The 71827-nt window shown below is 45.0% G+C and overlaps 2 protein-coding genes and 1 pseudogene across 2 annotated transcripts; all 3 read right to left on the reverse strand.

The window, feature by feature from the left end:
* Positions 1–10299: 10299 nt before the first annotated feature.
* LOC136653700 (vomeronasal type-2 receptor 26-like) lies at positions 10300–19411 on the reverse strand. The gene is made up of 5 exons (XM_066630583.1): positions 19064–19411; positions 16897–17754; positions 15588–15815; positions 13996–14122; positions 10300–11201 (listed from the first exon to the last, which is right to left on the reverse strand). Exons 1-5 carry the CDS (start codon positions 19409–19411, stop codon positions 10300–10302), a joined length of 2463 nt encoding a protein of 820 aa, XP_066486680.1.
* A 5747-nt stretch (positions 19412–25158) lies between these two features.
* Positions 25159–34491, reverse strand: LOC136653701 (vomeronasal type-2 receptor 26-like). Its single transcript, XM_066630585.1, has 6 exons — positions 34280–34491; positions 32514–32805; positions 31164–32045; positions 28623–28850; positions 26924–27050; positions 25159–26060 (listed from the first exon to the last, which is right to left on the reverse strand). Exons 1-6 carry the CDS (start codon positions 34489–34491, stop codon positions 25159–25161), a joined length of 2643 nt encoding a protein of 880 aa, XP_066486682.1.
* A 35786-nt stretch (positions 34492–70277) lies between these two features.
* The window catches only part of LOC136653702 (vomeronasal type-2 receptor 26-like), a 9056-nt pseudogene continuing 7506 nt past the window's right edge, over positions 70278–71827 (reverse strand).

The following is a 71827-nucleotide window of genomic DNA, read 5'->3' on the forward strand; positions in this document are numbered from 1 at the left end:
CTTAAAACAAAGATGAGGTGATATTTCAGAGAAGTAACATGACCATTGGCAGTTCTTTCAAGCTGTTACGTCGCTTTTTAAAAATATTTCCATAATTATTATCTTAAGTTCCATCTCACATTTTCATTTAGAGCAGTGGTTCCCAATGTTTAGAAACCCGCCAACCACTGGGGCAAAAATTGGAATCGTTGTGGATCACATGTGGTTGGGGGGGTGGGTGGGAGGGTTTCTGTTTGCTGCCCTCTCTGGTGGTCTGTCCCCCAAGCGCTCTCTCACGGACTATCAGAGAGGATGAAGAATGGACTGCCCACAGCCACAGCTGACACTCCAGTGGTTGTGGCTGTGGGCAGTCTGTTCTCTGCCCTCATTGGTGGTCCGTGGGAAATTGCTTGTTCAATGAGACATTGGAAGTGATCAAAAGTGATTTTTTTTTTCCTGAGACCCCACCACCCATGGTCCATGGACCACAGGTTGGGAACCAGTGGTTTAGAGGGAACTTCATGGCTGCTATATTGGACTACGAACAATCAAAATCCTCCACATGATATGTTTGTCTATATATTTCTTTCCCCTGTTATAAAAGTCTACTTTCCATTGAAGAAGAAAAAGAAGAAAATGAAGAAGAAGAGAGGTGTAGGGAAGAAAAAAATGGAAGAAATTCCAATTTCCCCCAACAGAGAAACTTCTCTGCTTTACCTGAACAATCCTAAACATCTTTACTCAGAAGAGCATCTGCTCAATAATACTTATGCCCAAGTAGACATTTTCAGATTGCAGCCGTAACTACAATTCTGATTTAATATTTCTTTTCTAGAAGCTTCAAAAGCAAACTGTGTATTAAAAATTGTTATGGGCCAAAAAGGAAGACTTTTGACATGTCTTGTAGCATACGTCTCTTCAACGTCAGAAGACTGATACCGAAGAGTTGCATGAATGAAATGCATCAAGAGAAGCTTCCTGGGTACAGAGGTATAGTCATTTCTCTGGTTGAGTGCCAAACTCATTAATAAAAAGAAATAGTTAACCACTTGCTTGGTTAACTTGGCTGTATTCTTTGACTGCAGTTTGCTTGAACCTTAAACTTGAGACACCAGTCGAAATAAGCAGAATAGGTTTCCCTCTGCTTGGACCTTCTGCCGTAAGCAATTAAAATTTTTCCATATGCGCTGACTATAATAGAACCAGCTCTCTCTCTCTCTCTCTCTCTCTCTCACTCTCACTCTTTCTCTCTCTGATTACATTATTCTATTACACTGTATTATTACCGTATTCCTAGATAACACTCAGTGGAGGACCTCCCCAGCCCTGCACCCTGGTGCAAAGGTCCGAGATGGTACCTCCCAACAGGATACTGCCACCCCCTGCACGCAAATCCATCCCTGGTCACTTACCTGGAGCGCACGGTGCCTAGTGCAATTCCAGGATGCATCAGAGAAGCCTCTCTGAGGTTCCCCAATGCTTTAAACTGTGCTTCCAGTAAATTGGAAGCACAGTTTCTGACCGTGTCGGGAGCCTTGGAGAGACTTCCGTGTGATCCTAAAGCTCCGCACCTGGGACATTTGCCCCATTGAGCCTATGGGAGGTCTGCCACTGATAACACTTGTTTCCTTCCCTCTCCATTTCATTGTCTTGTAAACATCAGCCATGACCTACTATGACTTATATATGCACACACATGCAATATCAACCAAGGTGCTGATGCCACTAGTACACTCATTTACCTCTTGATCATTTTGAATCATCCTGTTCTAGAGATTGGAATAATGGCCTCCACTAGCAAGATTAGGGAAAATTCCCAAGTCCCCCTCCATCTCACCTGTGGAATTTTGTAAATACCTAAGATATCTGCCATGTATGTGGAGGTATCAGACTCAAGACCCCCAATAGTTGCCATCACATTTTGGGGTCTTCCACATCTGTAGTTGGGGACAAACCTATGTGAATTGAAGAGAAGGTCCAGAATGGTTCGGTAGGTCATCCTTGCCTCGGAATAGCTGTCATAGATGTGGAATCCAAGGGTGACATTGGGCAAGATCTCAGGGTTGTCATTCACCTCGTCGACTGCAAATGCCAGGGCCAGGAGATGCTGGAAGAATTTGGTCAGCACACTGCAAAGACAAGTGAATTTCTGTCATTTTAAGGGAGAATTCTGCAAAGCCCTGCAAAGCATCACCAAATCTGTCCAGTCTGGATCTCAAAGAATCAGCTGCCTGGCCAAAGATCAAAGTTACATACAGAATCCTGATTGCCCAATTAAAGGGTGATCGGAGTTTGTTTAGCCTGTCCTGGAACATGAGAATCTCCTCCCATTTGGGGAGTGGAGGTGGACTGGAACTGGTGGCTACGGGAGCCTTTTAAAGGGCACAATACCCAGCCCTCTTCCTCCTTTACACGTGGTCGCTGTGTGGACACCCGCCTGCCCGCCCGCCCTAAAGGCAGTCTGAGTTTTACTGGTTGCCATTTGGGGCTGGGTAGGAATTTTTTGCTACCTGCCCAGATTGGCCAAGGGTCAGGCAGTTTTTTCGCCTACCCCAGACTGTCTGGGGCCAGGGGTTGCTCCCCTTCAAGCTGCCATTGGTCACTTTATGAAGGCAGGTGGTGCGGGTTAGGAGGTGTGAAATGGACTTTGGGCATGCACCTTCAGGCGGCATAGGCAGGGCAGAACCCAATTGCAGTCCTCAGGGGCTCAGCGGCATGAGGACATAGATGGGGCTTTGGCCGGGACCGCGGGGCCACCTCAGAGGCTCAGTGGCTCGAGGTGGCACAGCCCGCGGTCCGACTGCCTTCCCCTTAAGTGACAGACCTGGATGAGCCTAAAAACGGGGCATGGCTTGGAGTCAGGTGCATGCCCGCCTGGGGGCAGATGTGTTCTGGTACCGCCCAGAGGTCCTGCCTCCACACCACAGGGGGCTTTGCTGCCTTGGATGCTGCAGGTCTCAGCCTCCTCTTCTGTTGTAACTGCTAAATAAAGTGGCCCTTTCTCCCATATCTGTTGTCTCGAGTGTTCATTGGACGGTGCGAAAACAAAAGTCAGCCAAGACTGAGTCTTACTGGAAACAAAAGAAATCGGTCATGGTTGTTTTTTGCTGGTCATTGTCACCAAAGACGGCAAAAGAGAAAGAGAAAGAAAGATACATGCAAAAATGGATAAAACAATTTACTGAATTTCAGTAATGTGACACCAGAAGTTCATGAATATAATTTTATTTAATGGGGGGAGGAATCTACCTATTAATTCACCCCCTGTACAAAGATGTTATTTATTCCATGCTGAAAAGTAGAATATGAACTATAGATGAACTAAATAGAAATGTTGTATACTGAATGTGTGCAAAGAAGGAATGTTTTGTCTGCATTTGAAGTAACAGACACTCAAATAAGGAGTGTTTATTTTTTTTTTTTTTTGGCAAAGAAGATGCTTCTCCTTCACTCAATTTCGAAACATTCCATTTTGAATTTCAAAGATTGCCATCCCCATCTAGTTCCACAGCACTGCCTGGAGGACTGTCAACTGAATTGAGGGTTAGTGATGCGCATTTCATGTCTCTGGTGTGTGAGTTTTAATGTGTTTAAGAGGATCTCATTAGTTGTCAGCCATCTGTCTGTTCATTCTTTTACAAAAACAATTAGAATGGCCTGACATGCCAATAAAGGTTTCAGAACAGAACAGAATTCGAATGGCCTCTCTTCTTTCAAAACAATCAAATTGTTTGCAGTCACATAACTATCAGAATCATTAAACTAAAACAAAATTTGACTTCGGGGGGGGGGGGAGAGGGGAGCTTTCCTTACAGTGGAAAAACCTTAACTTCTTCTTGTGCAGGGTGTTTTTTGAAGGTATATTTAGGCAGCAGGTAATGGACGTGAGATGCAACCCCACCAATGAGAATTTCTCCGGGCTGATACCAGTCATGCGGTATATGTAGGGGATCATTTCCAGCACACTTAGTGGTGTCTACTTTGCATGCTCTATTCAGGTGTAGCAGTAGCAGCTGCAACACCAACAGCAGCAGAAGCTTCGCCATGTTTATTGAAAGCTTTCCTACCAGCGTTGGAATCTGCCACTTATTTCCACATCATCATTCCATTCACTTTGAACATGCTGGTCTCCATGGCAGCTGAGTCCACCAATGCAGTTCTTCAAAGGATGAGTCTGCACCTTGTCCTCAATCGGAATCATCTTAGAAAAGCAAGCCTGGAATGCTTGTAGGGAGACAAGGCAATGAAGCCCTACATAGACAAGGCAAGTGGGGAAAGGTTCAAAGTGATAGGCTCCTGGCTACCTGCAAGTCCATAATCTTAGCCTACAATGGTACACAGGGATATTTTATAAGCATTTTAAGCTTGCTTGCTGATGATATTTTTCTTGCTTGCTGATGATAGTTTTCTTCCTTGCACTTTGGCCAGTTGAATTAATTACTGTGATTGGGATAATTACAGTAGAGAAAATAGATTCAGCTACACTTTTGCTCTCCTCCCGACTCTATTGGCAGCAACTCGGGTGAAACAAACAAATTTGTCAGACATCATGGCTACTGTTTGCTGATCCTTAGAAGCAGGGGTGAAAGGTGGCAGTAAGATCAGAATGACCCAAGACATTGTTCATGGATATAGACAAGGTGGCTGGTGTGGCTAGGGACTTCCAGGGCAGAAGTCACCTCAACCTTTCAGTGGGGTATCTCAAATGAGATACCTCTGGGTACCTCTGATTGTCGAGCCCCAGACACTTTCCATGAATTAGAAAGCTATTTTCTTTCCAGATATCTTGCATGCATGGCAGTGACATGTAGTGAGCTTCAGGTCCAGGGAAACATAGCCACATATACAAGCTCCCCCTTCCCCCTTAAGATCAGTCTCACAGAGTCTTCCTTGAAAAACAAACTCCCCCCCCCCCATAAATAAAAAAAAAATACCTCTTCTTTCCCCATTCAGAGCTAGGGAGAGCCCAGGGGCATCTCCCCTGAGTAACTGAAAAGCTGCCTCTTCTGGTGCTTTAGTTCACTGCACAGTCTTCCTGCCTTTTCATGGCTTAAAAAAAAGAAGGGAGGCACAGTGACAGTGGTCCTTCCTCTCCAGGTATTGCGTACATGCCTTGCTGGAGCTCCAATGCTTGAGGCCCATAGGATTGGGCCCTAAATCCCCACACAGTGATGCGTTCGAAAGGGGCTCCATCTGGGTCAGATTATTTTAAATGCTGAATCCTGTAACAGGCCAAAGTATAATGACCGCCATTTTGAAAGTCAACCATTTCTGTCGTCCTCAGCTCCCAATTGGCTCTTGGAAGTACAGGGAAAGGAATCTTTCTGGCATGATAAGTCTTACCTCTGCCAGGAACAGAGCGGCAATGCCTCTTCCAGCCTAATCCCATGATTAGGTGTTTGTTTTCTGTTTCCAGCAAGTAAGACAGGATCACAGCCCAATCCTATGCATGTCTACACAGATGTAAGTCCCAGTGTGTTCGGTGTATCATTTACCCTATCTTATTTACTCCCCTCTCTTCTCATGCAGCAGGGAAGGTTATTTGCTTTAGAACAAATATCTAGGGCCCTAGATAAAGGCCTTGGACATTTGTTCTAAAACTTCACAGCTGATCCATATGAAGGGACAAAGCCAAAACAGCCCAACAGAGAAGAGCGTTTACATCGGTCATCCAAACAGAATTTTTATTCTACATACCTATTATAACAGCTGCATTTGGTTGGGACGCACAATGAACAATTAGGGCAAGTCCCAAATTTACATAGTCTCACTCAAACATTTCACAGATTTGTTAGAATAAGAGAGCAGGGAAAATGAGAATGTCTACTGGATAGTTGACTGCTTTCTTATTAATTGCTCTCAGATCAGGTCTGAGATTAATTAAGGTCAGCAGATTAATTGCTTCAGATCAGGTCTCAGTATAATAATGTAACGTTGGGGAGAAAAAATGCAGATCAGCAACCCAATACTTGAGGCCAAGATGGAGAAGATCTTCACAGCCACCATGTATTTTCCTCTTGTGCTCAGGTAGGCCAGTGGGCCTGTGCTGTATCCAGCGTAAGATTGGGGCCAAAAGCAACACAGCTTAAGGCAAGGAGAATTGCTTCCCCTTATCCTGTGGTGCAGCAGGCCGCCGGTGGGTCTCCTCAGATCTGCGCCACCTGATGAGATGGCGCAAATTCGAGCAGCCTGGAGCCACACTGTGCTGCCTGGGAATGTGGTCAAGATCCGGCATAACTGCCTGATCCTGGCCCCGCCTCCGTCTCCCCGCCCACCCGCACCCAGGAATGCCTTACTACACTTTTGTGACACCCCCAGGCCAGTGTAAGGGACTCGTCCCATCCCAAGTAGGGGTTGGGATTGCGCCCAAACACACACAACCCAATCAGTGTGGAGTCATACAATTATACACAATCCCTAAAATAGGGTGGAGGGGATAATTCCTTACAGGAGACGTTTCTGAATCCGTTCCCGAGAAGCCTGTTGCTTGAAGGAAAAATTAGGGAAAAGGTAATGGATATGAGATGTGACCCCACCAATGAGAATATCACCCGGCTGGTACCACTCATGCGGAATATGTACTGCGCACTTCACAGAATGTACGTTGCACACCAAGGGAGGGAAGAGCAGCAGCAGTAATAATAGAGAAGTCGCCATACCGATGGCAAAGCTTTCTTGTAGCCAGGGATTTTGTGCCTCTATAGAACCAACTCGGAGTTTCTGCCAAGGTGAAAACAAGTTGATCTGGACGTCAGCTGACACTTCGAATACATTTCTTAGCAGAAATGTATTTCTGATGCATTTCGAATACATTTCTGACCCTCAGCCGTGTTAGGAAAGCAGGACTTGAATGCTGTGAAGCCAGGCAAGGAAAGGGGTCAAACAGCACAAATGGGCAGAGCCCTCCCTGCCTACTACAAGCTGGGAACTGTACAGTGTAGTTTTTATACCCATTCTCGGACTGGCTCATTGATATTTTTCGAAGGCCTGCTTGGAAACCACACGCACTTTGGTCTTGCAAATTAATGACAGCAATTGTCATAATTACAGAATGGGAACCAATTTTGTGACTCTTTGTTCTCCACGTTCAGTAGCTGAACTGGGAAAGCAAACGGTTTTTTTTTCCCCCCCAGACCTCACAGCTACTGTTTGCTGCTTCATAGTGGAACACTAATTGGGTAGGGCAGTGTTTCTCAAACTGTGGGTCACAAGCCCATTTCAGGTGGGTCCCCATTCATTTCAATATTTTATTTTTAATATATTAGACTTGATGCCACCATGGTATGTGATCGCATTTGGGGAGATGTTGCAGACCTGTACTTTTAACAAGCTACTATGTACATTCTTTTAACAATGATAGTCAATGGGACTTACTCCTGGGTAAGTGTGGGTAGGATTGCAGCCTAAAATGTTCATGCTTTTCATGGGCAGGAGGTCTGGTCTAGAGGGTAGAGCCTCCGTCTGCCTGAAGATAACATCCACAAGGTCGCCAGTTCGAGGCCACCGGCACCGTGCGACCTTGAAGCAGCTGACAAGCTGAAGCTGAGCTATTTCCATCTGCTCTGAGCGTGGGAGGATGGAGGCCAGAATGTGAAGCCAGATCGGATTGAAACACCTGAATGTAGTGGTTCTTGAAAGAGAGAACCTTCTTTCAATTGTAAAAATCCCTATTTAATAAGGGATTTGGATAAGCCTGCCTATGTAAACCGCCTTGAATAAAGTCTTGAATAAAGACCAAGAAAGGCGGTATATAAATACCTGTTATTATTATTATTATGCTTGAATGATGTCACTTCCGGTCATGACATCACTTCTGGTGGGTCCTGACAGATTCTAATTCTAAAAAGTGGGTCCTGACACTAAACGCTTGAGAACCACTGGGGTAGGGAGTTCAGAGTGACCCATAAGATGGAATCTGTAAGGAAAGGAACATGCTTGGAAAATAAATGGATACACTATCATAGGACCTCTGTCCTTCCTATGAGAAAATAAAAAAAATGCCAAAGCTGTACATTCAGGGTGACCTGGTGTCCTCTTTTTCCAGGACATGCCCTCTTTTTTGCCTCGTGTCCTAGAAAAGAACCCAAATGTCCACCTTTTCCCTGTGAGCAGGCAGTGCAGAGCCTTCTCGAATTTAATAAATCATATGTAATATAGTTTCTAATTTAATAATAAGTAAAACAGTGTTTAAATGAGCCACATTAAATCAATATATGAGTGTTTTTTCAGCTTTTATTTTATCGTCCTACATTTTTCTTGGATGTCCTACATTTTGGAATACCTTGTCTTCTTTTGTGGTTATGACATCTGGTCACCCTGTACACGTTCTTAGCAGTGGGTTTTCAAAAGGATTCATGTTTCACTTGCTCTCTATACATTCAAAAATCAGTCCAATTTGCATCTCTTTTAAGATTTCTGAAGTCTTCATTGGAAACTTGTCTCCACTGGAGACTTCATTGAAGACTCAACCATGCTCCTTGAAGCATTTGGTGGGCCACTGTGAGATACAGGAAGCTGGACTAGATGGGCCTTTGGCCTGATCCAGTGGGGCTCTTCTTATGTTCTTATGCTCTTAAATCTCAGTTACCTAATCAATGCACCTCCAAACCATGCCCTGTGGGCCGGATCCAGTGCATCGAGACTACTGTTCTGGGCATGGTGCAGTCATGGTGAAGCCTTCTCTGCAGACACCATTTGTCAAGCCTGACCTTCACAGAGCCTCACATCAGGGAGCCACTTCCCCCAGGAAGTTGGGGCACAGAGACTTTGCAGTGATATGCAGAGGAAGCAGCTACCTGACGTGAGGCTCTGCAAAGATTGTACGTGATGAATGGTGGCCGTTGGGTGGAATGGTAAGGCCTTGCCACCACTTCACCACTCTTGGAATGGCAATCTTGGTTCACCACGACTTGCTGGTTAATCCAGTATAGATTCCTGTTCATCACCCTCATACTTTATACCACATATTGGGGAGTCTGCGTGATGAATCCCAGGTGCATAGGGTGTGATCCATCCGATCAGATCAACTGGCTTCTAATCTAAGCAGTGCAGCAAGGCACATTGGACTCAGTCAGCTCAACCAGAGAGAATGCGTCAGGGCCACTACCTGGTGATAAGAGTTGCCCATGCTTTTTGTGCACCAACATCCTCCTCCTCTTGGTTTGATATAATGGTCCTGTCATGCTGCCGAAGAGAAAGCATGAATGAGTAGTTTGGGCCTTTAAGAGGAAGTGGGCAGGCAAGAAAGAGCAGCAGCAGCTTCTTTTTGAAGCACTATTATTCTGGGGATGCCCCTGGCATGAGTTTCTGGCCCAGGGTATCGAGTTTCCCCTCCCTTCCCAAAATCAGGCAAACCATTGCTCACGACTCACTGGGTTTCCCTCCTGAACCCTCCTTATCCCTTTCTTCTCGCCCACTGGTGCCTTATTCTTTGGTCTCCCTGAGAAGCTGGCTGTACCGCAACTACTTAGCCTCATGGTTGCCTTTCCACTTCTGTGTTCCAGAGAAATCATTCCAGCTGATTAAAGAGAGGAAATTTGGGCATTGAGCTTTCTCCCTATCTTCACCTACAAGGCCCTCTAGCCTCTATGTTTATCCTCTGATGTCCCTGTTCCAAACCTGTTCATAGAGGCTCATGTCCAATGTATTTTTAATTGGCTTACAGCCCAGTCCTATTCCTCCTCCCACGATGCAGCTTGCATAAATAATAAATAAAATAAGCTAAAGTAAAATAATTCAAGTAAAATGTCTGTATTTTAATAGTTAAGAAAGGAAGATTATCTGGAGGCCAGTTTTGAAGTTCACAATTGTCAAATTCAACCTCTGTTGGGAAACCAAGAAAAAACACAATCTCTCACATAAGCACATTATTAACAGTATTTATTAACAGTATTTATATACCGCTTTTCAACTAAAAGTTCACAAAGCGGTTTACAGAGAAAAATCAAATAACTAAATGGCTCCCTGTCCCAAAAGGGCTCACAATCTAAAAAGATGCAAATGAATACCAGCAGACAGCCACTAGAACAGACAGTGCTGGGGTGAGGTGGGCCAGTTACTCTCCCCCTGCTAAAAAAAGGAGCAATCACTTGAAAAAGTGCCTCTTACCCAATTAGCAGGGGTTAACATCTTCACAATGTTTAAAACAGAGTTTTCCTTCTACGAAAACATCACAGTCATTTCATTGGGTGGAGATATGCGAGGGGTGTAGATGGGATTCTTATTCAGAATCATCCGAGGCTCCACCTTTGGATAGACCACAGACTCTTTCCATAAATCAGGCCCTTGAGAGTGGAAAAAACAGAATAATCATTGGATATCTCATCGTTGTCTTCGTCTTAACTGTTCTCGTTTGTTCAAATCAGGCCGCAGTATAATGATGTAGCATTTGGGAGAAAAGATGCAGCCCAGTAGGCCAGCACTGGAGGCCAAGATGGAGAAGATCTCCACAGTCACCATATATTTTCCTTTGGTGCTCAAGTAGGTTGGCACAAAGGACAGCCACACACTGCCAAAGACCAGCATGCTGAAGGTGATGAACTTGGCTTCATTAAAGGTGTCTGGCAATTTCCTGGCTAGAAAAGCCACACTGAAGCTGACAGAGGCCAGGAAACCCATGTAACCCAGGACAAAGTAGAACATGGAGGCTGAACCTTCGTTACACTTGACTATGATTTCTTCAGACAGTGAGTTCATGTCCAGCTCTGGGAATGGAGGGGAAATACCCAACCAAAAGGCACAGATGCCTACTTGAAGAAGGGAACATGAAAACACAATGGAATGTGCCAATCTTTTCCCCACCCATTTCCGGAAAATGTGTCCTGGGTTGGAGGCCGTGAATGCTGAAACCACTGTGATGGTTTTGGCTAAAACAGAAGAAATCGCAGTGGAGAAGGTGATGCCAAAAACCATTTGTTGGAGGAGGCAGGTCATTTCTTGTGGCTCTCCAATGAAGAGCAAAGAGCAGAGGAAGCAAAGGAGGAGGGAAATTAGGAGAACATAGGTGAGGCTTCGGTTGTTGGCTTTGACAATTGGAGTGTCCCTTTGCTTGATGAAGATTCCCAACACCAGAGCTGTGATTGCAGCCAGGAAAAGAGCCAAGGCAGCTAAAGTCATGCCCAGACATTCTGTATATGATAAGAAGCTTGGTTTCTTTGGAAGGCACTGATCTTGATGCTCGTTTGGATAGTGATCTTCCTTGCAAGGAACACAGTAATCCATGTCTGAAAAAGGAACACATACTGCTACAGGTTGAGCCTTGTTATTTGAAATGGTTGCATTCATAGAACTCACCTGGATGGCAAAAATCACATTAAAGCAAATCCATTTAAAAAACAACGTCCCTTTGCTGGGCAATTTAAAAACAGCCTTGCGGGCTTTGTGATGTAAGATGGAGTCATTAGGCAGACAAGCCATCAATCAGTCTCTCTCCAGGTGCTTCACTCCGACCTGATTCATCCCTTTACCCAGATCGAAGTAAAGTGATTGAATGCAAAGTGATCATTTTTCTTTCACGTGTTCGGGGGAAGGGAGGGGTGGCTTGTCTTGGAGTGAAGCTGTTCTAAGTGCCTGGAGAAAAAATGATTGATGGATTGTCAGCCGGCTGCCCTTTCTTGCATTAATGAGGCTATTCTTAAACAACTTTTTTTCCTTTAAATTAAAGGGCTCTTCTCATCGTGTTGAGATAAAACTGCAGGTAAAAAAATCTGTGGATAATTAGGTTGTACCTGTACTATATTTTTAGCAAGAACTGCCTTGTATGTGGCGTATAGGACTGAACCATTATCTCATGCAGCGAAATAAGGGAATTATTTGATAGGATGTGATGTGATAGGTGATAGGATGGATGTTCCTCAGCAGAATTCTGGTGAGGTATTTGCCCTTTTCCCTCAGCAGTCTTTCTCCTTAAAGAAGAACTGTGTACATTAGCCTCTAACAGCGGTATAGTTAATGGGGGAGTTGGCAGGTTGGAGAACAATTTTGGGACCTCTCCTACAATAGTAGCAAACTGAGAAATTTGCCTAAGGGCATATGTGCCCTGTTTCAGATGAAGATGAGAACCACTTCATAACTCCTGCCATGTTAAAAGGCTCCAATGTTAAGTTATCAAAGGAGCTTTCAGCAGCAGCTAGAATATAGTGGCTGATGCTACTGAAGTTTATTTATACAATCTTATTCAAATCTCTGCTTGGCAATGCAGCAGCAACAGCGCAGTTTCTGCTGCATCCTGTAAGGGAGTTTTGGCTACTGGAGGTCTCCTTGGGGTAAGTGGACATTGGTCCCCTTACCTGGCGGCAGGGCCCAGCACCTGCTATGCGTCAACTCAGACCTGCACCAGCTCAATCACTGGCACAAGTCCACATTGACCTGGGAAGGCACATCAGGCCTGGGGAGGGGGTTGGTCAAGATTCCATGTGGGATGTTGCTGCCAAACCCACCCTAATCCTGGGTCTGATCTGCCCTCCTCCCCTGCTCCATCACTGCCCCGTTCTGTACACCCCATTCCCGCTTCACCCACCACTGCCTTGTTCAACGCCAGTCCCATCTCCCTCCAACTCCCTGTTTTGGCTTACTTCTCAGTAGACCTGCTGGCACATGTGGGAAGGTTCTGGCCTTCCTGCTGGCATGCCAGCAGGACACACTTTATGGTTGCTTTTACGCAGCTGACACCAGCAGAACAAGTGTCCTTCGGCAGAGCAGACCAATAGAATTGGACTGTTAGAAAAGTTAAGACACTTTGATCTTCAGTGATGTATTTATGGAAGAATCCTTTTTCCAAGCCAACGAGCCAGAGCTGAAATCCAAATTTTGATTCAGGTAGGATATCAGACAAAGAGCAAGGCCTACATGATTGAAAGGATCCATGTTTTTCACAGGTTTGGGGACTTAAGAAATCCCAGATCTTTCCCATGAGTTTGGCATTTTACACTGAAACGTGGTGGTTACCAATCCTTTTACTCAGAGACTGACTTGGACTTTTTTCTCCAAGTATTGTTGGACTTACAGCACAATCCTAAACATGCCTACTCAAGGGTAAGTCCCACAGAGTTAAATAGGACATAGCCCAATCCTATTCTTTCTCCCCCCCCCCCCCCGCTGATGCAGTGGTGTTGAAATGGCTACTGCTGCATCCTGGGGGGCGGGAGTTGTAGCTCTGTGAAAGGGAACAATCATTCCCTTATGTGGGGGTTAGCCTCCACGGTGCTGGGGGGGCGGTCTACTCAGCCCTGCACTAGCTAAACAGCTGACTCAGATCTGCTTTGACCCATGCGGTGGGACCAGGTCCAGGAAGGAGATTAGGATTCCAGAACTGCTTGCACCCCTTTTCCAGACCCAATCTACCCTCCCCCTTCCCCCACTCCGTGTTGTTCTCCCTCCTGCCCCATTCTGCCCTTCCCTCACCTCTCCTTCCTTCCCTGCCATCTTATTGTTATCGATGAGGAGCTCCAGATCTGCTGCCATGGGTGAGAAGGCTCTAGCCTCCACCCCCCCCCCCAGCACGCCAACAACACACTACTCTGACAGAGCACCTTTTACAACTGGTACTGACTGCTTTATGGCAGTCACATTAGCGGAAGAGTCACTTGATGATGACCATTTAAGATTGGGCCATTATTCTCAGGTAAATGTGTATAGGATTTCAGCCAGAATGTGGGTGAGATTTTTTTTTATAGTTAAGTTTCAAAAGTTCTTCCAAGGACACTGGTGCTCCTGGCATAAGAACATAAGAACAGCCCCACTGGATCAGGCCATAGGCCCATCTAGTCCAGCTTCCTGTATCTCACAGTGGCCCCCCAAATGCCCCAGGGAGCACACCAGATAACACAAGACCTGCATCCTGGTGCCCTCCCTTGAATCTGACATAGCCCATTTCTAAAATCAGGAGGTTGCACATACACATCATGGCTTGTAACCCATAATGGATTTTCCCTCCAGAAACTTGTCCAATCCCCTTTTAAAGGCGTCCAGTTTTATGGCAGACTAACATAATGAGATGTTTATTTCTTAATGCCTTACCTCTTCGGTTTGAGACCAACCCTTGTGCACACGGAGCACAATCATAGCAGCAAAATTTCTCCCCCTCCTTCCATTTCTTGCTGGAACCAGGCTGGCATTGGTCACTGCAGACAGACAAGGGTGGCACCTGTCCTTAAATAAGAGGAAGACTTAACACTGAAGATGTTTGGGAAAGTTTTGCTGTACAGATGATGTTCCAGTTAACAAGAGGGGTGATGAATAGTGCAGAATATTATTTTTTTTAAGCTCATGCATGACACATTCTATGGGATGGAGACATAATGTCATAAACACAAATGGAAGACAATTAAAGTTTCCATGCTCGGACATACTTGTGGTCTCCCTATGTGAATAATAACCAGCTGCAGCTGGTATCCACCCACTCCCTCCCATCCCAAATCCCACCTGCCCCCTCCTCACCCATACAAATCAAATCAAAGCCTTTATTGGCATTATCAATAAAACCAGGATGTTAAACAGAGAATTTACCATGTGCATTAGACTCAACTTCTTGAGACAATTCTTGAATATATACAATAAAAGTACTTTGCCATGATAGTCGTTAAACTCTCGTTTCTGCTGGTTAGTAAATGTCTAACCATGTCATTGTCAGATCCACTAAGACTTTGAAAAAGGGTATAAACACTGGCTCCTTAGATCAGAATAGTAATCACAGTTTAATAGAATGTGAGGGAGTGTCTCAATAGAACCTGAATTATAAGAACATACTTTGGATTGTTGAGCATTGAACCTGGCTTTCATCTCATTCGAGGGGAAAGCGTTGAATCTGGATAGGGAAAACACTCAGTGCTCCTGCGGTTTTGTTAGAAAATTTAAATAATTGCTGCCCAAATCAGCTGCCCAGGATAAGCCAAAGTGAAGTGGGGAGCAGGTTTCTTTTGGCCTCAGGTAAAAGCTCTTATTTTTCAATGTCCCTTAACCGGGTACGTAAGGTATTAGATGTGATTGCCCATGGCATCGTGCCCAACCTCACCCATACATTACCCATACCTACCTGCCACGTTCTTCCCACTGCTGGTCCCCTTGCCAGCTTATCTGTAGTTCTGCGTGTAACTCACTGTGGAAGCTGGCCACCAACATCACCACCAGTTCTAAATGGTCAACAGCAGTGCACTGTGTGTGCTACAATATGACCACTTGCAATAGTAAATCTTGGTTCCACTGCCTTAAAGCCTAGTTAGGATGGGACCATAAATCTGGCCAGGAAGTTGGAGAAGAGAGCTAGGGTTGGAGACCATTTATTAGCACACCTAACAACTTTGTCTGCTCAAAGTAAGGCTGCTCCTAGGAGATGGTTGTCTATACGGTAAAATGTGCTGTGTAAGCAAGATGTAGAGACCCATGGAATTTTCTAAGGATCAGCTAAAGCGGATTCCCAGCTAACCTGAAAACATGGAGAGGGTGTTTGTGTTGACAAGAAAAAGTGTGGCCTTCTCTTGACATGTTATTTGCCTGAATTGTGCTCGCACAGCAAACACCCAAGGTCTGTAACTGTGTCTCTCTACACATATTAAAGAAATTTAGGTTTTGTCAGGTAATATACATCTTCCCCCAAACAATCTTTACTCTACCTGAGTGAAATCTTCATGCCACTCAATTCTGTCCTCATTAATGGTGAATTTTCCACCGGAAGCAGTTTCAGGATCCAATCTCCCCACATTGACCCTAACATAGGAGTCATTCAGGAATGTGATCAAGTTTGTAATATCAAATCCAGCTGCTAATTCTCCATGCTTGTTGAACTTAATCTCATCTCCACAACTGTTATTGAATGAGACCCTCAGAAGAAATGAGTGAAGCTGATGGAAAGAGCCAAAAAAGCAATGGGAATATAGTCAGAACTATAGCCTGTGATAATGCTCCCCAAACGATGAAAAATACATTTCCTGGATGGATTTAAATTCCTTTTGTTCTGAGAGAGGAAGAGGTTAGAAATATGATTCCTCCATATGTTACGTTGGGCCACAGCTCCTTTAGGAATGATATACACAGAGAATATGGCAAAACATTGATCTCTATCATTGTACCAATTGATTAGTACACTGATCAGAAGAACTTTTTCACATTTTTATACCACTCTTCGTTCAAAGAGCTTAGGGTCGTGTACACAACTGCTCCCCTCCTTTTGTCTTCACAACAACCCTGTGAGATAGGTGAGGCTGAGAGAAAGTGACTGGCCCAAGGTCACCCTGGAAACATCATGGCTGAAGGGGGATTTGAATCTGGATCTTCCAGGTTTAAATCCACCTCTGAAACCACTACAGCACTCTGGCTCTCACAGAATTTTTTGAACTTTTGAGAGGATCCATGAAAGAGCACTGAAGGTGTTAATAAAGTGGAGTTTTTGATGCATTGATCAAAGGAGCTTGGGGAGATAACTAAGAAAGGAGATGGGTGGCCATGTCCTGTATTGATCTGGTAGCCGATGGCATGCTGACATCTTCACGTTACAGGTTGAATATCTCTTATCCAGTATTCCAAAATATGGGATATTCAGGACTTTTTTGAGTGCCAAAATGACTTTTTGAAAACTTTTTTGCCTAAAGAAATAAAATCACAGACTGTGTTTCGTGCACAAACCTTGTTCTATGCACAAAATTTAATATTTTTTAAAAAATGTATAAAATTACTTTCAGGCTATGTGTATAAGGGATATATGAAACACAAATGAATTTTTTTTTGTTTAGACTTGGGCACCATCTCCAAGATCTCTATGTCTTATTATGTATATGCAAATATGCCAAAATATGGACAAATCCAATATTCGAAATACTTCTGGTCCCAAGCACTTCAAATAAGGGATGCCCAACCTGTATCATGGTATGGTATGTTTGCTACTGAAATTAAAGTAATAGTGCACTGTCAGTGATGAAACATTACCAGCCAGGGTTCCATGTTCAGTCTGCTTCTAGAGGAATACATGAGATAAAAGGCATGTGCCACAGCATAGATGGCATTATAGATACCGTAGCTATAGCCAGTCATGCTCATTTCAAAAACAGGTGCAGGGAGGCTCTCCAGATCCTCCTCTCCGGTACATTGTCTTCTACTCCTTGGAGGCACACCAAGTTTTGGGAACGAACAGCTGAATGCATGCTCCCAGAAAATCTTCACAAAGCCATTGTTTTTCTCTTCCAAAGGGTCTATATTCTGAAGAAATTCTGTGAATCCAAGAGGCTCATTTGAGTGAACTGAGAAGAAGAGAGCCCCATGGAACACGCCATCATGGAATGGTTGTATATTCAACATCTTGAAATAGGCGTTGCTTACAAAATCAGTCTGGACAGTCATAATCCACACTTTCCCAGCAGGGATTTCATATCCAGGAATGATCTGAGGAATCACATTTCTTGAGAACCATAATTTGGTCGTTAATGCTAAAATGTTTGACATTCCCCCATAGAAAACAATTGTATTGGCTTTGTTCTCCAGGAGCACAGACATATCTTTCATTATTTCACTGATTAGTTCATTTACCATCATGAGATGGAGTTGGCCTTTATGTCTTTCAGTGAAGGCTGAACAAATTCCATTTTGGGACAGCATGGGTTCCAAGACCTGTAAGAAGTGTTCTCCAGCTTCATTATCCATAGCGAGGAGGCCGACCCATTTCCATCCAAAATGCAGACATAACTGGACAATTCCCCAGTACTGCAGGGCTTCATTGGGGACCATGCGATAAAAGGAAGGCAATTTGGAATTGTCGTTCTTTCCTGGTTCAAATGAGCCATAGGAAAACTTGGAAACAATCATTTAGTTACATTAGACAGGGAAGAATTTGAAATTCTCTCAATTCAAAGTGATAGTCATGTTTTGTACTTATTTATGAAATGATTTTTTATTTCATAATTTTGCTGCATGGAATCCTCATGGCTACTTAGAATAAAAAAAATATAAATGAATTTTCTGGTCTTTGAAACTATTTAAAGATAATCTCTGTATTTTGTGTGCGTGCGTGCGTACGTGTGTGCGTGCGTGTGCATGCGTGTGTACGTGCTGTTCAAAACATATACACCATTGGCGGTGCAGAAATCAGAAGCATTGTGATGTGAGGTTAGGAAAAGTGCTCATGAATCCTGGAGCCTGACAGCCATCTTCTCTCTGTGTCTTCCATTTTCTGAAAGTTGTCTACTTTCTCACTGGAAATTCCTCTAGTCATCCCATGAGAAGATGGCCTAACCTTCCTGTGAGAAACTGAGATGTTGGGCCCTAAAGCAAATGACCTCACCGGCAGCTAGTCCATTATATAGTGCTCTCTCAGATCTTTATTCACTGCACTTGTTTTATAAGATGCCTCTTAATGATGAGAACCCGGGAAATAGTCATGCATAGTTTATACAACATATGCATAGTTTCAGCAACATATGTCACTTTGTTGTCAATTAGACTGTTCTCTCTAATTGTGCTATTTTTAGAAACCCTTAGCCTAGCCTACACAATCTCAGGAAAGACTTAGTTCGTTGCCCCCAGGCCATGCTGATGGACACCCAGAAGGTCACATCACCCCATGAGTCCCCTAGGAATGCTGTAAGGGCAAGGCAAGGCAATACAGGGCAAGGATGTCAAACTCATTTCATACAGAGGGCTGAAGTTAGCTTTCATGGTGCCTGCTGAGGCGCAGAAGTGAGATCATTAAGCAGATGTTGACCAGAAATAAGCACTTTGTTCTCAGATAGAAACTCATTAGCTTCAAATGATAGAAGAGAAAATGTGCAAATCATGATCATATCTTCAAGAGATATGAGAGAGATCATATCATATGATCTCTCATATCATATCATAAGAGATCATATCTTCAAGAGAGCCCAATTATCATGCTGGGAGAGCCCAATTATAATGGGGGGAGCAGATAAATTGTTTCTGGGGGTCAAATTTGGACCATGGGCATTATGTTTGACACCCCTTCTCTATGCTGTTAGATTTTAGACAAATAATGCTCTTTTTATGACAACTTTGGACTGGACTCACTTCTTCCTCAGAAACCAAAAAGAACCTCCAGGCCTGGCCAGAGTCATGGACTGGAACAGATCCCATGCACAGTTCTTACCTGTGGAATCTTGTAAAGACCTAAAATGTCTGCCATAGATGAGGAGGTATCAGAGTCAAGTCCTCCAATGACTCCAAGTAAATTGTTCTTGAAGCCACAGTTATAGTTGGGGATGAACCTTGATGAATGAAAGAGGAGGTCCAGGGTGTTGCGGTAGGTCATCCTTGCATCAACGTAGCTATCATAGATATGGAATCCCAAAGAGATATTGGGCAAGATCTCAGAATTTTCATTGATCTCATCAATAGCAAATGCCAAAGCCAGTATTTGCTGGTAGAACTTGGTCACCACTCTGCAAATGAAACACCTGGCAGTTTTGAGGGAGAACCCAACAGTGCCTGCATTCATTTTAATACCTCATTGGTTCTCTCAGGCTCTAAAAGTTTACTGTGGTTGTTAGTAAAATGAACACAAAGGTCATAGTTATCCTCTGCTGATATGCGCTCTTGTGTACATGAAAGATATTTCTGCACAGCCCTATCTGCAAGTTAAATAATATTTAAAACATATCAGTGCATGCAATGCATGTACACACACTGAAATTTATCTGATTAGAATGGGTTAAATGGGTGACATTTTCATATATTTTAGAACCAAGCCAGATGTGACACAGGAGATCAGTGAACCAGATTTCACAAGTTTCCCTTGTTTGTTTTAATATAAGCAGGCAGTGAACCAAATGGAGTAGCTGAAAGGGAGTAGCCACACAAGAAGAATTTGTCTTGAAAAAGACCAAAAATTTACTAACTGTATCCTTTTAACAACCATTGCAAAATGAGTACCTAAAATAGTGAGATCTCACAAGCTTGTGAACCAAAGCAGAAACCAAATTGGATAAACTCTAACACTTCTTGCCTGAGGCTCTATTAATGAAATAGGCTCTTATTAATAAAAGTAACAGAAAGTTTCACATCTAAGTTCTTATTCTGGATTTCCAGTTTGGCCAGTCCGAACGGATCCTGAACATTTCACTGCATTCCACGAGAACATCCACAATTGGAACCTCTCTTTGGTGGTCTGCTTATAAAGTTTTCCTTGGAAAACTTTGAACTGGAATCCAACCAAAAAGTTACAGATAAAATTTTATGTGCCAGTTCGTGAGAGTTGAAATCTAATTTATCACAATCCAAAATGTTCTGTTGCCAGAGTATATAGATTTTTTAAAATGTCTTCTAAGCATTTCATATTTTTTTAAATTTATGGTTTATATTCCTCCCTTCTTTAAAAAAGAATATAAAAAGCATAGCTCTTCCCACCCCCAAACAATCAGATCCAGTGGTATAGCTAGAAGGGGTGCAAAGCACTAAGTTTTGCAGGGAGCCTCACTGTGGTATGCAAGTGGCATTCGCTTCTGTTTCACTCCCCAGCCTGGAATGGCTCCAAAGGGGAGGCAGAGAGGCTGCCTGCATGCTGCGGTGAGGCTCCCTCCAAAACTTAGTGCTTTGCCCCCCTCTAGCTATGCTACTGTATTCATGCAAATATGCACAATCCCTAAAATAGATCTGAATATCACTTTATGGGAGAGGGGAGACAACTCCTTACACTGGATGATCTTGAATTTGCTCCCGAGGTTGTCTCCTGAAGAAAAATGTAGTTGAAGCATAAAAGATATGAGTTGCAATCCCACCAATGCAAATTTCACCTGGTTGGTGCCACTCATGTGGAATGTGAATGGGCACATTTCCCGTGCATTTTTCAGCATGTGCTTTGCACACTGTTTTAGGGAGCACCAGTAACAGCAGCAACAACAGAGACACCTCCATGATGATGAACAAGCTTCCCTGTCCTTATTCTTAACAGTGTTAGAAAAGCCAGACTTGAACGCCCTTTCCTGGAATTTGAAACCTGATTTAGACAAGGAAAGGATCAAAGCAAGTGAGCTCTGTCTGCCTGCGGTCCCTGATCTGAGCTAGACAGTTCAATTATACAGTGCAGTTTTAATAACCTCTCTCAGACCTGCTCACTGAAATTTTTTCTAGTGCCTGCTTGGAAAGCACATGAGCTTTGGCCTTGGGAATCAATGCCAATAATTGTGCTAATTACAGAGGAGTTTGTAATTTCTGTTACTCTTCTCTCTTAGTGTCATCATCAGTAGCAGGACTGGAAAAGCAAAACATTTTTACCAGATCTCACAGCTTCTTTCAGCAGCTTCATGGTGGAGCGGTCACTGGGTAGTGTGGCTGGAGTGAGGCACACTGTCCCAAAACAATGGAATCAGTGAGGAAATGTGCATTTTGGAAAAAGAAATGGAAATATATTTAGGGCACAATCCTAACCAGGCCCACTCAGAAGCACCGCAGATACTCGCCTATAAGTCAATCCCACAGATAAGCCGAGGGCAGGTTTTGAGCCAACAATCATGGAATTTTCTATGACTCTTGGATAAGTTGGAGGTTAAACTTAGGGGGGTGTCTGACTATAGTTTTGTCTGATTTTACTCAAGGCCAGATCCTGAAAAATAACCCACCACTAATTGTTACCTAAGAACTGTAGTCTCTAATTTATTAAAAACATAGTAAAAGATCATAAGATACATTTTTATTCTTTTTGAATTCTAGTCTTCATCACCTTTTTGTAAGCACTGTCAGAGTAAGTGCACTGTAAACAACATACCAGTAAATCAGTGGTTCCCAACCTGGTATTCATGTACTCCCAGGGACACTCAACAGGACCTTTAAGGGTACTTGAAAAAGAATGGAATAAAGGTAGAAAAAGGCAGGTCATGCTCCAGAATGCCTTGCAGGACAGGAATGCCTTGCAAGGACCAGCAAGGCAGGAAGGGAGGTAGCTAGTTGGCTGTGAAAGCCCCACCAATAGCTAGTTTTTGGTCATCAATTCATGTATGAACCAGTGTTTGAAAACCAGCACAGTAAAAAAGCTGAAACATAATATGGAAAGTGATCAATCACCCAGAATTTCTCAGCACGCTTCTGGTGCAAAACAGTGCAAAGGCAGAGTCTTCTGTTCTTCAAACAGATGAAAAGAGAAAATATGTGATGAATACATGAAGTCTGGGCTTTCATATGGAGGAGATGTAGGCTTGTATTATTAATTACAAACATTTTGCTAATATGAAGGGTACAATTTATGGAAATGTGCTGCCAAGGGATATGCAAGTGAAAAAGTTTGGGAACCACTGCAGGAGAACCATGAATCAAATCCACCTTTAAGGTGTCTGGTGTGTTAAGCCACAAGCTCTACGTACAACATACAACCTATACCACATAACTGGGAGTGTGCAATTCAATTCACAGCAGAGAGATGGAGCTGCATATATTTGCAACCCTTTTTACTGAGAAGTAGATCCACTGCTTTCCATGGGCAAAAATTTCCCATGCTTTCCCACTGCTTTCCAAAGCAAAAATTTCACGTACTATAGGCGAGTATCTACGGTAAGTCCTATTTTGTTCAATGGGGCTTACTCTCTGGAAAGTGTGGTAAGGATTGCAGCCTTAACCTCTTCTCCTTCGATTAGAAAAGAACAGAAAAAAGCCTATAAAGTGTCAGCGATGGTTAGCGCCCCCCCCCCAAAAAAAAAAAACCCCATCACAGTCTGGAACCTAAATTAGTTTCTAAAACCAAATGAAAGTTGTAGTCCTATACATGTCTACTCAGAAGTAAGTTCTGTTATATTCAATGAAGCTTACTCCTAGGAAAGTGTACACAGGATTGTTGCCAAAATCATGCCCTGCTGTCAGGGTGTATGAGAGGGGGGCTAAAGGGGGTAATTTGTACTCAGACCCAGGGTGAGAATAATAATAATAATAATAATAATAATAATAATAATAATAATAATAATAATAATAATAATAATAAAACTTTATTTTTATCCCGCCCTTCTCCCTAATGGGACCCAGGGCAACCCAGGAGAAAGGGGTTCAAGAGCCTAAGGAGGGGAGCCAGAAATTTCCTAGTATCTTACATTTTCTGATCTGATCTGATTTTGCTGCCTGCACGTGATGATGGGGGCCAGGGCCTAGGAGGGGGGGGTAAAGGGGGTAATTTGTACCCAAGCCCAGGGTAAGAAAGGGGGCCCAGCAGCCAAAGGAGGGGGCCCAGAAATTTCCTGGGATCTTCCATTTTCCAATCTCACCCAGACTCACTGCCCATGTGGGATGCTGTCAATGCCGGGCAGGCAGGTAGACCTGACCTTTCTATTGGAAGTTTGGTAGACCTTGGCTCCTGTTCTGGCTTTTGCCACTTTCCCCCTGTTTTGCCCCCATTCTACCCACCCCATTGTCACCCCTGACTTGGTTTCATTCCCTTCCTCTTTGGGAAGCGGCCCCAAAGAAACTTGGTACCCCTTGCTAAAATTTCTCTCAGAGGCCCTGCTGGGGGCACTACCGCAGGCGCACTACTGTGGCTACTGCTGAAAGTCATACACACCAGGCCCAGGAACGCATGCACGACACTCCTTAACACAGTGTCAAATCTGGGGGGAAACCGGCCTGCAACAGTAGCTCTTTGGCTTGTGGATGTGCTTACCACGAAGACGTGTACAGGAGCTCAGAGACACAGCTGCGGGACTGCTGCTGCTGCAGAAGCAAGTTTTGGTACACGCAGGACACTTTCCATTCTAGTGTGAAATATCCCGAAATACGATGATGCTAATTTTCTGATTTAGGAGTGCGCTTGGTTTAACACACTACTGTATCTAGTGGCTGATGACATAAGTGCAGGCAATGTTTGCCCACACCTGCTTTAGAGCAGAACAGATTTTATCAAGCAAAGGCATGGTGTGCTGTTGCTTGATAAAACCTGTTTAGCTCTAAAGCAGGGGTAGGCAAACATTTTGACAGGAGGGCCACATAATCTTTCTGACACTGCGTTGGGGGGCCCGGGAAAAAAGAATTAATTTACATTTCAAATTTGAATAAATTTACATACATTTTCATAAATGAATACATTAAACACGGAACTTATATGAATGAATGAATTTGATTGAGATTACTTATAATACACATGAGAACTATAATACAGGCTGAAATCCTAACCATACTTTCCTGAGAGTAAGCCCCATTGAACAACATAGGACTTACTTCTGAGTAGACCTAGTTAGGATTGTGCCCAAAGGCATGTAGAACCACATGAGAAATATGCACTGTTTGCTACACACCTCTTGCACAGTGAAAACATACAGACCAAGCCAGAAACGCATGGAGACATTAGTTGTTCAGAGGCAATGGGAGGGCATTTAAAAACAGGCCCAGGGAAAAGCAAAAAACACATGGAGACGATAAAAGGCCTTGCTCTAATTTGGCCCACAGCTTGTGTCTGGCATTTGCGACCAGGCCAGCATGGGCTAACTTGGACCAGAGGCTCATTGGAGACTGGGGTCTCCCTGTGGCCCAGATTTGGGGTCCCCTAGTGCCACAAATGGCCCGCAGGCAGGGGTTTGCTCATCCCCTGTTCTAAAGGAATCCTCTGTTAGCCCAATTGGGAGAAGGGCAGAGTTAAAATTCTTCCATCACCACTGAACTCGGTAGTTAACCTTTGAAAGGACCATTTCTTTTAACTGTCAGGTTCGGCCGCTGCAATTAGATAGTAATTATCCTGATCTTCCTCAATGAATTGTTGTAATAAGGATAAATGAGAAAATGCAGATGCACAATTTTCAATATTATACAGTGCACTGTAACTGTTTGATAGTATTATGCCAGGGACTAGATGAGAAGCCACTGAGACGTGATTAGCCATGGGACTCATACCCCCTTTCTATGCTGAAGCCACTGTTCCTGACTTGAAGACGATTATGAATAAAATAATTCAAAGTAAAACATTGTTATTTTAATAGTTTTAAGTTAACAATAAAATAGGATACTCTGGGTTCAGCTCTAGTTATTCCAAAATTTCACCCTGAGCTTCTGCTAGGAAACCAAGAAAAATGAAACCTATGGCATAAGAACATTTTCACAATGTATAAACTTAGAGTTTTTATTCTAGGTACACATCACAGTCATTTTGTTGGAAGGGGTGTGTGTGTAGATTAGATTCTTATGTATAATCATCCCAGGCTTCACCTTTGGACAGAAGGCCAGCTCTTTCCATATGTCAGAGACAGGACACAGAAGGAAAAAGACTGATTATTAGATATCTCATTTTTGTCTTCTTATTAACTGTTCTCGTTTGTTCAGATCAGGCCGCAGGATAATGATGTAGCATTTGGGAGAAAAGATGCAGCCTAGTAGCCCAGCACTGGAGGCCAAGATGGAGAAGATCTCCACAGCCACCATGGCTTTTCCCCTTGTGCTCAGGTAGGTTGGCACAAAGGACACCCAAACGCTGCAAAAGACCAGCATGCTGAAGGTAATGAATTTGGCTTCATTGAAACTGTCTGGCAGTTTCCTGGCTAGAAAAGCCACACTGAAGCTGACAGAGGCCAGGAAGCCCATGTAGCCCAGGACAAAGTAAAACATGGTGGCCGAACCTTCATTACATTCCACTACAATTTCTCTAATCTGTGAGTGCATGTCCAGCTCGGGGAATGGAGGAGAAACAGCCAACCAAGCAGCACAAATGCCTACTTGAAAAAGAGTGCAGGATAAGACAATAAAGTGTGCCAATCTTTTCCCCACCCATTTCCGGAAAATGTTTCCAGGCTTGGAGGCCATGAATGCCACCACCACTGTGATGGTTTTGGCCAAGATAGACGAAACAGCAACAGAGAAGATGAGGCCAAAGGCTGTTTGCCGAACAAGGCAGGTTGTGTTTGTAGACTTTCCGATGAAGAGCAATGAGCAGAGGAAGCAAAGAAGGAGGGAGATGAGGAGGACATAGGTGAGGCTGCGGTTGTTGGCTTTGATGATGGGAGTGTCCCTTTGCTGAATGAAGAATCCCAGCACCACAGCTGTGATCACAGCAAAGAAAAGAGCCAAGGCAGCTAAAGTCATGCCCAGGGGTTCTGCATAAGATAAAAAGGTTGGTGTCTTGGGAATGCATCCATCTTGGTGCTTGTTTGGGTAATGATCTTCCATGCAAGGAATACAGTAATCCATGTCTGGAAAAAGAACACATACCACCTTCAAGCTACTATAATTGTTACCAGGAACACCTATCTGTTCTTCCAAGAGTGTCAGTGCTTTTGACAGACTAGCAGCCCAATCTTATGGGCCTGCTGTGCTGCTGGAAGGGTGGTGGTTGGTGGGAAGAATGGGTTGGTGGGGTGGGAGGAACAGGGCAGAGATTTGGGTATGATGGAAAGTGAGTCAAGGATGGGAAGGGGGCATTATTAGCTGCAGCATCTTTGCTGATATCCTATCCCTTTTCCCGGCCTCAACCCACCCAGTGGCAGTAATGGAGAGGGTCAGGTGGGCAAAAGCCCCAGGTACCATGCCTGTGGGCCCCATGGGGATGGAACTGCTGTGCCTGCTGCAGCACTGCTGTTGCCACCTGCCCCTCAGAGCCATTCTGGGGGCAGGCAGAAGCCCCGTGCTGCATTCAAGGGAGATCCGGAAGCGTTCTGAGTTCTCCGGAGTGCTCTGTTTAATGGTGCTCCAGAGGACTCAGAATGATTTCAGAGCACTTAGGAACATTGTGTGAGGCTTGATAGGGTGCTCCAGTATCCCCGGGGGAGGGGGAGCCTGTTGCAGGGGGTGGCATGTTGTGGTCCCAGGGCAGCACAGGGGCCAGGTCTGCAACTGAATCCAGCTTGCCAAGTCTGTTCGGACCTGCCCCAGCAAAATTGTCCCATCCTGGCAGTGTACCCCTGGGGTAAGGGAACCAAGAATCTTGCTGAGACATCTGGGACTTTCCCTTTCGGGATGCAGGGTGTGCTCCAGTGGAAGGCTGCTCCAGAGGGGCAGGGGAGAGGGGTTAGATAGGATTAATCCTATTCTAATTGCTTAACTATACACAGCTTACCGATTTGATTTGAGATCTTCCCTTCTGGACACGGAGCACAATCATAGCAGCAAAATTTCTCCCCTTCCTTCCTTTTCCTGCTGGAACCAGGTGGGCAGTTATCATTACAGAGAGACAAGGGTGGCACCTGTCCTTAAATCGAGGAAGTTTTAGCATTAACACTAAGCATGTTTGGGGAGTTTTGGTGTACAAATGATGTACCAGTTAAGAAGAGGGGTGATGACAGTGTATAATACTATCCTTGAGCTCACAGGTGGCACATTTGGTCAAATGTACTCAGAATTATTTATGACAAAAACATAAATACAATTAGAGGATGATAACAGTTTCCACACTTGGATGGAGCCCTGGTGTATTGAGGTCAAGAAGGAGGAGGTAGCAGTTGTTTCCTTGACCTGGCCTTTGCTGCCCCATTGAGTCTCACTGGACCTTTGCCAGTTACGGGTCTGAGTGGACTCAGAAGGATGAATCCAGGCTAGGAAGGGGGATCAGATTTTGGCAGCAGTGCTGCTGCTGACCCCATTCCTTTCCTGGCCTTGATCTGCTCTGCTCCTTGCTTGCGTCTCCACCCCATTCTGCCCACTTGCCTCCTTGTTCCACTGACTCCAGAGCACTGTCCACCCCTGTACCAACTTACCAGTGCTGGGGTTCTTGTGGTGGCTACCAGCATGAGGGTCTGGTCTCTCCTTTCTTACAGTGGCAGCTGGGCAGTGTGCTACGGTACCTTGATATTTGCAGTGCCCAGAAAAAACACCGAGTCACCGGAAGATGCATTCTGGCGGGGGAGAGGACCAGTAGGATCGGGCCACTTATCTGACCATGCTGTTTTTGAGCATTGCGGGGCTGGGGAGCCTTCTTTTGTGTCACTTAACAACCTTGTTCGCTCCTAGGAGATGGCTTTTCTCCACAGGGTTCAAAGTGCTGCACAAGCAAGGTGCAGTCACACATGGAACTTTTCAAGGATCACACAAGGCTCCTTGACAGCTAACTTGACAGTGTGGGTAGGGTTGAGTGGGCTGACAATAAAAAGCGCGGCTTCTGCTTCAGTCTTGGGCTGTCAAGCTGTTCTGGGAGCCTGTATTCAGCTGATCATTTCCAAAACTCATGGCCCAATCTTATGCTTATTGCACCAAGCCATGCTGTGTTGGTTCTCTTCTTACACTGGCACTGACTGCCACTAAGTAGTCAGTGCAAGTAGCAAAACATCAGGAGAGGCAGGAGGGGATGGAAAGAGGGCAACTGGGGGGGTGGAGGGGTGGAAGGGGCAGGAGATGGGAAGATTTGGTCCCGCTGGATATCTTCATCCCCTTCCTGGACCTGATCCTGCACACAGGTCAGTACAGAATTGTGACAGCAAAATAGATGTTGAAGGTCTGAATCTACCCCTCTGTGTTGTAGATATTTACCTCTGCGTAAAGGAACTATTGTTCCCTTACCTAGAGAAGACCTCTGCAACTGACCCCCACCTTAGGATGCAGCAGTTGTTGTTTTGGTGCTGGTGCATCCATGGGGGTGGTGGTGGAAATGATAAGATTGGACTTTAAGTGTACCTCAAAGGACTGCAGGGAAATGTACAGGTGGGTAGGAACTGGACCCACAGACACCCACTGCCACCTACCTGTGTCTCTCTGCACATAGTCAAATAAAATTTCAAATTTTGTCAGGAAATATTTACTTGCAAAAAACAAGATTTCCCAACCTGAATAAAATAGTCAGGCCACTCAATTCCATCCACATCAATGGCAAATGTTACACCTGAATCAGCCTGAAGATTCAAATTCCCCACTTTGCCTCTGACATAGGAGTCATTCTTGAAAGTGATCAAGTTTGTAATATCGAATCCAGCCACTAATTCTCCATATTCGTTGAACTTAATTTCATCTCCACAACTGTTGTTGAACGAGAGCCTCAGAAGAGGTGAGTGGAGCTGGGTGGAAAGAGGCATGAAAGCATCAGGTTTAAAACCTACAATAATATTCCTAGAATTCCCTATATGAATTTCCTTCTTAGAGTGAAAAGTGTTTGATAGATTATTCTTTGACAAGTTATATTCGACCATAGCTTCTTTAGGGACCATGTAAAAGAAAGGTTATAGCCAGATTCTATGCCAATTAATTGCATGAGTTGGTTATGATGCTGATTGGGAGAACTTCTGAAAAGAACCACGTGTCATGGTAGAGGGAGGGGTTCTCAGCATCTATGGGCTGATCCAGGGCAGTAGGGCCTAGTGGTAAGCACACTCATGACTTTCCTGCCCCCCTCTTTCCCCTGCTTGGACACTCAGCAAAATGCAGAAAAGCTTTGGTACAATGACACCTCTGCCACCAGCCAGGAGATCAGGCTAGAGAGAGGGGCTAGCTGGGCAAAGCTCCAACTTTAAAAAATAAATAAAATTGAACCTCTGTGTTTTCTATCAAAATCTTTCTCATACTAACACTTGCAGAGGAAGTAGATGTGACAATCCACAGTGCTTCCCATTCCACAGACTGTGAAGACTCAATGTTCATGTATACTGTAAACAAATTTCTAAAAGTCTAACCAAAAAGGGAAAAATGAAATGGTCGATAAAGGTAGATAAAGAGGGAATAAACTTGGCAAAGGGGTATTCCCAACTGCACTTATAATTTATGCCAGCAGATGGTGCTGAGGCACTTTGTGTTGCATGTTAAAAGGACCAGCTGCAAGTTAAATCTGAGGACATAAGAACAGCCCCGCTGGATCAGGCCATAGGCCCATCTAGTTCAGCTTCCTGTGTCTCACAGTGGCCCACCAAATGCCCAGGGAGCACACAAAACAGTAAGAGTCCTGTATCCTGGTGCCCTCCCTTGCATCTGGCATTCTGAGTGAAGACGTTGGTTCTTTTGTCTGTCCTAACTCTCTCAACACTCAATTTTAGCAGATGATCCCTGGTTTTGGTGTTGCGTGAGAGGGAAAAGAGCATCTCTCTATCCACTCTGTCCTTCCCAGGCATAATTTTGTACGTCTCTGGGCGCAATCCTAACTCACTTTCCAACACAGAAATAAGGGTAATACAACTTTGAGGTAAGGGAACAAACATTGCCATACCTTGAGGAGGCCTCTGTGACTGCTCCCCATCTGCAGGATGCAGCACATGCCACACTAGCACAGCTATGCCAATGCTGGAAAGTTGGTTAGGATTGCGCCCTCAATCTTGTCCGCTCTCTTGTGCCTCTTTTCTAGGCTGAAGAGGCCTGAATGCATTGTAGAAGGACTACAAATGGCAAAAAAAAACCATAAGCACTGATGATCTCTCGCTAGACTTATTCCTGTCTTTTCAGGGTTACCCAGTTATCCAACATTTTCACTCATCTTCAGTGAGTTCCTTCCACCCAGAGCCCACTACATGGGCTTTGGGCTGCTGGAACAAAGAGAGCACTCCTTCTTGTCAGCTTGGAACTTTTAGTGCTAGGTTTTAACACAGTCACTGGTTTAAGAACATAAGAACATAAGAACAGCCCCACTGGATCAGGCCATAGGCCCATCTAGTCCAGCTTCCTGTATCTCACAGCGGCCCACCAAATGCCCCAGGGAGCACACCAGATAACAAGAGACCTCATCCTGGTGCCCTCGCCTGCATCTGGCATTCTGACATAACCCATTTCTAAAATCAGGAGGTTGCGCATACACATCATGGCTTGTACCCAATAATGGATTTTTCCTCCAGAAACTTGTCCAATCCCCTTTTAAAGGCGTCTAGGCTAGACGCCAGCACCACATCCTGCGGCAAGGAGTTCCACAGACCGACCACACGCTGAGTAAAGAAATATTTTCTTTTGTCTGTCCTAACCCGCCCAACACTCAATTTTAGTGGATGTCTCCTGGTTCTGGTATTATGTGAAAGTGTAAAGAGCATCGCCCTATCCACTCTGTTCATCCCCTGTTTACCCGGCGAAGTCTTTCCTTCCCAGAGGAGAACTGGCAGGAACATGAGCCAAGCAGCTAGTTCATTCCTGATTCAAAGTTTCAGACTCAAATGGAAGAGAAAAGCTAAACGAAAATGATGTTTTACAGAACAGGTGACTGCAAACCTGCTGCTCCCAGCATCTGAATGGCACACCAACTTCCCCCAAATGCAGAGAAATGCACAGAGAAATGAGGAAATGCAGAGAAAATGCACAGAAAAGAACAGGGGAACATGGGGAACACAACCAGTCAGCTATCACCTTTCAGGAACTTGAGCACTCACAGTAAAATGGTAATATTGGATTGACAGGATTACCTGCCAGGGCTCCATGTTCAGTCTTTTTCCATTCCCTATTTCTTCATATCTGGCTCTGGGGGAAGGCAAGAGATGCAAGGCATGTGCCACAGCATAGACAGCATTATAGATACTATAGCTGTGGCCTGTCATGCTCATTTCAAAAACAGGTGCAGGGAGGCTCTCCAGCTCCTCCTCTCCGGTACATTGTCTTCTACTCCTTGGAGGCACATCACGTTTTGGGAACGAACAGCCAAATGCATGCTCCCAGAACATCTTCATAAAGTCATTACTTTTATCCTCCAGAGGTTCTATATTCTGAAGAAAGTCTGTGAATCCAGGAGGCTGATTGGAATGAATTGAGAAGGAAAGAGCACCATGGAAGAGAGCATCACGGAATGGCTGAATATTAACTACCTTGTAATAGATGTTGCTTGTAAAATCAATCTGGGCTGTCATAATCCACAATTTGCCTTCAGGGGGTTTAAATCCAGGAATGACCAGAGGAATCATATTTATAACACACATAGTGGTCGTCAATGTTACAATATTTGGAATGTCCCCATAGAAAACAATTGCATTGGCTTTACTCTCCAGGAACACTGGCATATTGTTCACAAGTTCTTGGAGATATTCAGTTATTGTCACAGCATGCATTCTCCCTTTATGCCTTTCAGTGAAGGCTGAACAAATTCCATTTTGGGACAGCATGGGTTCCAAGACCTGTAAGAAATGTTCTCCAGCTTCATTATCCATAGCAAGGAGGCCAACCCATTTCCATCCAAAATGCAGACATAACTGGACAATTCCCCAGTACTGAAGGGCTTCATTGGGGACCATGCGATAAAAGGAAGGCAATTTGGACTTGTCCTTCTTTTCTGGTTCAAATGAGCCATAGGAAAACTGGAAAAATAGAATCCAGTTACTTTAGGCATGAAATAGGATTATTTGAAATTCATATTATGTACTCGCTTAGAAATTAATTTCTAACTCACTTTTTTTAAAGAGAGAAATCCTGATGGCTGCTTGGATTGAATTATAAATGTACTTTCCAGTCTTTAAACTGTTTAAAGAAAAACTGTGTATTTTGTCCCACTTCTACAGAAGATAATTCCATTTATTTATTTTTTATTTTTTTGAGAGAAAACAAAAAATATTTGGGAAGGCTGAAATGTTTGAGCCATCTGATATACTCTGAAATAGAAAAATTCTTAGATTTCACTTATCTCTTTAATCCTACATATATTTTTTCAGAAGAGAATGTCCCTGCTCTGAGTACCTGGTGACACATCTAATCATAAAAGAAGGGAAGGGTGACTTGCATGTGAAATGAAGAAAAGTGTTTGTGGCCCTCCCAAGCACAGTTCTTACCTGTGGAATCTTGAAAAGACCTAAGGTGTTTGCCATATATGAGGAGATATCAGAGTAAAGTCCACCAACGGCTCCAATTAAATTTTTCTTGGAGCCACAGTTGTAGTTGGGGATGAACCTTGATGACTGAAAGAGCAGGCCCAGAGTATTGCGGTAGATCATCCTTGCAACATTGCAGCTGTCATAGATATGAAATCCCAGAGTGATATTGGGCAAGATTTCAGAGTTTTCATTGATCTCATTTATGGCAAAAGCCAAGGCTAGGATGTGCTGGTACAACCTTGTTATCATTCTGCAAAGGAAGTGTCTGACAGTTTTAAGTAGAATCCAACAGTGTCTGAATACATTTTAGCAACTAACTGGTCCTCCCAGGCTCTAAGAGTTTGAATTGTTTGGTAGTGAAATGAGGACAAAAATCAAAGAATAATAGAGTTGGAAGGTGCCTAATAGGTCATCTAGTCCAACCTCCTGCCTTAGGCAGGAAATCCTCTTATAGCACTCCAACAGGTGCTTGTCGAGCCAGTAAAGGTACTTGTGACAGAATCCACTGGAAATCTAGTTTGTCATAGTTGTCCTCTGCTGAAAAGAGCAGGTATTACTGTTTACATGAAAGATATTTCTGAAGTGAGGCACAGCCCAGACTGCAATCTAAATATATTAGAAATTTATCGTCGCACACACAAGAACACAGAAAGACATTATAGAACCATCTATTCAGAATGGATGGCACTTTTCCAAGCTTGTGAACCAAATCAGAAATCCAACTGGATAAAATTTTCATTTGTCAATGGTGAACCTGCCATGAAGTGAGAGGGGCAAATACCCTGGGCACAGAACCTTATGCACCTCTAGGACCACACGGAAGCCTCATGGATGCTCCCGACATGGTCAGTAACTGAAAGATTCTCCTCAAAGAGTATGGTTGTTTTGATGCTTAACCAGCCTGAATGATATCTGAACATCCTTTCCTTGGGGTTGCGTTGCACTTGCATTGGCACTGGAAAGTTGGACAGGATTGAGCCCTTAGCCTGGTTACTTTCAGGCAGGCCAAAGAATCCTCCATCCGGGATAGCCCGGTTTCTGTGCTCTTGGAAGAGATGACATCAACTGAAAGCCTAATCCTATGAATGCCTACTCCGATTAAGTCCCAGTATAGTCAAGGGGTCTTACTCCCAGGTAAGTGTGGATAGAATTACAGCCAAAATCTAATTTATATAACAGGCAACTAGAAGAGTATTGTTGAGAGCAAGGCTTCCTAAGGCTTCCATGGTCACTAGACAGGAAACCAAAACACGACAGGTAATAAAAAGAACTGTATGATATTATATGTGAATTGAAATGCTTTTTACTACAATCCAGAGGGCACAATCCTAACCAATTTTCCTGCACTGGCATAGCTGTGCCAGTGGGGCATGTGCTGCATCCTGCAGTTGGGGGGAAGTCACAGAGGCCTCCTCAAGGTAGGTGAATGTTTGTTCCCTTACCTCAAAGTTGCATTACCCTTATGTTGGTGCTGGAAAGTGGGTTAGGATTGCGCCTAAAATGTCCTTTTTGAGCATAGCATGTATGTCTCTTTGTATGTCTTTTAACCATTTCAAATGTTAAATTGTTTGTAGTTCATAACTATTCATTAAAGACCCTAAAAATGTCCTAAGTGCACAACTCATTTTCCCCCAAACTGTCAGATCTGTTGCGGACATGCCAAGATGCAGAATGTCAAAAATATATATTTGACTATTTGAGGAGGAGGTGAGAGAACTCCTTACATTGGTAATTTTTTAATCTCTTGCTTAGAAGGATGTTTTTCGAAGGAAAATTTCGGAGACATGTAACTGATACTAGACACAATCCCGCCAATAAGAATCTCTCCTGGCTGGTACCACTCATGTCGGATAATTATGGGAACATTCCCTGCACACTTCTCAGCATGTGCTTTGCACACCATTGGAGGTAGCAATAGCAACAGCAACAGCAGCATGATGGATAAGCCTCCCTTTCTCCTTAATCTCAACCATGCTAAAAAAGCCAGACTTGAATCCCTGTTCCTGGAACTTGAAAGGCTGATTTAGAGGAAAAGGATGAAATGGACAGAGCCCTGCCTGTCAATAGTCCCTAATCTGAGCTGGGAATTGTACCCTACCGTTTTTATAACCACTCTCAGGATTGCTCACTGAGATTTTTCTTGTGTGTGCTTGGAAAGAGCTTTGCCCTTGGGAATGGATGGCAACGATTGCTGGAATTACAAGGGAGTACATTATTTTTGCTATGTGTTTTTCTTACTTCCTTGTGGTCAAAGGAGGCAAACCTGTTTGCTACTCAACAGTTTCAGACTCACTCAAAGTGATCAGATACAATAGTAGATGATACAATAGATGATACATCTATTGTATCATCTCTGTTTATCCAGAGGTTCCCAAACTCTCTGGGAGTTTGGAAACAGGGGAAAGTGCTTGCTGGGGGGGGGCGCAAAGGCAGTGACGAGATTGCCGCTATCACATTGATGTTGGGGATAAAATGAGTTTTTTAAACTCACCATTAGCAGTGACTTTCGGGGGGGGGGGCTTCAGGGAGCCCGTGGACCCTTTGCTGGGCTCCCCACAACTCAAGAGGGAAAAGGAAAGAGGGAAGAGGGAGATGAGGAGAACGTAGGTCAGGCTGCGATTGTTGGCCTTGATGGCAGGAATGTCCCTTTGCTTAATGAAGTTTCCAAGCACCAGAGCTGTGATCACAGCAAAGAAAAGAGCCAAGGCAGCTGAAGTCAGGCCAAAGGTTCTGCATAAGACAAAAAGTTTGGTGTCTTGGGATTGCATCCATCCTGGTGCTTGTTTGAATAGTGATCTCCATGCAGGGAATACTTAAATCCATGTCTGAAAAAGGAATGCATACCACCTTCAAGCTACCATAATTATTCTCAGCAAATAAATAAATAAATTCTCAGCAAACCATGGCGTAGGCTTCCTCATGAGGAAGCTGCTTCAACCATTCACTAATGTGGCTATACTATATCTCCAAAACTAGATGTGAGAGGGCAAAACGTATGCTGTTTTTGGAATCAGCACCCCAAATATACCCAGGAATTGGTGTAACATTTAAGGAAGCTAAATGTGCTGTGGGATGCTGTGGGCATTATCGTGGGTACATGGCGGCAACTACTGCCATAAGCCAAACACACCAGGCCCAGGAATGCATACATTCCTTAACAGTGTCGCGGAAACTGACATGCTGCAGTAGCTCTTTCGCTAGTGAAGGAGTGTAGAGGAGCTCAGCGACAGAGCTGCGGGACTGCAGCTGCTGCAGAAGTCAGTGTTAGTGTACACAGGACACTTTCAATTCTAGTGTGAGCCTAAATACAATGATACTTGTCTCCTGCAATTATTTTCTGTATTGAAAGACTTTAGAGAGACTTAGGAGTGTGTTTAGTTTTCCATATTACTGTATAGAGCTGCCAAATTCGGGCAGGCAGGTAGACCTGAGCTCTAAATTGGGAAGACTGGTAGACCTGGGTTCCAAAGACTATTCCAGCTGTTGCCAGTTTCCCCCTACCTGTTTTGCCCCCATTCTGCCCCCCCAGTACCACCACCCCCACTCTGTTTCACCCCCTTCCACTTTGGGAAGGGGCCCAAAAGAAACTTTGCACACCCTGATAAAATTCCTCTCAGAGGCCCTGCCTGCAAGGGCCTCTATGCGTCTACCTGGACTTGCACCAGGTCTGAGTAGGGGCAAGGGGAAACGCTGGGGATGAAATGGAAAGGGTGATATTGATAGAGGAATCAGTGCATAAACCTGCCCTCCAAGCCCCTGAGTCCCTGATCCCCAGTGTTGTACACCAGTGAGGAAGCATCACCTGCCAGGGTTCCATGCTCACTTTGCTTCATGGTTCTGGAGGAATGCATGAGATGCAAGGCATGTGCCACAGTCGTATCCTATGCTGGCAACCTTCAGTTTCGTAAAACTATTGTATAGCACTCTGAAAGGTGGTTCTGGAACAGCATCTAGTGTGGCTGAAAAGGCCAATTCGGGAGTGACAATCCCTTCCACACTGGGAGCAAGTGCAGTCTGTCCCTGGCCTGTCTCCCTGGCTATGGGCCTTCCTTCTTTGCCTCTTAGCCTCAGACTGTTGGCCAAGTGTCTCTTCAAACTGGGAAAGGCCATGCTGCACAGCCTGCCTCCAAGCGGGTCACTCAGAGGCCAGGGTTTCCCACTTGTTGAGGTGCATTCCTAAGGCCTTCAGATCCCTCTTGCAGATGTCCTTGTATCGCAGCTGTGGTCTACCTGTAGGGCGCTTTCCTTGCACAAGTTCCACAGCGCATGTGGAAAGCATTCAGTTTCCTCTCCTGTTGTGAGCGAAGAGTCCATGACTCGCTGCAGTACAGAAATGTACTCAGGACGCAAGCTCTGTAGACCTGGATCTTGGTATGTTCCGTCAGCTTCTTGTTGGACCAGACTCTCTTTGTGAGTCTGGAAAACGTGGTAGCTGCTTTACTGATGCATTTGTTTAGCTCGGTATCAAGAGAAAGAGTGTCGGAGATCGTTGAGCCAAGGTACACAAAGTCATGGACAACCTCCAGTTCATGCGCAGAAATTGTAATGCAGGGAGGTGAGTCCACATCCAGAACCATGACCTGTGTTTTCTTTAGGCTGATCGTCAGTCCAAAATCTTGGCAGGCCTTGCTAAAACGATCCATGAGCTGCTGGAGATCTTTGGCAGAGTGGGTAGTGACAGCTGCATCATCAGCAAAGAGGAAGTCACGCAGACATTTCAGCTGGACTTTGGAATTTGCTCTCAGTCTGAAGAGGTTGAAGAGCTTTCCATCTGATCTGGTCCGGAGATAGATGCCTTCTGTTGCAGTTCCAAAAGCATGCTTCAGCAGAACAGCGAAGAAAATCCCAAACAAGGTTGGTGCAAGAACACAGCCCTGCTTCACGCCGCTTCAGATGTCAAAGGGGTCTGATGTGGAGCCATCGAAGACAACATTGCCCTTCATGTCCTTGTGGAAGGATCTGATGATGCTGAGGAGCCTGGGTGGACATACAATCTTGGGGAGAATCTTGAAGAGGCCATCCCTGCTGACCAGGTCGAAGGCCTTCGTGAGATCTATGAAGGCTATAAAGAGTGGCTGTCGTTGTTCCCTGCATTTCTCCAGCAGTTGTCTAAGGGAGAATACCATATCAGTGGTGGACCTGTTGGCTCGGAATCCGCACTGTGATTCTGGATAAATGCTCTCTGCAAGTACCTGGAGCCTCTTTAGTGCAACTCGGGCAAACAACTTTCCTACAATGCTAAGGAGAGAGATGCCACGGTAGTTGTTGCAGTCACCCCTGTCGCCTTTGTTCTTGTACAGCGTGATGATGTTTGCATCCCTCATGTCTTGAGGTACTCCACCTTCTCTTCAGCAGAGACAGAGGATTTCATGCAGCTCAGTGACAATGATCTCTTTGCAGCACTTTAGCACTTCAACAGGGATGCTGTCTTTTCCAAGTGCCTTGCCAAAGGCAAGGGGGTCCAGGGCCATGTGAAGCTCTTCTGGGGTTGGTTCACTGTCAAGCTCCTCCAGTACAGGCAGGCACTCAATGTTGTTCAGTGCTTCTTCGGTGACTACATTTTCTCTGGAATATAGCTCAGAGTAGTGCTGCACCCAGCGTTCCATCTGCTGCGTCTGATACTGGATGACCTCGCCTGTGGCAGACTTCAGAGGGGCAATTTTCTTCTGCGTTGGACCTAGGGCCTGCTTGATACCGTCATACATCCCCTTGATGTTGCCCGTGTCAGCTGCTATCTGTATCTGGGAGCAGAGCTGGAGCCAGTAGTCATTAGCACATCTCCTGGCAATCTGCTGGACTTTGCTGCGAGCAGTTCGGAGGACCTGCAGGTTGCGCTCACTGGGACAGGCCTTGTATGCTGCTTGAGCTCTCCTCTTTTCCTCAATGACTGGTGTCAACTCCTCAGAGTGGGCGTCAAACCAGTCTGCCGTCTTGTTGGTCTTCTTGCCAAATATGGACAAGGCGTTGTTGTAAACGGCATTCTTGAAATGTTCCCATCTGTTGGATGCGTTTGCGTCGACCGGGCCTGGAAGAGATTCCTCAAGCGCTCGTGCAAATTCCTCCACTTTTCTCTGATCCCGGGTCTTGCTGGTATCAATGCGAGGTCTTCCTTCCTTTTTCGTGTGGTACAGTCGCTTTGTTTGCAGTTTCACTCTGCTGCACACCAGGGAGTGGTCGGTGTCACAGGCAGCACCCTGATAGCTGCATGTGATCTTGATGCTGGGAAGGCTGGAGCGTCTGGTGAGAATCAGGTGGAGCTGGTGCCAGTGCTTTGATCTTGGGTGTCTCCAAGAGACTCTATGTTGGGGCTTCGTGTTGAAGAACGTGTTGCTGACACAGAGACCGTGATGACAGCAAAACTCCGTGATGACAGGCGTTGGCCATTTTTGTTCAACTTCCCAGTGCCGAACTGACCTAAGCAAGTGGGTCACGAACTGTTATCAGCACCAACTCTAGCATTGAAATCGCAGAGGATGAACAATGGTTCTTTTGCGGGGATCTTCTTGATAGTGGTGGCCAGGTCATCATAGAATTTGTCTTTGGCTTCTGCTGGAGACGACAGAGTTGGTGCATAAGCACTGATGAGAGTGACAGGTCCTGCTGATGACTGGAGCTGCAGAGACAAAATTCTGTCACATCCCACAGTAGGTGGGATGATGGATTTCAGCAGGGTATTTCTGACCGCAAAGCCAACACCATGTTCCCTGGTTTTGTTTGGTGGTTTTCCCTGCCAGAAAAATGAGAAATTTCTCTCCTTGACAGATCCGGAATATGGCAGCCTAGTCTCTTGAAGGGCGACGATGTCCATCTGCAGTCTGCTCAGCTCCATGTTGATGACAGCTGTTTTGCGTGCGTCGTCTATTTCTTGCAGGTCATCAGAGAAGCCAGGTGTCATTGTCCTAACGTTCCAGGTGCCAAGCTTTAGGGCAGGAGTTTTCTGCTTTCTGTTGCATGGTGCAGAGTTGTCAATCCGCTTGTCGGTTTTCACCCTAAACTCCACGCACCCCGTGAGGTTAACGGACCGTGGCGAGGCAACACCTTACTGGCTGGGGATTGCCCAGCTTAAGGCGGGTGGTAGCTGCCCAATGAGATGCAATGATCTCTCCCACTGTCGGAAGCAGCCCCTGGCGTCACGCTCTATGCCAATCGAGCAAAGATTTATAACCAGTAACTGCTGCTTCCCGTGTTGTGCCGACGCCGTATGGCGTAGTTGGAATGTCCTCTCCAGTGCGCGAAGCCTGGGTAAAGAAGGTATGGAGGATAGGCTGTGCCATCATGATAGGATGTGCCACAGTATAGACAGCATTATAGATACTGTAACTATTACCAGTCTTGCTCATTTCAAAAGAAGACGCAGGAAGGGTCTCCAGGTCTTCCTCTCCGCTACACGTTTCTATATTTTTAAGCGGCACACCGAGTTTAGGAAATGAGCAGCCGAATGCCTGCTCCCAGAACATCTTCCTAAAACGATCTTTTTTTCCCCTCCAAAGGGACAATATTCTGAAGGAATTCTGTGAATCCAAGAGGCTCACTGGAGCGAACTGAGAAGGAAAAGCACCATGGAATACGGGCATCTTTTTCAGGAATCCATCGATCAGTTCAGCTACGGTTGTGAAATAGACTTTGCCTTTATGTCTTTCAGTGAAGGCTGAACAAATTCCAGTTTGGAACAGCATGGGTTCCAAGACCTTTAAGAAATATTCTCCAGCATCATTATCCATAGCGAGGAGGCCGACTCATTTCCATCCAAAATGCAGACATAATTAGACAATTCCCCAGTACTGCAGGGCTTCGTTGGGGATCATGTGATAAAAGGAAGGGAAATTGAACTCGTTGTTCTTTGCTGATTCAAATGAGCCATATGAAAACTTGGGGAAAAAAATCCAGTTACATTAGATAGGGAATTCAATTAATGTATCTGAAAGTCTCTTCATTCATACTGTTGCTCATGTTATATACTTATTTATGAAATTATTGTTTACTCATCCTTCTGCAGAGAGAAATCCTCATAGCTGCTTTGAACCATAAAATATAAACGCACTTTTCAGTCTTTGAAACCACTTTTTTTGAGAAGGCAAACATAAGAAAAATGGTGGTATCTAATCCTTATATTTCACTCAAACTCTTTCATCTTAAATATATTTTCCCAGGAGTGAATGGAATATTCAAGAACTGCATGCATTTACTGATTTGATTTACAGCCCTGAACTCCAGCCAATAGCCAATTGAAAATGGATAGTTTGCTCTTTGGCACGGACTTCTGCCATGGGCAACGCTGGTTCACAAAACATACCTCCATCATTGTTTCAATAAGTTGCTATTGGGCTTGCTCTAGGACACTTGTAGCATGCACGCAAGACCTCCATGCTTGTGCAGGGACTTCTGTGCTGTTTAATTTCAGTGCCAGGCAGCAGGGGGCCAGTTCAAGAGAGGACATAAAGTAAAAGCGCCAAAGGTGCTCCCTTTGGGGAAGGTGTTTAGAGGGAAAACCCAGGGGGAGCTGAATGACTATTATGCCCAGAGCAGAAGGGGACATAAGAAGGAAGCTAGAGAAAGAACAAAGGAAGGAGCAACAAGAGACTCAGAACCTGTGTGAGTACCTGGTGGCACCACTAATCCTAAAACTGTCAGGTCTATGTTCTGGGTAAGACAGAAACACAGCCAACAAGGTGGTTCAGGAACAGGTGCAGATTGCTGGAGTCAGCAGGATCAGCAAACACCTGTGACTGCCTCACCCTGGGTGTGGCATAGCCTACACCGATTGGCCACTCCAACTACTTAATGTTTGGTCTGTTGAGCTTCCAGTGCAGCAGTTGGAGTGTAGTAGGAGACTACTGAACTGCTGCCAGTAACATGGGAGGCTGGATGCGAGTATATACATGTTGTTACTGACCATGGAATGAACTTTGACTGTGTATCTTGAAAAGCTGATTTGGATTTGTTGTTTATGGACTGACTGCTCATCGTGCTGACTAGGAACGTTTACTGATTATTCTACTTGTGATAAACCTTGCTCTGAAATATAACCACTGCATTCAAAGAACTCTGCTGGTGTATGCTGTTTTGTGTGCCTGCTCATCCAAAGGTTCCATACAACTCTTTACCAGCCAAAGGGTTACAGCCTTAACAAGGGTTATGGGCCCAGCAACTGCTGAATTGTTGGGCTGGTGAGCTACAAGAGCTACTGTTGCTGTTGCTGATAAAGCTACAGGAGGCTACAACTAGAGAGAGCATGGAGATGAGTGCAGTCACAGCCTCTGGGTTCCTGATAACCTGGTTAAATGGACATAACTATGCCACTTGGTCTCACAAGGTCACATTGCTACTGAAGCGTGAGGCCCTGTGGAATGTGGTAGATGCTCCTCCAGATTTGGGAGCCCTCGATGAGGAAGGTGATGCAGAACTTATACAGGCCTACCACAGGGACAATGAAAAGGCTCTGTGTATTATTGGCCTGACTTTGGTGGATCAGCAGCTGGTCCGTATAGATGGACTAACCTCAGCAAAAGAATGCTGGGATGCCCTTCGAGCTATTTATGTAAGGGACAGTGTCGGTGCACAGATACACCTAATGCAAAAACTGCTCCGGGCTCGCCTCCAAACAGGAGGAAACATGCTTAATCACCTGGAGTTTATGAAACATACTCTAAGGGAACTCCAAGAACACGAGCTAATATTTACTGACCTTCAGCAAGTGTACATCATTCTGTGCTCACTAGACGAAAGCTATGATCAATTTGTAGCAAACTTGGAAGTGATACCATGAGCGGAATTGACAATACCCAACCTCACCAGTCGACTCCTTGATTAGGAAAGGAGGAGACAAGATAACAGAGCGCTCCGTGATAACAAGCCGCATTCCTCAGCCCAGCACAAAGTGAAAGCAGCTGTGGAATGTGATAATGACCCTGTTGAGTCTGCAAAGGCTTACGCCGTGAAACGTTGTTTTCGATGCCAAAGCACTTCTCACCTAATTAAGGACTGTCGTTCCAAGAAAGGCAAGAAACCCCTGTGTTCAGGCAAAGGAGGAGGGGTAAATTTGACAGTCACCAAAGAAACAAAGGACTGTGTTGATTGCTTTGTAATTGATAGTGGGGCCACGGCAAACATTTGCAACAGCAAGGGACTGTTTAAAACATTTGAGGCAGTGAACAACCAGTGTGTCATGCTTGCTGATGGAGTCACTGCTAGTGTATGTGGGAAAGGAAAGATCTTTCTACCTATACTGAACAGAACCCTTGAAATGGCTTACGTGCCTAACCTCACTTATAAACTCCTGTCTGTTGCTGCATTGACAAGGCAAGGATACACTCTGACATTCACTGAGAAGGAGTATGTGATAAATAAGGATGCTAGGCATGTGGCCACTGCTGAAATGCGTGGTGAGTTGTATCTGTTACGCACCATTTCAAAAGCAACTGTGGGGTCTGTGGGAGAGGTCATCCGGGGGTTTGGAGTGGGGTGTCATCAATACGCTAATGACACCCAGCTTTATCTCTCCTTTCCTCCAGACTCCAGGGTGGCAGTTGAGGGCCTGGAGCACTGTCTGGAAGCAGTGAGGATCTGGATGGGGGCTAACAAGCTGAAATTAAATCTGGATAAGACAGAGGCTCTCCTGGTTCGGAAATCCTCGATGCAGGTGCTGGATTATCAGCTTGCTCTGAATGGGGTTGCACTCCCTCTGAAGGAGCAGGTCCGCAGCTTGGGGGTCCACCTGGACTCGCAGCTGCTCCTGGATTCCCAGGTGGCAGCTGTGGCTAGGGGGACCTTCGCTCAACTTCGGCTGGTGCGCCAGCTGCGTCCGTACTTGGATCGTGCAGACCTGGCCAAGGTGATCCATGCTACGGTGAAATCGAGGTTAGATTATTGTAACACGCTTTATGTGGGGCTGCCCCTGAAGACGGTTCGGAAACTGCAATTAGTGCAGAATGCAGCGGCCCGTGTGGTGAATGGAGCTAGGTGGTTTGACTCTGTCAGCCCGCTTCTCCGGGGGCTACATTGGCTGCCCATTCGTTTCCGGGCCCAATTCAAGGTGCTGGTTTTGACCTTTAAAGCCCTATACTGCTCTGGGCCAGGTTATCTTAGAGATCGCCTACTCCCGTACAATCCGGCTCGTCCTCTCAGGTCATCAGAGAAGGCCTTTTTACAAGTGCCGCCGCCTAAGGAGGTACGTGGGGCGGCGGCAAGAAATAGGGCCTTCTCAGTAGTGGCACCAACGTTGTGGAACTCCCTTCCCCTTGACTTGAGAATGGCTCCCTCTCTGGAGACTTTTCGGCGAGACCTGAAGACCTTGTTGTTTAATCAAGCCTTCTGACTTCATGGCCTTTTTAACATCTTTTATACATCTTTTAGTTGCTTTTTACAGGCTTGATTCCTCTAAGTACTGCTGTTTTATACTCTTTTATTCTGACTTTTATCTGACTACTGTTTTTATGGGTTCTGCTAACGTGTTTTTAATGTGTTTTTATCTGTTTGTGATATTATGTTTTAATCTGTTTTATATGTTGTTAGCCGCCCTGGGTCCCTTTGGGGAGAAGGGCGGGATAGAAATAAAGTTTTATTTTATTATTATTATTATTATTATTATTATTATTATTATTATTATGTCTGTGTTTACTCACGAGCCAGCGCATAAAGACTGTATTCATAAGTTACATCGTGAACTTGGTCATGCGTGTTTCCCAGCCCTCAGAAAGACTGTTGAACATTCTGAAGGGATAAAATTAAAACCCTGTGGATTATACCTGGACTGTGAGGTGTGCAAGGCTGTTAAGTCCCAGGCTGCACCCACCAGGAAGCCTGGTAATTATGAAACCAAAGAGGGCCTGGACCTAATCTTCATGGACTTGATTGGGCCATTCTCTTCCAGCATGGGGGGAGCAAGATTTGTATTGTCCATTGAAGATCATTTTTCTCATTATGGTTTCTGTTATCTGATGCAAACAAAGGCAGAGACCAGCCAGACTGTAGCGTACTGGCTTGTGAAAAGAAAGACAGGCAAGCTGCCAAAAGCCATCAATACTGATCGGGGAGGAGAATTTGTTAATCTGAAGTTTGAAAGGTTACTAAAAGACAATGGCATTGAACATCGTATGACAGCCCCGTACAGACCACAGCACAATGCACATTGCGAAAGGCGGGGCCAGACGTTACAGAATATAGCTTACTGTATGATAAAAGACAGTGGGTTACTTTTTAAGTATTGGGGCGAAGCAATGATGTGCGCTTTGCATACTTTAAACGCAATCTGGCATTCTGGTACTGGACAGATACCATACAAGCTCTGGCATGGGAGGACACCCTCTCTGGACTATTTACATGTATTTGGTGTCCCCCCATATGTCCATATCCCTAAAGCACTGAGACGCAAAGGGCAACAAAAGAGCAGGAAAATGTATTTCCTTGGTTACGATGCAAACCATAAGGCTTACAGATTTGGGTATTTGCACTCTAAGGCCATTGTGATCAGTGCAAGTGCAAAGTTCTTGGAAGATACTATGGGGTGGGAACGTTTAGGCCCCTGTGTCACCACCTCCTACCCGATAGGGGACCATAATGGAGCGCTACAACAGAAAACAGCCCCTGTTAAAGGAAAATCACCAAAGAGGCAACTCCCAACACTGAAGGAGGAGCCTATGGAAACTGGGACATCTTTTGATATGGATATGAGTAGACTCCAACCTGAGCTTGAGCCTGAAACAACAGCTACACAACCTGAGGAGGAGGAAATTACTATACCTCGTAGATCAACTAGAGAAAGGAAAGAACCTGACCGGTTTAAACCAGGGACTGTTTGTCAGGCATTCATTGAACCTTCCTCCTACAACTCCATAAAGGACATGCCCGTAGAGGAACAAACAGCCTGGAAAGATGCCATGAACTCTGAGTTAAAATCCATGTATGAATTGGATGTATATGAAGAGACTGATCTCCCACTTGGGGAAAAGGCAATCGGGTGTAAATGGGTTTTCAAAGTAAAAAAAGATGCAAATGGTCATACCAAGTGCAAGGCTAGATTAGTTGCACAAGGGTTTGGGCAGGATGCAACTGACTATGACGAACTGTTTGCACCTACCCTTCGAAACAGTTCACTGTATAGCGCTCTGGTGATAGCGGCAAAAGAGGATTATGTGATCAGACATCTTGAAATAAAAACCGCTTATTTACACGCACCTCTAAGACATACCATTTACATGAGAGAACCTACAGGAACTCCTGGAAATGATAAGAAATACTGGTTACTTAAGAAAAGTCTATATGGGCTCAAGCAATCAGGGTTTGAATGGAACCAATGCCTTTCTAAGACACTGAAAGATGAAGGTTTCCACAAAGATATAGCTGACCCCTGTGTATTTACCAGGGGTAAAGGCCAGCGAAAATGCATAGTGCTATGTTTCGTGGATGATTTAGCTATACTGTGCAAAACGACAGAACAAGCAGATAAACTAGTTGAGGTATTGAGAAAAAGGTTTACGTTAAGGGACATGGGTAAGATACGCAAATATGTTGGGGTGGAAATTACAGAGGTGTCTGATGGTTAGAAAATCTCGCAAAGAGAAAAAATAGCCATATTGCTAAAGAAATTCAACATGGAGCAATGTAATGGGGTAAAGACTCCTATGGTGACTGATTTTTGATAAAGATAATACACACAGTCCCATGTTCGATACCACTATGTACAAGTCATTACTGGGGAGTCTGATGTACCTTAGCCAATGGACGAGGCCTGATATCGCTATGGCGTGCAATTTGTTAGCCAGAGCATCGAACCAACCCATGCAGAGTCATTGGCTAGCAGCAAAGCGTATATTAAGGTACCTGAAACAGACAATAGACATGTCCTTGTACCTAGAACCTAAGAGTGATCTGAGACTCACCGCATAAGTAGATGCATGCTTTGCCGCAGACACTGAAACTAGGCAATCTACATCGGGAATGGCACTGTTTCTAGCTGGAGCCTTAATCAGGTGGAAAACTGTGAAACAAAGACATGTGTCTTTGTCAACATGTGAATCGGAATTTGCTGCACTGAGTCAAATGTGCACCGAGCTTATTTGGCACAACCAACTGCTAATGGATCTTGGCATACAAGTGCCAAAACACATTAACGTGATGGAAGACAATCAGGCGGCCATACAGATGGCAACGACACCTGGCGTAAGTGGGAGATCGAAACACACTGATGTGCGCTTCCATTACGTAAAGCAATGTGTTTCCGCTGGTCTTATCTCCCTGACCTACTACGAGTCCAGCCAAAACGTGGCGGACGCACTAACAAAAGTGCAATCCACCATTAAGCATCAAGAAAACTGTGTGATGCTGGGGCTAAGGGTCTGAGCAGGATAAATGTCCTGAACCAAGGAGGAGGATGTCAGGTCTATGTTCTGGGTAAGACAGAAACACAGCCAACAAGGTGGTTCAGGAACAGGTGCAGATTGCTGGAGTCAGCAGGATCAGCAAACACCTGTGACTGCCTCACCCTGGGTGTGGCATAGCCTACACTGATTGGCCACTCCAACTACTTAATGTTTGGTCTGTTGAGCTTCCAGTGCAGCAGTTGGAGTGTAGTAGGAGACTACTGAACTGCTGCCAGTAACGTGGGAGGCTGGATGTGAGTATATACATGTTGTTACTGACCATGGAATGAACTTTGACTGTGTATCTTGAAAAGCTGATTTGGATTTGTTGTTTATGGACTGACTGCTCATCGTGCTGACTAGGAACATTTACTGATTATTCTACTTGTGATAACCCTTGCTCTGAAATATAACCACTGCATACAAAGAACTCTGCTGGTGTATGCTGTTTTGTGTGCCTGCTCATCCAAAGGTTCCATACAACTCTTTACCAGCCAAAGGGTTACAGCCTTAAGAGCCTAAAACTGTTAATCCTAAAACAAGGGAAGAATAGATTACATGTAAGGTTAGGAAAAGTGCTCATGGCCCCCATGCACAGTTCTGACCTGTGGAATCCTGCAAACAGCTAAGATGTCTGCCGTATATGAGGTGATATCCCAGTCAAGTCCACCAATGACCCCAAGGAAATTGGGCAATCAATTTATCCTCAACAACAAACAGCTTAACAAATTCAGGAAACTTTATCATGTCATTTAGACTTTATTTTACCTTGGTTAGACAAGATTTGGGGTAACTCCCTTTGGGAAAATTATGATCTACATGTTTTGTCAATAAGAACATTGAAATTTCCTGGGATCTTCCATTTTCCAATCTCACCCAGACTCACTGCCCATGTGGGATGCTGTCGATGCCGGACAGGCAGGTAGACCTGACCTTTCTATTGGAAGTTTGGTAGACCTTGGCTCCTGTTCTGGCTTTTGCCACTTTCCCCCTGTTTTGCCCCCATTCTACCCACTCCATTGCCACCCCTGACTTGGATTCACCCCATTCCTCTTTGGGAAGCGGCCCCAAAGAAACTTTGTACCCCTTGATAAAATTTCTCTCAGAGGCCCTGCTGGGGGCACTACCGCAGGCGCACTACTGTGGCAACTGCTGAACGTCATACACACCAGGCCCAGGAAAGCATACACGACACTCCTTAACACAGTGTCAAATCTGGGGGGAAACCGGCCTGCTACGGTAGCTCTTTGGCTTGTGGATATGCTTACCAGGAAGATGTGTGCAGGAGCTCAGAGACACAGCTGCGGGACTGCAGCTGCTGCAGAAGCAAGTTTTGGTACACGCAGGACACATTCCATTCTAGCGTGAGCCAAAATATGATGATGCTAATTTTCTGATTTAGGAGTGCGCTTGGTTTAACACACTACTCTATCTAGTGGCCAATGCCACAAGTGCAGGCAATGTTTGCCCACACCTGCTTTAGAGCAAAACAGATCTTATCAGGCTAAGGCATTACATAAGAACATAAGAACAGCCCCACTGAATCAGGCCATAGGCCCATCTAGTCCAGCTTCCTATATCTCACAGTGGCCCACCAAAGGCCCCAGGGAGCACACCAGATAACAAGAGACCTCATCCTGGTGCCCTCCCTTGCATCTGGCATTCTGACATAGCCCATTTCTAAAATCAGGAGGTTGCACATACACATCATGGCTTGTAACCCGTAATGGATTTTTCCTCCAGAAACTTGTCCAATCCCCTTTTAAAGGCATCCAGGCCAGATGCTGTCACCAGATCCTGCGGCAAGGAGTTCCACAGACCAACCACACACTGATTAAAGAAATATTTTCTTTTGTCTGTCCTAACCCTCCCAACAATCAATTTTAGTGAATATCCCCTGCTTCTGGTGTTATGTGAGAGTGTAAAGAGCATCTCTCTATTGACTCTGTCCATCCCCTGCATAATTTTGTATGTCTCAATCATGTATTTCTCATCAAGAGACATTTTGTATGTCTCATCAAGAGTCCCAAACGCTGTAGTCTTTCCTCATCATAATATCATTATAATATTAGCTGTTATGTGCTCAATACCTTTCCTAATGATTCCAAGCATTGTGTGCTATTGCTTGATAAAACCAGTTTAGCTCTAAAGCAGGGGTAGGCAAACATTTTGACAGGAGGGCCACATCATCACTCTGACACTGTGTCAGGGGGGCCGGGAAAAATTACATACATTTTCATAAATGAATACATTAGTCATGGAACTTATATGAATGAATGAATTTGATTGAGCTTATTTATAATACACATGAGAACTATAATTCAGGCTGCAATCCTAACCACACTTTCATGAGAGTAAGCCCCATTAAACAAAATAGGACTTACTTCTAAGTAGACCTGGTTAGGATTGTGCCCAAAGGCATGTAGAACCACATGAGAATTATGCTCTGTTTGCCACACACCTCTTGCACAGTGAAAACATACAGACCAAGCCAGAAACGCATGGAGACATTAGTTGTTCAGAGGCAAAGGGAGGGCATTTAAAATCAGGCCCAAAAAGGCCTTGCTCTAATTTGGCCTGCAGCTTGTGTCTGGCATTTGTGACCAGCAGTCACAGGCCAGCATGGGCTAATGTGGACCAGAGGCTCATTGGGACTGGGGTCTCCCTGTGGACTGGATTTGGGGTCCCCAAGTGCTACAAATGGCCCGCAGGCAGGGGTTTGCCCACCCCCTGTTCTAAAGGAATCCTCTATTAGCCCAATTGGGAGAAGGGCAGAGTTAAAATTCTTCCATCACCACTGAACTCGGTAGTTGACCTTTGAAAGGACCATTTCTTTTAACTGTCAGGTTCGGCCGCTGCAATTAGATAGTAATTATCCTGATCTTCCTCAATGAATTGTTGTAATAAGGATAAATGAGAAAATGCAGATGCACAATTTTCAATATTATACAGTGCACTGTAACTGTTTGATAGTATTATGCCAGGGACTAGATGAGAAGCCACTGAGACGTGATTAGTCATGGGATACATACCCCCTTTCTATGCTGAAGCCACTGTTCCTGACTTGAAGACGATTAGGAATAAAATAATTCAAAGTAAAACATTGTTATTTTAATAGTTTTAAGTTAAAAATAAAATATGATACTCTGGGTTCAGCTCTTGTTATTCCAAAATTTCACCCTGAGCTTCTGCCAGGAAACCAAGTAAAATGCAACCTATGGCATAAGTACATTTTCACAATGTTTAAACTGAGAGTTTTTATTCTAGGTACACATCACAGTCATTTTGTTGGAGGGGGGGTGCGTAGATTAGATTCTTATGTATAATCATCCCAGGTTTCACCTTTGGACAGAATACCAGCTGTTTCCATATGTCAGAGACAGGACACTGAAGGAAAAAGACCGATTATCAGATATCTCATTTTTGTCTTCTTATTAACTGTTCTCGTTTGTTCAAAGCAGGCCGCAGTATAATGATGTAGCATTTGGGAGAAAAGATGCAGCCTAGTAGCCCAGCACTGGAGGCCAAGATGGAGAAGATCTCCACAGCCACCATGGCTTTCCCCCTTGTGCTCAGGTAGGTTGGCACAAAGGACACCCAAACGCTGCAAAAGACCAGCATGCTGAAGGTAATGAATTTGGCTTCATTGAAACTGTCTGGCAGTTTCCTGGCTAGAAAAGCCACACTGAAGCTGACAGAGGCCAGGAAGCCCATGTAGCCCAGGACAAAGTAAAACATGGTGGCTGAACCTTCATTACATTCCACTACAATTTCTCTAATCTGTGAGTGCATGTCCAGCTCGGGGAATGGAGGAGAAACAGCCAACCAAGCAGCACAAATGCCTACTTGAAAAAGAGTGCAGGATAAGACAATAAAGTGTGCCAATCTTTTCCCCACCCATTTCCGGAAAATGTTTCCAGGCTTGGAGGCCATGAATGCCACCACCACTGTGATGGTTTTGGCAAGATAGACGAAACAGCAACAGAGAAGATGAGGCCAAAGGCTGTTTGCCGAACAAGGCAGGTTGTGTTGGTAGACTTTCCGATGAAGAGCAATGAGCAGAGGAAGCAAAGAAGGAGGGAAGTGAGGAGGACATAGGTGAGGCTGCGGTTGTTGGCTTTGACGATGGGAGTGTCCCTTTGCTGAATGAAGATTCCGAGCACCACAGCTGTGATCACAGCAAAGAAAAGAGCCAAGGCAGCTAAAGTCATGCCCAGGGGTTCTGCATAAGATAAAAAGGTTGGTATCTTGGGAATGCATCCATCTTGGTGCTTGTTTGGGTAATGATCTTCCATGCAAGGAATACAGTAATCCATGTCTGAAAAAGCAACACGAAAAATTCTAAGATTCTGTTCTTCTAAGACAGCAGTTTTCAAACTCTTGGGGAGAGTTTGAGATGCTCTAAGTTCTTACAGGGGTGGGGGGAGGTAATCACTGTCTGGAAAAAGAACACGTTCCACCGTCAAGCTTCTATAATTGTTACCAGGAATGACTATCTGTTCTTCCAAGAGTGTCAGTGCTTTTCACACACTAGCAGCCTAATCTTATGGGGCTGCTGTGCTACTGGAAGAGTGGTGGTTGGTGGGAAGAATGGGGAGGGGGGGTGGGTGGAAATGGGTAGAGATTGGGGTGTGATGGAATGTTCCACTGACTCCCGAGCACTGTCCACCCCTGCACCAACTTACCAGTGCTGGGGTTCTTGTGGTGGCTACCATCATGAGGATCAGGTCTCTCCTTTCTTACAGTGGCAGCTAGGCAGTTTGCTACAGTACTTTGATATTTGCAGTGCCCAGAAAAAACACCGAGTCACCGGAAGATGCATTCTGGCGGGGAAGAGGACCAGTAGGATCGGGCCACTTATCTGACCATGCTGTTTTTGAGCATTGCGGGGCTGGGGATCCTTCTTTTGTGTCACTTAACAACCTTGTTCGCTCCTAGGAGATGGCTTTTCTCCACAGGGTTCAAAGTGCTGCACAAGCAAGATACAGTCACACATGGAACTTTTCAAGGATCACGCAAGGCTCCTTGACAGCTCGCTTGATAGTGTGGTAGGGATGAGTGGGCTGAAAATAAAAAGCGAGGTTTCTGCTTGAGTCTTCGGCTGTCAAGCCGTTCCGGGAGCCTGTATTCAGCTGATCACTTCCAAAACTCAGGGCCCAATCTTATGCTTATTGCACCAAGCCATGCTGTGTTGGTTCTCTTCTTGCACTAGCACTGACTGCCACTAAGTAAGCAGTGCGAGTAGTTAAACATCAGGAGAGGCAGGAGGGGATGGAAAGAGGGCAACTAGGGGGGTGGAGGGGTGGAAGGGACAGGAGATGGGAAGATTTGGTCCCACTGGATATCTTAATCCCCTTCCTGGACCTGATCCTGCACACAGGTCAGTACAGAATTGTGACAGCAAAATAGATGTTGAAGGTCTGAATATACCCCTCTGTGTTGTGGATATTTACCTCTGCATAAAGGAACTATTGTTCCCTTACCTAGAGAAGACCTCTGCAACTGACCCCCACTTTAGGATGCAGTGGTTTTTGTTTTGGTGCTAGTGAATCCATGGAGGTGGTGGTGGAAATGATAAGATTGGACTAAATGTACCTCTAAGGACTGCAGGGAAATGTACAGGTGAGTAGGAACTGGACCCCCAGACACCCACTGCCACCTACCTGTGCCTCTCTGCACATAGTAAAACAAAATTTCAAATTTTGTCAGGGAATATTTATCTTGCAAAAAACGAGATTCCCCAACCTGAATAAAATAGTCAGGCTGAATAAAATAGTCCATCCACCTCAATGGCAAATATTACACCTGAATCAGCCTGAAGATTCAAACTCCCCACTTTGGCTCTAACATAGGAGTCATTCCTGAAAGTGATCAAGTTTGTAATATCAAATGCATGTTCGTTGAACTTAATTTCATCTTCACAACTGTTGTTGAACGAGAGCCTCAGAAGAGGTGAGTGGAGCTGGGTGGAAAGAGGCCTGAAAGCATCAGGTTTAAAACCTACAATAATATTCCTAGAATTCCCTATATGAATTTCCTTCTTAGAGTGAAAAGGGTTTCATAGATTATTCTTTGACAAGTTATATTCGACCATAGCTTCTTTAGGGAACATGTAAAGGAATGTTCATAGCCAGATTCTATGCCAATTAATTGCATGAGTTGGTTATTATGCTGATTGGGAGAACATCTGAAAAAAACCACGTGTCATGATAGAGGAAGGGGTTCTCAGCATCTATGGATCCAGGGCAGTAGGGCCTAGTGGTTAGCACACTCATGCCTTTCCTGACCCCCTCTTTCCCCTGCTTGGATATTCAGCAGAATGCAGAAAAGCTTTGGTACAGTGTCACCTCTGCCACCAGCCAGGAGATCAGGCTAGAGAGAGGGGCTAGCTGTGCAAAGACCCACTTTGAAAAAAAAAAAAAATTGAACCTCTGTGTTTTCTATCAAAATCATTCTCATACTAGCACTTGCAGAGGAAGTAGACGTGACAATCCACAGTGCAGTTCATGTATACTGTAAAAAAATTACTAAAATCTAACCAAAAAGGGAAAAATGAAATGGTTGGTAAAGGTAAAGAGGAAATAAACTTGGCAAAGGGGTATTCCCAACTGCGCTTATAATTTATGCCAGCAGATGGTGCTGAGGAACTTCGTGTTCCATGTTAAAAGGACCAGCTGCAAGTTAAATCTGAGGACATAAGAACAGGTCCGCTGGATCAGGCCATAGGCCTATCTAGTTCAGCTTCCTGTGTCTCACAGTGGCCCACCAAATGCCCAGGGAGCACACAAAACAGCAAGTGACCTGAATCCTGGTGCCCTCCCTTGCATCTGGCATTCTGACATAACCCATTTCTAAAATCAGGAGGTTGCACATACACATCATGGCTTGTAACCCGTGATGGATTTTTCCTCCTGAAATTTGTCCAATTCTCTTTTAAAAGCATCTAGGCCTGATGCCGTCACCGCATCCTGTGGCAAGGAGTTCCACAGATTAACTACACACTGAGTGAAGAAGTATTTTCTTTTGTCTGTCCTAACTCTCCCAACCCTCAATTTTAGCAGATGTTCCCTGCTTCTGGTATTGTGTGAGAGGGAAAAGAGCATCTCTCTATCCACTCCGTCCTTCCCAGGCATAATTTTGTATGTCTCTGGGTGCAATCCTAACTCACTTCCCAGCACTGACATAAGGGTAATACAACTTTGAGGGAAGGGAACAAACATTGCCATACCTTGAGGAGGCCACTGTGACTGCTCCCAATCTGCAGGATGCAGCACATGCCCCACTAGCACAGCTATGCCAATGCTGGAAAGTTGGTTAGGATTGCGCCCTCAATCATGACCCCCCATGTGCCTATTTTCTAGGCTGAAAAGGCCTGAATGTATTGTGGAAGGAATAAAAATGGCAAAAAAATCATAAGCACTGATTATCTTTAGCTAGACTTATTCCTGCCTTTTCAGGGTTACACAGTGATCCAACATTTTCACTCATCTTCAGTGAGTCCCTTCCACCCAGATCCCACTACATGGGCTTTGGGCTGCTGGAACAAAGAGAGCACTCCTTCTTGTCAGCTTGGAACTTTTAGCACTAGGTTTTAACACAGTCACTGGTTTACCCGATGAAGTCTTTCCTTCCCGGACAAGAACTGGCAGGAACATGAGTCAAGCAGCTAGTTCATTCCTGATTCAAAGTTCCAGACTCAAATGGAAGAGAAAAGCAAAACAAAAATGATGTTTTGCAGAACTGAGGACTGCAAACCTTCTGCTCCCAGCATCTACATGGCACAGCAACTTCCCCCAAACATGAGAAAATGAAGAGAAAATTTACAGAAAAAAAACAGTGGAACTTGGGGAACACAACAAGTCAGCTATCACCTTTCAGATACCTGAGGGCTCACAGTAAAAAGGTAACATTGGATTGACAGGATTACCTGCCAGGGTATCCATGTGCAGTCTTTTTCCATTCCCTATTTCTTCATATCTGGCTCTGGGGGAAGGCAAGAGATGCAAGGCATGTGCCACAGCATAGACAGCATTATAGATACTATAGCTGTGGCCTGTCATGCTCATTTCAAAAACAGGTGCAGGGAGGCTCTCCAGCTCCTCCTCTCCGGTACATTGTCTTCTACTCCTTGGAGGCACACCAAGTTTTGGGAACGAACAGCCAAATGCATGCTCCCAGAACATCTCCATAAAGCCATTATTTTTATCCTCCAGAGGGTCCATATTCTGAAGAAAGTCTGTGAATCCAGGAGGCTGATTGGAATGAATTGAGAAGGAAAGAGCACCATGGAAGAGAGCATCACAGAATGGCTGAGTATTAAACATCTTGTAATAGATGTTGCTTGTAAAATCAATCTGGGCTGTCATAATCCACAGTTTAACTTCTGGGGGTTTAAATCCAGGAATGACCAGAGGAATCATATTTATAGCGCATATAGTGGTCGTCAATGATACAATATTTGGAATGTCCCCATAGAAAACAATTGCATCGGCTTTACTCTCCAGGAACACTGGCATATAGTTCACAAGTTTTTTTTGAGAAATTCAGTTTTTGTCACAGCATGAATTAGCCCTTTTTCCCTTTCTGTGAAGGCTGAACAAATCCCATTTTGGGACAGCATGGGTTCCAAGACCTGTAAGAAATGTTCTCCAGCTTCATTATCCATAGCAAGGAGGCCGACCCATTTCCATCCAAAATGCAGACATAACTGGACAATTCCCCAGTACTGAAGGGCTTCATTGGGGACCATGCGATAAAAGGAAGGCAATTTGGACTTGTCGTTCTTTCCTGGTTCAAATGAGCCATAGGAAAACTTGAAAAATAGAATCCAGTTACTTTAGGCATGAAATTAGATTATTTGAAATTCATATATGTGCTCGCTTAGGAATTAATTTCTAACTAACTTTTTTTAAAGATAGAAATCCTCATGGCTGCTTGGATTGAATTATAAATGTACTTTCCAGTCTTTAAACTGTTTAAAGAAAAACTGTGTACTTTGTCCCACTTCTACAGAAGAGAATACAATTTTTTTTTTTTTTTGAGAAAAAAAAAAATATTTGGGAAGGCTGAAATGTTTGTGCCATCTGATATACTCCAAAATAGAAAAATGCTTAGATTTCACTTATCTCTTTAATCCTACATATATTTTTTCAGAAGAGAATGTTCCTGCCCTGAGTACCTGGTGACACATCTAATCATAAAAGAAGGGAAGAGTGACTTGCATGTGGAATGAAGAAAAGTGTTTGTGGCCCTCCCAAGGACAGTTCTTACCTGTGGAATCTTGAAAAGACCTAAGGTGTTTGCCATATATGAGGAGATATCGTAGTCAAGTCCACCAATGGCTCCAATTAAATTTTTCTTGGAGCCACAGTTGTAGTTGGGGATGAACCTTGATGACTGAAAGAGCAGGCCCAAAGTATTGCGGTAGGTCGTCCTTGCCATACTGTAGCTGTCATAGATATGAAATCCCAGAGTGATATTGGGCAAGATTTCAGAGTTTTCATTGATCTCATCTATGGCAAAAGCCAAGGCCAGGATGTGCTGGTACAACCTTGTTATCATTCTGCAAAGGAAGTGTCTGACAGTTTAAAGTAGAATCCAACAGTGTCTGAATACATTTTAGCAACTAACTAGCCCTCCCAGGCTCTAAGAGTTTGAGCTGCTTGGTAGTGAAATGAGGATAAAAAGAGTTGGAAGGTGCCTAATAGGTCATCTAGTCCAAACCCCTGCCTTAGGCAGGAAAAAATCTTACAGCACTCCAACAGGTGCTTGTCAAGCCAATAAAGGTAATTATGACAGAATCCATTGGAAACTAGTTTGTCATAGTTGTTCTCTGCTGAAAAGAGCAGGTATTACTGTTTACATGAAAGATATTTCTGAAGTGAGGCACAGCCCAGTCTGCAATCTAAATAATATTTGAAATTTATCGGCGCACACACAATCAAACAGAAAGACATTATAGAAACATCTACTCAGAATGGATGGCACTTTTCCAAGTTTGTGAACCAAATCAGATATCTAACTGGATAAAATTTTCAATTGTCAATGGCGAACCTGCCATGGAGTGAAAGGGGCAAATGCCCTGGGTTCAGAACCTTGTGCACCTCTAGGACCACACGCAATATCAGGAATGTCCAAGCTATCCAATCTATTGGAGCCTCTCCTTGCGGTCCAAAAATTGTGGTGAGATATTCTCAACTATAGTGCTTTCTCTGTGGAACATTTTAAAATGGGGATTTTCCACCTGAGGTGCTCTCTGAGCTAAGTAGGGCCCAATCCTATGAACTTTCTAGCACTGATGCAGCCATGCAAACAGGGCATGCACTGCATCCTGCAATGTGGGGGCAGTCATGAAAGCCTCCTCAATGTTAGGGAACATTTGTTTCCTTTCCTTGGGGTTGTATTGCACTTGCATTGGCACTGGAAAGTTGGACAGAATTGAGCCCTTAGTCTGGTAACTTTCAGGCAGGCCAAAGAATCTTCCATCCTGGATAGCCCGGTGCTCTTGGAAGAGATGACATCAACTGGAAGCCTAATCCTATGAATGCCTACTCAGATTTAGTCCCAGTATAGTCAAGGAGGCTTACTCCCAGGTAAGTGTGGATAGAATTGTAGCAAAAATCTAATTTATATAACAGACAACTAGAAGAGTATTTTTGAGATCAAGGCTTTCTAAGGCTTCCATTGTCACTAGACATGAAACCAAAACACAACAGGTAATAAGAAGAACTGTATGATATTATATGTGAGATGAAATGCTTTTTACTACAATCCAAAGGGCACAATCCTAACGAATTTTCCTGCACTGGCATAGCTGTGCCAGTGGGGCATGTGCTGCATCCTGCAGTTGGGGGGAAGTCACAGAGGCCTCCTCAAGGTAGGTCAATCTTTGTTCCCTTACCTCAAAGTTGCATTACCGTTATGTTGGTGCTGGAAAGTGGGTTAGGATTTTGCCCAAAATGTCCTTTTTGAGCTTAGCATGTATGTCTCTTTGTATTTAACCATTTCAAATGTTAAATTGTTCGTAGTTCATAGCTATTCATTAAAGACCCCAAAAATGTCTTTTAAGTGCACAACTCATTTTCCCCCAAACTGTCAGATCTGTTGCTGACATGCCAAAATGCAGAATGACAAAAAAATATATTAGACTATTGGAGGAGGAGGTGAGAGAACTCCTTACAGTGGTAATTTTTTAATCTCTTGCTTAGAAGAATGTTTTTCGAAGGAAAATTTCGGAGACAAGTAACCGATACTAGATAGGATCCCGCCAATAAGAATCTCTCCTGGCTGGTACCACTCATGTCGGATAAATATGGGAGCATTCTCCGCACACTTCTCAGCATGTGCTTTGCACACCATTGGAGGTAGCAATAGCAACAGCAAAAGCAGCATTATGGATAAACCCCCTTTTCTCCTTAATCTCAACCATGCTAAAAAAGCCAGAATTGAATCTCTGTTCCTGGAACTTGAAAAGCTGATTTAGAGGAAAAGGATGAAATTGACAGAGCCCTGCCTGTCAATAGTCCCTAATCTGAGCTGGCAATTGTACCCTACAGTTTTTATAACCACTCCCAGGCTTGCTCACTGAGATTTTTCTTGTGTGTGCTTGGAAAGAGCTTTGCCCTTGGGAATTGATGGCAATGATTGCTGAAATTACAAGGGAGTACACTATTTTTGCGATGTGTTTTTTTTACTTCCTCGTGGTCAAAGGAGGCAAACCTGTTTGCTACTCAACAGTTTCAGACTCACTCAAAGTGCTTAGATACAATAGTTAATACACTTCAGTTAATACAGTTCAATAAGTATGTATAAAGTGATGCACATTGGGATGATATATCTATTGTATCATCTCTGTTTTTCCAGAGGTTCTCAAACTCTCTGGGATTTTGGAAACAGGGGAAAGTGCTTTCAGGCGGGGCAAAGGCAGTGACGAGATTGCCGCGATCACATCGCTGCTGGGGATAAAAGGAGTTTTTTAAACTCACCATTAGCAGTGACTTTGGGGGGGGCTTCAGTGAGCCCGTGGACCCTTTGCTGGGCTCCCCACATCTCAGAACAATTAAAAATAGCAATCACGGCCCACCTCCGGTTTTGCAACTGCGAAACCAAAAGTGGATTGGGATAGGTATTTTTAGTTTTTCTGAGACATGGGGGTTCCCGCACCACCTAGTGGGCCGGCACTGCTAATGGTGAGTTAAAAAACCCTTTTTATCCTTGGCAGCAGCGCAATCGTGGTGATCATGTCGCTTCCTTCACCATCAAAGTGACCCTTAAGGGCACAGAGACGGGGCTTCCCTGGTTGGGACATCACAACATCCCAGTTTGAGAACCTCTGCCTTTAACTGTTGTGTAGAAGAGGTGCAGCTTTTTAAACCCTTCCATGTTGAGCTGGACTCAATCTTGCAAATTTAGAATTGTCCTTTTGCAATTTCATGCTCAAGAATTCTTTGAAAAGGTCGACAGGCATGTGGATGCGGGAAAACCCATGGACATTATATATCTGAATTTCAGTAGGCATTTGACAGAGACCCTTATCAAAGGCTGCTGATAAAACTCCACAGTCAGGGATTAACAGGACAGGTCATTTGCTAAATTAGGAACTGGTCAAAGGCCAGGAAATAGAGAGTGGTTGTCAATTTGCAATTTTCACAGTGGTGAGAGGTGAAAACAGTGTGCCCCAAGGATTGGTCCCAGAATTGGTGCTTTTCAATTTGTTTATAAATGACCTGGAGATGGGGTGATCAAGTGCAGAAGGGATTGTGAAGCTCTCCAGATGGATCTCTCTGAAATGGGGGAACAGACAGTTAATACACTTCAATAAGTAAGTATAAAGTGATGCACATTGGGGTGAAAAAAGTCAAAGTTTCACACATAAGCTGGTGGGTTCTGAACTTTCTGTGATGAATCAGGAGAGAGTTTTTGGGGTGTTGGTGGACAGCACGATGAAAGTGTCGACCCAGTGTGCAGTGGCTGTGAAGAAGACCAGTTCAATGCTGGGGAAAATTAAAAAAGGGATTGAGAATAAAACAGCCAATATTATAATGCCATTGTACAAATTGCATCCAGTCAGAACTGCATTCAGTTCTGGTCCAGTTATGTCATTGTCAGTTACTTCCAGTGGTACTTCGAATAGGTAGGTCAAGTGAAGTGGGATGGCCGAGGACAAACCTTGAGAGACACTGTTCTAGAGTAAGACCTTGGGTACTCATTCCAGTAACTTTGGAATGAATCACAATGAAGGAACAAAGAAAACAAAAGTTCATTACAGAAGAGTGTTTTATCATTCATCCAATCAGATGTTTTATTCTACATACATATCATAATGGCTGTACAGTATATGGCTGGGACATATAAGAAAAGATGATGGGATTCATCTAGGACAGTGTTTCTCAAACTGTGGGTCGGGAGCCACCAGTGGGTCAGGAGGCAATTTTTGGTGGGTTGTGAAAAGTTTCCAAAATATTTTTTAAAAAACCCTTTGCTAGCACCCTTGCCCAGTTTGCAGAAGAAATTGTAGTAGAGGGAAAACTAGATGGAAAGACTGCTCTCATAGCTGGAATACTAATCTGTGAAGATGAGGGCACCTTCATACCCCAAATTAAAAAGTCACAGATTCTGATTTTCTCTAGTAATTGGCATGACGTAGCTCACGTGTGAACCATGTTTCAGCCTTTTGTCTGGTCTGGAAGTTCCTCACTCAACACGCTGCTCTCCAATTCAGCCTTCTTATACCCTGGAAGGACAGTAGCAAGGTTCGGGGGAACAGTCATTGTCTAGGGAGAGTCTAGCAAATGTCTACATATATACTATATGTAAGGTCTCTAGCAGCCTTGGGAGCACAGGACCCGGATTTTCTTGATCTCTTTCTTTGTCTAGTAAAGATATGTAGGTTGTGATAGTCATTTTTAAAAGTGGGACTCAGTGCTAAAATGTTTGAGAAGCACTGGTATGGGATAGCCCAAGTGCTAAGCTCAGGCAGGCTCATTCACACATGAAACTAAATCGTTTCAAGAAGACAGGAGAAAAAAAAAATAGAGCATCTACTGGATATTTGAATGCTGTCTTCTTATTAATTGCTCTCTTTTGTTCAAATAACATCTCAGTATCAGCCATGGTGTAGGCTTCCTCATGAGGAAGCTGCTTCAAGCATTCACTAATGAGGCTATACTATATCTCCAAAAATAGACGTGAGAGGGCAAAATGGATGCCATTTTTTGAATCGGCACCCCAAATATACCCAGGAATTGGTGTAACAATTAAGGAAGCTAAATGTGCTGTGGGATGCTGTGGGCATTATCATGGCGGCAACTACTGCCATAAGCCAAACACACCAGGCCCAGGAATGCATACATTCCTTAACAGTGTGGAGGAAACTGACCTGCTGCAGTTGCTCTTTTGCTAGCGAAGGAGTGTAGAGGAGCTCAGCGACACAGCTGTGGGACTGCAGCTGCTGCAGAAGTCAGTGTTAGTGTACACAGGACACTTTCCATTCTAGTGTGAGCCTAAATACAATGATACTCGTCTCCTGCAATTATTTTCTGTATTGAAAGACGTTAGAGAGACTTAGGAGTGTGTTTAGTTTTCCATATTACAGTATAGAGCTGCCAAATTCGGGCAGGCAGGTAGACCTGAGCTCTAAATTGGGAAGACTGGTAGGCCTGGGTTCCAAAGACTATTCCAGCTGTTGCCAGTTTCCCCCTACCTGTTTTGCCCCCATTCTGCCCACCCCCACTGCCACCCCCCCACTCTGTTTCACGCACTTCCAGTTTGGGAAGGGGCCCAAAAGAAACTTTGCACACCCTGATAAAATTCCTCTCAGAGGCCCTGCCTGCAAGGGCCTCTATGCGTCTACCTGGACTTGCACTAGGTCCGAGTAGGGGCAAGGAGAAATGCTGGGGACAAAATGGAAAGGATGGTATTGATAGAGGAATCAGTGCATAAACCTGCCCTCCAAGCCCCTGAGTCCCTGATTCCCAGTGTTGTACACCAGTGAGGAAGCATCACCTGCCAGGGTTCCATGCTCACTTTGCTTCCATCCTCTATTTTCTGGGTCTGGAGGAATGCATGAGATGCAAGGCATTAGCCACAGTATAGACAGCGTTATAGATACTGTAACTGTTACCAGTCATGCTCATTTCAAAAGAAGGCGCAGGAAGGGTCTCCAGGTCTTCCTCTCCGCTACACGTTTCTATATTTTTAAGCAGCACACCGAGTTTAGGAAATGAGCAGCCGAATGCCTGCTCCCAGAACATCTTCCTAAAACTATCTTTTTTTTTCTCCTCCAAAGGGACTATATTCCGAAGGAATTCTGTGAATCCAAGAGGCTCACTGGAGTGAACTGAGAAGGAAAAAGCACCGTGGAATACGGGCATCTTTTTCAGGAATCCAGCGATCAGTTCAGCTGCGGTTGTGAAACAGACTTTGCCTTTATGTCTTTCAATGAAGGCTGAACAAATTCCAGTTTGGGACAGCATGGGTTCCAAGACCTTTAAGAAATAGTCTCCAGCTTCATTATCCATAGCGAGGAGGCCGACTCATTTCCACCCAAAATGCAGACATAATTAGACAATTCCCCAGTACTGCAGGGCTTCGTTGGGGACCATGCGATAAAAGGAAGGGAAATTGAACTCGTCGTTCTTTGCTGGTTCAAATGAGCCATATGAAAACTTGGGGGAAAAAATCCAGTTACATTAGATAGGGAATTCAATTAATGTATCTGAAAGTCTCTTCATTCATACTGTTGCTCATGTTACGTACTTATTTATGAAATTATTGTTTACTCATCCTTCTGCAGAGAGAAATCCTCATAGCTGCTTTGAACCATAAAATATAAACGCACTTTTCAGTCTTTGAAACCACTTTTTTTTGAGAAGGCAAACATAAGAAAAATGGTGGTATCTAATCCTTATATTTCACTTGAACTCTTTCATCTTAAATATATTTTCCCAGGAGTGAATGGAATATTCAAGAACTGCCTGCATTTATTGATTTGATTTACAGCCCTGAACTCCAGCCAATAGCTGATTGAAAATGGATAGTTTGCTCTCTGGCATGGGCTTCTGCCATGGGCAACGCTGGTTCACAAAACATACCTCCATCATTGTTTCAATAAGTTGCTATTGGGCTTGCTCTAGGACACTTGTAGCATGCACGCAAGACCTCCATGCTTGTGCAGGGACCTCTGTGCTGTGAACTTTCAGTGCCAGGCAGCAGGGGGTCAGTTCAAGAGAGGACGTAAAGTAATGAGCCAAAGGTGCTCCCTTTGGGGAAGGTGTTTAGAGGGGAAACCCAGGAGGTGCCGAATGACTATTATGCCCAGAGCAGAAGGGGACATAAGAAGGAAGCTAGAGAAAGAACAAAGGAAGGAGAATCAAGGGACTCAGATCCTGTTTGAGTACCTCGTGGCACCACTAATCCTAAAACAAGGGAAGAATAGATGACATGTAAGGTTAGGAAAAGTGCTCATGGTCCCCATGCACAGTTCTGACCTGTGGAATCTTGGAAACAGCTAAGATGTCTGCCGTATATGAGGTGATATCCAAGTCAAGTCCACCAATGACCCCAAGTAAATTGGGCAATCAATTTATCCTCAACAAACAGCTTAACAAATTCAGGAAACTTTGTCATGTCATTTAGACTTTATTTTACCTTGGTTAGACAAGATTTGGGGTAACTCCCTTTGGGAAAATTATGATCTACATGTTTTGTCAATAAGAACATTGAAATTTCCTGGGATCTTCCATTTTCCAATCTCACCCAGACTCACTGCCCATGTGGCATGCTGTCAATGCCGGGCAGGAAGGTAGACCTGACCTATCTATTGGAAGACTGGTAGACTTGGCTCCTGTTCTGGCTTTTGCCACTATCCCCCTGTTTTGCCCCCATTCTACCCACCCCTGACTTGGTTTCACTCCTTAGCACAGTGTCAAATCTGGGGGGAAACCGGCCTGCTATGGTAGCTCTTTGGCTTGTGGATGTGCTTACCACAAAGACATGTACAGGAGCTCAGAGACACAGCTGTGGGACTGCAGCTGCTGCAGAAGCAAGTTTTGGTACACGCAGGACACTGTCCATTCTAGTGTGAGCCGAAATACGATGATGCTAATTTTCTGATTTAGGAGTGCGCTTGGTTTAACACGCTACTGTATCTAGTGGCCGATGCCACAAGTGCAGGCAATGTTTGCCCTCACCTGCTTTAGAGCAAAACAGATCGTATCAGGCTAAGGCATTACATAAGAACAGCCCCACTGGATCAGGCCATCTAGTTCAGCTTCCTGTATCTCATAGCGGCCCACCAAATGCCCCAGGGAGCACACCAGATAACAAGAGACCTGCATCCTGGTGCCCTCCCTTACATCTGGCATTCTGACATAGCCCATTTCTAAAATCAGGAGGTTACATCATGGCTTGTAAACCGTAACGGATTTTTCCTCCAGAAACTTGTCCAATCCCCTTTTAAAGGCATCCAGGCCAGATGCCGTCACCACATCCTGTGCAAAGGAGTTCCACAGACCAACCACACGCTGAGTAAAGAAATATTTTCTTTTGTCTGTCCTAACCCTCCCAACACTCAATTTTAGTGGATATCCCCTGCTTCTGGTGTTATGTGAGAGTGTAAAGAGCATCTCTCTATCGACTCTGTCCATCCCCTGCATAATTTTGTATGTCTCAATCATGTCCCCCCTCAGACGCCTCTTTCCCAGGTTGAAGAGGCCCAAACGCTGTAGTCTTTTCTCAGAAGGAAGGTGCCCCAGCCCAGTAATCATCTTAGTCGCTCTCTTTTGCACCATTTCCATTTCCACTATGTCCTTTTTGAGATGTGGTGACCAGAACTGGACACAATACTCCAGGTGTGAGCTGTTATGTTCTCAATAGCTTTTCTAATGATCCCAAGCATTGTGTGCTGTTGCTTGATACAACCTGTTTAGCTCTAAAGCAGGGGTAGGCAAACATTTTGACAGGAGGGCTACATCATCTCTCTGACACTGTGTTGGGGGGCCGGGAAAAAAGAATTAATTTACATTTCAAATTTGAATAAGTTTACATAGATTTTTATAAATGAATACATTACACACGGAACTTATATGTAAGAATGAATTTGATTGAGCTTATTTATAATACACATGAGAACTATAATACAGGCTGCAATCCTAACCACACTTTCCTGAGAGTAAGACCCATTGAACAAAATAGGACTTACTTCTGAGTACACTTGGTTAGGATTGTGCCCAAAGGCATGTAGAACCACATGAGAACTATGCACTGTTTGCATGGAGACATTAGTTATTCAGAGGCAATGGGAAGGCATTTAAAATCAGGCCCAGGGAAAAGCAAAAAACACATGGAGACTATAAAAGGCCTTGCTCTAATTTGGCCCGCAGCTTGTGTCTGGCATTTGCGAACAGCAGTCGCAGGCCAGCATGGGCCAACGTGGACCAGAGGCTCATTGGGACTAGGGTCTCCCTATGGGCCAGATTTGGGGTCCCCAAGTGCCACAAATGGCCTGCAGGCAGGGGTTTGCCCACCCCCTGCTCTAAAGGAATCCTCTGTTAGCCCAATTGCGGGAAGGGCAGAGTTAAAATTCTTCCATCACCACTGAACTCGGTAGTTGACCTTTGAAAGCACCATTTCTTTTAACTTTCAGGTTCGGCCTCTGCAATTAGATAGTAATTATCCTGATCTTCCTCAATGAATTGTTGTAATATGGATAAGTGAGAAAATGTAGATGCACAATTTTCAATATTATACAGTGCACTGATCTGGTTGTAGCCGGAGGAAATGGACTGATTGCTATTCCTTCAGCTACGAAGCTCACTGCTGACTTTTGGCAAGTTACTAAAGTCCTCTTCACACATTTCACACAAGTCACTCTTCACCCCAAAACGCACAATTTTCACAGGTTTACATGAGAAAGGACCTTTTGGAGGATTCAGTCCTGGTTGAACTCCTTCACTGTATCTATTTTAGGAAGTATTACTGTACACCTGTGTGGAAGCTGTGTGGGTCTTCTATTCCAGCTGTATGGCTACACTATCACGTGGGTGTGTGGCTCCGGGTAGATGGGACTCGTCAGCCTAGGAAGGCAGCTCATCTAAGAGAAGGAAACTCTGACCTCAAACCTCCACTGCCTTGTGGCTACATCCAGTTATGGAAAAGGCTTCAGGAGTCAACCTCGAGGCAAAATCCAGAGCCGGAGTCCCTTAGGCAGTTCATGGCTGAACACAGTCACGTTCTGGCAACTCCTGCGACGCCGCTGGAACCAACTGTATTGGCTTCTGCCTTTCCATTGGACCATTCCAGCGACGTGGAGAGGGGGGATTTGCTGCATGGGTAACAGCCTATCCTCCATACCTTCTTTACCCAGGCTTCGCGCACTGGAGAGGACACTCCAACTTCGCCATATGGCGTCGGCACAACACGGGAAGCAGCAGTTTACCGGTTATAAGTCTTTGCTCGATTGGCGTAGAGCATGACGCCAGGGGCTGCTTCCGACGGTGGGAGAGATCATTGCATCTCATTGGGCAGCTACCGCCCGCCTTAAGCTGGGCAGTCCCCAGCCAGTAAGGTGTTGCCTCGCCACGTTCCGTTAACCTCACGGGGTGCGTGGGGTTTAGGGTGAAAACCGACAAGCGGATCGACAACTCTGCACCATGCAACAGAAAACAGAAAACTACTGCCCTAAAGCTGGGCACCTGGAACGTTAGGACAATGACACCTGGCTTCTCTGATGACCTGCAAGAAATAGATGACGCACGCAAAACAGCTGTCATCGACATGGAGCTGAGCAGACTGCAGATGGACATCGTCGCCCTTCAAGAGACTAGGCTGCCATATTCCGGATCTGTCAAGGAGAGAAATTTCTCATTTTTCTGGCAGGGAAAACCACCAAACGAAACCAGGGAACATGGCGTTGGCTTTGCGGTCAGAAATACCCTGCTGAAATCCATCATCCCACCTACTGTGGGAAGTGAAAGAATTTTGTCCCTGCAGCTCCAGTCATCAGCAGGACCTGTCACTCTCATCAGTGCTTATGCACCGACTCTGTCATCTCCAGCAGAAGCCAAAGACAAATTCTATGATGACCTGGCCACCACTGTCAAGAATATCCCTGTAAAAGAGCCATTGTTCATCCTCGGTGATTTCAATGCTAGAGTTGGTGCTGATAACAGTTCATGGCCCACTTGCTTAGGTCAGTTTGGCACTGGGAGGATGAACGAAAATGGCCAATGCCTGCTAGAGTTTTGCTGTCATCACGGTCTCTGTGTCAGCAACACGTTCTTCAACACAAAGCCCCAACATAGAGTCTCTTGGAGACATCCAAGATCAAAGCACTGGCACCAGCTCGACCTGATCCTCACCAGACACTCCAGCCTTCCCAGCATCAAGATCACACGCAGTTATCATGGTGCTGCCTGCGACACTGACCACTCCCTGGTGTGCAGCAGAGTGAAACTGCAAACAAAGCGACTGTATCACACAAAAAAGGAAGGAAGACTTCGCATTGATACCAGCAAGACCCGGGATCAGAGAAAAGTGGAGGAATTTGCACAAGCGCTTGAGGAATCTGTTCCAGGCCCGGCCAACGCAAACGCATCCAACAGATGGGAACATTTCAAGAATACCGTTTACAACACCGCCTTGTCCATATTCGGCAAGAAGACCAAGAAGGCAGCAGACTGGTTTGAAGCCCACTCTGAGGAGTTGACACCAGTCATTGAGGAAAAGAGGACAGCTCAAGCAGCATACAAGGCCTGTCCCAGTGAGCGCAACCTGCAGGTCCTCCGAACTGCTCGCAGCAAAGTCCAACAGACTGCCAGGAGATGTGCTAACGACTACTGGCTCCAGCTCTGTTCCGAGATACAGATAGCAGCTGACACAGGCAACATTAAGGGGATGTATGATGGTATCAAGCAGGCCCTAGGTCCAACACAGAGGAAAATTGCCCCTCTGAAGTCTGCCACAGGCGAGGTCATCCAGGATCGGGCGCAGCAGATGGAACGCTGGGTGCAGCACTACTCTGAGCTATATTCCAGAGAAAATGTAGTCACCGAAGAAGCACTGAACAACATTGAGTGCCTGCCTGTGCTGGAAGAGCTTGACAGTGAACCAACCCTAGAAGAACTTCACGTGGCCCTGGACTCCCTTGCCTTTGGCAAGGCACCTGGAAAAGACAGCATCCCTGCTGAAGTCCTAAAATGCTGCAAAGAGATCATCGTCACTGAGCTGCATGAAATCCTCTGTCTCTGCTGGAGAGAAGGTGGAGTACCTCAAGACATGAGGGATGCAAACATCATCACGCTGTACAAGAACAAAGGTGACAGGGATGACTGCAACAACTACCGCGGCATCTCTCTTCTTAGCGTTGTAGGAAAGCTGTTTGCCCGAGTTGTACTAAAGAGGCTCCAGGTACTTGCAGAGAGCGTCTATCCAGAATCGCAGTGTGGATTCCGAGCCAACAGGTCCACCACTGATATGGTATTCTCCCTTAGACAACTGCAGGAGAAATGCAGGGAACGACGACAGCCACTCTTTATAGCCTTCATAGATCTCACAAAGACTTTCGACCTGGTCAGCAGAGACGGCCTCTTCAAGATCCTCCCCAAGATTGGATGTCCACCCAGGCTCCTCAGCATCATCAGATCTTTCCACAAGGACATGAAGGGCACTGTTGTCTTCGATGGCTCCACATCAGACCCTTTTGACATCCGAAGCGGAGTGAAGCAGGGCTGTGTTCTTGCACCAACCTTGTTTGGGATTTTCTTCGCTGTCCTGCTGAAGCAGGCCTTTGGAACTGCAACAGAAGGCATCTATCTCCGGACCAGATCAGACGGAAAGCTCTTCAACTTCTCCAGACTGAGAGCAAAATCCAAAGTCCAGCTGAAATGTCTGCGTGACTTCCTCTTTGCCGACGATGCAGCTGTCACTACCCACTCTGCCAAAGATCTCCAGCAGCTCATGGATCGTTTTAGCAAGGCCTGCCAAGATTTTGGACTGACAATCAGCCTGAAGAAAACACAGGTCATGGTTCAGGATGTGGACTCACCTCCCTGCATTACAATCTCTGAGCATGAACTGGAGGTTGTCCATGACTTTGTGTACCTTGGCTCAACGATCTCCGACACTCATTCTCTCGATACCGAGCTAAACAAGCGCATCGGTAAAGCAGCTACCACGTTTTCCAGACTCACAAAGAGAGTCTGGTCCAACAAGAAGCTGACGGAACATACCAAGATCCAGGTCTACAGAGCTTGCGTCCTGAGTACACTTCTGTACTGCAGCGAGTCATGGACTCTTCGCTCACAACAGGAGAGGAAACTGAGCGCTTTCCACATGCGCTGCCTCCGACATATCCTCGGCATCACCTGGCAGGACAAAGTTCCAAACAATACAGTCCTGGAACGTGCTGGAATCCCTAGCATGTATTCACTGCTGAAACAGAGACGCCTGCGTTGGCTTGGTCACGTCGTGAGAATGGATGATGGCCGGATCCCAAAGGATCTCCTCTATGGAGAACTCGTGCAAGGAAAGCGCCCTACAGGTAGACCACAGCTGCGATACAAGGACATCTGCAAGAGGGATCTGAAGGCCTTAGGGATGGACCTCAACAAGTGGGAAACCCTGGCCTCTGAGCGGCCCGCTTGGAGGCAGGCTGTGCAGCATGGCCTTTCCCAGTTTGAAGAGACACTTTGCCAACAGTCTGAGGCTAAGAGGCAAAGAAGGAAGGCCCATAGCCAGGGAGACAGACCAGGGACAGACTGCACTTGCTCCCGGTGTGGAAGGGATTGTCACTCCCGGATTGGCCTTTTCAGTCACACTAGACGCTGTGCCAGAACCACCTTTCAGAGCGCGATACCATAGTCTTTCGAGACTGAAGGTTGCCAATACAATACAGTGCACTGTAACTGTTTGATAGTATTATGCCAGGGACTAGATGGGAAGCCACTGAGACATGATTAGCCATGGGATTTATACTCCCTTTCTATGCTGAAGCCACTGTTCCTGACTTGAAGACGATTAGGAATAAAATAATTCAAAGTAAAACATTGTTATTTTAATATTTTTTAGTTAACAATAAAATAGAAGGATACTCTGGGTTCAGCTCTTGTTATTCCAAAATTTCACCCTGAGCTTCTGCCAGGAAACCAAGAAAAATGCAACCTATGGCATAAGTACATTTTCACAATGTTTAAACTGAGAGTTTTCATTATAGGTAATGAAATCTTCACGATCATTTTGTTGCAGGGGGGCGTGCGTAGATTAGATTCTTATGTATAATCATCCCAGGCTTCACCTTTGGACAGAACACCAGCTCTTACCATATGTCTGAGACAGGACACTGATGGAAAAAGACTGATTATTAGATATCTCATTGTTGTCTTCTTATTAACTGTTCTCGTTTGTTCAGATCAGGCCGCAGGATAATGATGTAGCATTTGGGAGAAAAGATGCAGCCTAGTAGCCCAGCACTGGAGGCCAAGATGGAGAAGATCTCCACAGCCACCATGGCTTTCCCCCTTGTGCTCAGGTAGGTTGGCACAAAGGACACCCAAACGCTGCAAAAGACCAGCATGCTGAAGGTAATGAATTTGGCTTCATTGAAACTGTCTGGCAGTTTCCTGGCTAGAAAAGCCACACTGAAGCTGACAGAGGCCAGGAAGCCCATGTAGCCCAGGACAAAGTAAAACATGGTGGCCGAACCTTCATTACATTCCACTACAATTTCTCTAACCTGTGAGTGCATGTCCAGCTCGGGGAATGGAGGAGAAACAACCAACCAAGCAGCACAAATGCCTACTTGAAAAAGAGTGCAGGATAAGACAATAAAGTGTGCCAATCTTTTCCCCACCCATTTCCGGAAAATGTTTCCAGGCTTGGAGGCCATGAATGCCACCACCACTGTGATGGTTTTGGCCAAGATAGATGAAACAGCAACAGAGAAGATGAGGCCAAAGGCTGTTTGCCGAACAAGGCAGGTTGTGTTGGTAGACTTTCCGATGAAGAGCAATGAGCAGAGGAAGCAAAGAAGGAGGGAAGTGAGGAGGACATAGGTGAGGCTGCGGTTGTTGGCTTTGACGATGGGAGTGTCTCTTTGCTGAATGAAGATTCCCAGCACCACAGCTGTGATCACAGCAAAGAAAAGAGCCAAGGCAGCTAAAGCCAAGGCAGCTAAGAGCCAAGGCAGCTAAAGGGGTTCTGCATAAGATAAAAAGGTTGGTGTCTTGGGAATGCATCCATCTTGGTGCTTGTTTGGGTAATGATCTTCCATGCAAGGAATACAGTAATCCATGTCTGGAAAAAGAACACATACCACCTTGAAGCTACTATAATTGTTACCAGGAACGACTACCTGTTCTTCCAAGAGTGTCAGTGCTTTTGACAGACTAGCAGCCCAATCTGATGGGCCTGCTGTGCTGCTGGAAGGGTGGTGGTTGGTGGGAAGAATGGGTAGGGGGGTGGGAGGAACAGGGTAGAGATCGGAGTGTGATGGAATGTGTGTCAAGGATGGGAAGGGGGCATTATCAGCTGCAGCATCTTTTCTGATATCCTATCCTTTTTCCCGGCCTCAACCCACCCAGAGGCAGTCCTGGAGAGGGTCAGGGGGGCAAAAGCCCCAGGTGCCATGCCTGTGGGCCCCGTGGGGGTGGAAGCGCTTTGCCTGCTGCAGCACTGCTGCTGCCACCTGCCCCTCAGAGCCATTCTGGGGGCAGGCAGAAGCCCCGTGCTGCATTCAAGGGAGATCCGGAAGCCTTCAGAGTTCACCAGAGTGCCCCGTTTAATGGTGCTCCGGAGCACTCAGAATGCTTTCAGAGCACCTAGGAACATTGTGTGAGGCTTGATAGGGTGCGCCAGTATCCCGGGGGGGCAGCGTGTTGCAGGGGGTGGCATGTTGTGGTCCCAGGGCAGCACAGGGGCCAG

This window comes from Tiliqua scincoides, chromosome 5, assembly GCF_035046505.1.
Source record: "Tiliqua scincoides isolate rTilSci1 chromosome 5, rTilSci1.hap2, whole genome shotgun sequence".
Taxonomy (NCBI): Eukaryota; Metazoa; Chordata; class Lepidosauria; order Squamata; family Scincidae; genus Tiliqua; species Tiliqua scincoides.

Excerpts from the sequence above, each read along its gene's own strand:
- LOC136653700 (XM_066630583.1), bottom strand. The coding sequence starts at position 19,411 with ATGAATGCAGGCACTGTTGGGTTCTCCCTCAAAACTGCCAGGTGTTTC. Across the intron at positions 17,755-19,063 it reads GTCTTTACAAGATTCCACAG|TTTTCCTATGGCTCATTTGA; the intron begins GTAAGAACTGTG and ends ATTGTTTCCAAG. Across the intron at positions 14,123-15,587 it reads GGCATGAAGATTTCACTCAG|GTGCCACCCTTGTCTGTCTG; the intron begins GTAGAGTAAAGA and ends ATTTAAGGACAG.
- LOC136653701 (XM_066630585.1), bottom strand. The coding sequence starts at position 34,491 with ATGCTGCTGTTGCTGTTGCTATTGCTACCTCCAATGGTGTGCAAAGCA. Across the intron at positions 32,046-32,513 it reads GTCTTTTCAAGATTCCACAG|TTTTCCTATGGCTCATTTGA; the intron begins GTAAGAACTGTG and ends CTATTTTTCCAG. Across the intron at positions 28,851-31,163 it reads TGAACATGGAGCCCTGGCAG|CTCCACTCACCTCTTCTGAG; the intron begins GTAATCCTGTCA and ends CTTTCCACCCAG.